This window comes from Nuphar pumila, chromosome 13, assembly GCF_984573655.1.
Source record: "Nuphar pumila chromosome 13, dmNupPumi1.hap1.1, whole genome shotgun sequence".
In the NCBI taxonomy this organism is placed as follows: domain Eukaryota; kingdom Viridiplantae; phylum Streptophyta; class Magnoliopsida; order Nymphaeales; family Nymphaeaceae; genus Nuphar; species Nuphar pumila.
This window is the reverse complement of record NC_143261.1, coordinates 53,771,285-53,843,373: the sequence shown is the minus strand read 5'-3', so window position 1 is coordinate 53,843,373 and position 72,089 is coordinate 53,771,285. Positions and strand designations below refer to the sequence as shown.

General features: G+C 37.7%; 1 protein-coding gene and 1 pseudogene across 2 annotated transcripts; one reads left to right on the top strand and one right to left on the bottom strand.

The window, feature by feature from the left end:
• Positions 1 to 16,408: 16,408 nt before the first annotated feature.
• Positions 16,409 to 19,029, bottom strand: LOC149818423 (putative inactive receptor kinase At1g27190 pseudogene; annotated as a pseudogene). Its single transcript, XR_016427270.1, has one exon. The product of XR_016427270.1 is annotated as a putative inactive receptor kinase At1g27190 pseudogene (transcript).
• A 15,169-nt stretch (positions 19,030 to 34,198) lies between these two features.
• LOC149818422 (serine/threonine-protein kinase 1-like) lies at positions 34,199 to 70,289 on the top strand. Its single transcript, XM_089985837.1, has 17 exons — positions 34,199 to 34,943; positions 41,314 to 41,402; positions 41,562 to 41,669; positions 42,821 to 42,928; positions 43,465 to 43,555; positions 45,141 to 45,193; positions 47,279 to 47,341; positions 47,685 to 47,729; positions 47,883 to 47,918; positions 50,439 to 50,494; positions 53,433 to 53,514; positions 54,245 to 54,500; positions 65,620 to 65,773; positions 68,045 to 68,255; positions 68,425 to 68,628; positions 68,714 to 68,799; positions 69,959 to 70,289. The coding sequence occupies exons 1-17, from the start codon at positions 34,280 to 34,282 to the stop codon at positions 70,056 to 70,058; spliced, it is 2,406 nt and encodes an 801-aa protein (XP_089841963.1). The 5' UTR covers positions 34,199 to 34,279; the 3' UTR covers positions 70,059 to 70,289.
• Positions 70,290 to 72,089: the final 1,800 nt, after the last annotated feature.

Sequence of the window (72,089 nt, the reverse complement as noted above, 5' to 3'; positions counted from 1 at the left end):
CGGTTGGTCCATTCTCCCCTGTGGATCTTGGGTTCAAATTATGTTGGTTCCTAGTTTTCACATGTGTGCATGCACACGTGCTCAAGTGCGTCCCCAACATATTTGTTTTGGATCTGACCCAAAATCAGATATCACCTCCCCATTAAGAGTAGATCTAGTGATCATGGATGCAGATTGATGACATGCACTGATTTTTGTTTGTAAAAGTGGTGACATGCTAATCCCAAATACCTACATGGTGCGGCTCCATCTGTCATACGGCCATTGCACAAACACATGTGTCATCCTTCGATGGCAGGATCAGGTGAAATCATATTGCACAAATGCGATGTGCCGCGATGACCCTCTGTTGTACATCCTGTTAGAGTGGGGGACAAACAGATGGATGGTGATCAGGTGCAGCAGTACATTGCATTTGTGCAAAGCCGCCCTCATGTGGCAGATGGATTCTATCCTGGGCCTTGAGCCTGACACAGGACCCCGCTTACCACATGGGATACCACCTCGGCGGTAACGCTCATCCTTCTCTTTAAAAAGTAAACAGTGAAAAGCTTCACTTCCAATCCATTGCAATGTAAGGAAAGTTATGTACAATATCTGCCATCCGTCTTACAGACATAATGTTTATCAAAGCCTCAGCAAGGCTCATTGAGAACAGTCGACATGATTCCAAGGCGGGCCCCATATGTACCAACCAACCTCTTGTTGAGCACCGTTCATCTTTGAGATGGAGGGCAGTCATGCACTTGCACACCAACTTTCTGCACACAACAAAAGCATAACAAGGTTGACCTCTTCCAAAGATGCTTTGTGAAAGGATGATCATCAAGGATAATGAGTGCATGCCCTTCTTAGTTCTTAGTTCTTACACTGTTACACACACATACCACTTTTTAAAATACATTACAGAACATAAAGCAACATACCTTCATAAATATGTCTCCCAATGTTGTCACGCTTCATCCATGACATCCACGCACACTCTCTCTCTCTCTCTCTGTAACCTTATTTCCCACAACTATAAATCAAGGATCAACTAGTGCAGCAGGAAGCAAGGAGTTGAATATGAAGATGACAAGTTCCGAAGAAGAGCAGAACCGCAGACTTCGGCGGCAGCAAGAGCAATACAGCCACCTCACTAAGACTGCATTGGTAGCCATGATCACCTCAGTGCTACTAGTAGCCATCCGGCACCAACTGCAGCTACTCTTGCAGAGGCAACGGCCTCCGCTCGCACCGTCTATACTGTTCCTGCTGCTGCATGTCATTGTAGGATCCATCTTGATCACCTCCATGAACGTGCCGCCGATCGATGAGAAGCAAAGGAAGGTGAAGTTGAACACAATGAACAAACATGAAAAGCGCAAAGATGACGACGATGATCTGCAGGCCTCGGCCGAGGAAGTGAACGCAAAGGTGGAGGCTTTCATAGCAAACTTCAGGAGGCAGTTGGTGATGCAGAGGAGAGTTCACTCTTTCAGGAGGCAGTATGGCTTGTGATGAAGTTTACATGTTGCATGGTGAATCTTAACATCCATGTGGTATGTTTAGGAAAATTCTGGATCTGATACCACTGATGTTTAGAGCTTCAACATCCTAATCAATGGATATATTGTGTTAATAAAGTAAAAATCAACGCGCCAGGCTGCATCCGATGTCTTTTTTTTAGAAGAATAAATTTATTAATGAAAGAATCAGTATTGACGAAGAGGATTCGTCTCAGGTTACAAGAATTTACATAGAGGAGATAGCCACTGCGGCTACATTAACAAAGGCCCCAACAAAGACGCTCCCAACCAGTCACTCGGCGCATTTGATGTCGTTCGACATTTAACCCATTACGGCTATATATATATATATATATATATATATATATATATATATATATATATATATATATATATATATATATATATATATATATATATATATATATATATATATAACTGAACATATTAGGCCCCATTTTTTTTTCTGCCCGTCTCATTGTTTTGAAGTATTTTAAGATAGATCTGAACCGATAGATGTGTTTAGCATGCCCAATTTAGTGAGAATCGACTCTTGGATCATGTGTTTTTTCGATGAAAAAATATGATTTTATAAGCTGGAAAAAACTGGTGCCTTCTTAGCCATTGATTTTGGATGACCGGAAAAACGTGTATACAGGTCAGATTCTGGCGATCCAAAAGTTGGTTCTTTCTAAACAAAACCTATAGATCTACAATGTTAGTTGTGAGAAAAAAATACTTAAAACTATGATTATTTAAGGCGCCTAACAAGACCTAACTAAAAAGGGGGCCATTACTCTCTCTCTCTCTCTCTCTCTCTCTAGATATATATATATATATATATATATATATATATAAAAAATCTGTGTTTGTGAATTTTATTTGGTACACTCAATTTTGTCATACTCGTGGCAAAAAGTCATGCACTTTACCTCCTTCATTTGTCCCCACAAGTATAACGTGGTGAGCTAAATTTTTAAGCCATGGGAAGGAGAAAAACCAACTCAAATCACAAGCTTATCACTTCGCTTGCCAACCTCATATATAGATACATTTTTTAAAAATCTAAAGTCATTATAAACTCTTTTCATGGTATTTGTTAAAATGAGATTTATGTGTTTAATCAACAAGGTGTTATTAAACCGAGGTGGTATCCCATGTGTAAGCGGAGTCCTGTGTCAAGCTGAAGGCCCAGGATCGAAACCCTCTGCCATATGGAGCAGCTGTCGTTTTGGTAGGGGTCCCACAGCTGGACTTTCAAAAACAAACAAACAATTAAGTGTTATTAAAGAGAGCCCCAATGGCTCATGCATGAAGAACTTGTGAATGTCACCAAGGTGATTGAAGTCACAAGTTTGAAACCTACAAGTGTCTTTTTCCCATGAGACCGAAGTTAGGTGTATTCACTGGAGGTAGGGATGAGAAACAAGTTGAGCAGATCATCCTTAGGCTCGGCTCGGCTCAAAATTGAGTTTGGCGAGCCAAGCTATGAGGCAGCTCATTTAGGTAAATGAATTAAGCAAGAACAAGGCAATTCTTGGCTCAGCTTGGCTCGTATATTATATATTTATAAATTAATATATTATATATAATATACGTATTATATATGTTTTATACATGTAGTATACATATGTTATATATATTTTATACATTATCAAGCTTTAAAAAATACTAATTTTTTTTTAAAAATGAGGCAGATAGTGATCAGCTCGTAACGAGAATGGGCTCGGCTTAGCTCGTGATGAGCTCATGAGCCAAGTCCCAGCAGGAGTATACCCTTAACAAGCCAAGTCAGAACAGCCCCAGCTCTGCTCGTTCGGATCGTTTATCAGTCCTAACTGGAGGTCAAGGGCCCCATTGTCCTTGAGTACATTTCTTAAGCCAATGAACTTTGGTGAGCTAGGTGATTTTTCTTCGGTTATTCAGAAAAAAGAGTCCTCAACATGTGCATGGTCTCTCTCTCTCTCTTCCTTATGTGTGTGTGCATATATATAATCATGAAATATTGATTTCTCACATATAAAGCCATTAATAATGGCAGAAAATGTTCACAAGAATTTTCCACGAGGCCCCATCCTTCCAGGATTCCCGTGACTTCAGTGAACTTCACGGGAACTATTATCCCATACACATGTTTTTTTTTTACCAATCTCCAGTCCGTTGGACATTATAGGTTATGGGTCCAACCCACAAGTCTGATCCTCTTTGACACCCATTAGTGGGTCACGTTAGTGGCCACGTAATGGGGATAGTGGGTGGGAGTTACGTGAATGTCGAGAAACCACATTCACGTAATTGCCTAATCTCCCATTACATAAGGAGTTAGGGACTATGAGGATGATGAGATATTCATAGCATTTATCCTGCCAAAACAGTTTTGCATTCAGATACAGTGGAACAGGGTCCTGCTCACCGTCGACCTAAGGCTTGGGCTCATTGTGGGCGTCGACCGGCTGAAGAGAATGCCGAATTTTCTACATGAACTCCATGGCGAATTCAGGTACGCTTCCTGTTAGTGTTTATTTTACAAGATTCTCCAACATTGGGTTATGAGCCCACAACCACGCATTTCCGCTGTGCGTGGCCGTATAGGCCCTTTCGGCGTTTTGCCCCGTTGTTTGAATTCTGCCACAGCGTGTCACCGTAGGGTGACATCCTGGCAGACTGTCGCAAACATCACTGTTTGCGATAGAGGATGGAAATCATTTTTCCGGCAGACTATCGCCATGGGGCGATAGCCTTCATCGACAATTGTCGTCGTAGGAACGACAACAATTTCCCAGCAGCGGTCAGCTCAGGCGACCCTCATTAATAAAAAAATGGATCGTTGTATACCTGTGGCCGTCGGGCTGCAGGGAGGATCTGTCATCACCGTTGGAGTCGTCGCCTGAGATCCCCTGCACCTTCGGGTTGCAGGGTGGTCGACATATGCCAGAGGTGTTGCCGGGGTTGAGAACGCCAGATGGCCGGCGTCTAGGGTTTGAAAATCCCCTTTTCACTGCCCGACGTTCCATCAGGCTGCCAGTGGAGTCGTCGTCGCCAGGGCATCTACGGGTGATTCCAGCCAGTAGCCGGTGCCGACAATCGCACGTCGCCGTGGGGCAACGTCGTTCACTGATGGGAGGGCGACGTGGGTCGCCGGAGGATTTTTGGGCATCCATAAACAGCATCAAGATTATCCGGTGCTGGGGCTGTCGCTGGATCAGACGATCGTCGTGGGGTGATGTGCCGGCTGGATCGACCGTCGATCGCCGGCGACCTTGCCGACGCTGCTGCACTAGTTGTGCCCTTTCTTCCTCTGCCTCTTCAGCCATCAGACGGCAAAGCTTCGCATCGTCGTCGTGGGGCGACGTCAATCGTCGGTGGGTTGACGCCGGTCGCCGGCAGGAGGCATTGGACGCCGACAGCCGGCGTCGGTCGCCGTTCGGTGACGTGGGTCGCCGTGGAACCGAAAAGGGCGGAAACCCTTTCAGTTTCCCTAGAAATGCAAACTGAAATCGTGTATTTCTGTTTCATTTTTTTTAAGGGGACCGAATTGGGTCCGACGTGGAGACCCGATGACAGACCCAATCCAAACCCATTTTTGGATGGATCGGGTCTGCCGTTGATTCTTGGATCTGATCCGAACCCATAATGGTTCTGGGTCTGGGTCGGATCCGGAAAGAATCGGGTCTCTCTCTCTCGGATCGAGTTAGAATCGGGTCTGACCCGGATCCATTATAAGTCGGGTCTGATCCGGGTCCGTTTTGGACCGGGTCTGTTTCGGACTGGGTCCAACCTGGGTCTGTTTCGGATCGGGTCTAACCCGGGTTCTGTTCGGACTGGGTCCGACTCGTATCAAGTATGGGTCGGGTCAGACCCGGATCCCATTTGAACCCGGTCAGATCCATGATAAGCAGGATCCGGACACTGTTAAGACTGAATTGGATCAGGAACCTGATCCGGCCCCTTCCAGAACCGGTTCGGAGCCGTTTTTGACCAGTTCTTTCCAGTTTTTCACCGATTCTGAGATGCTAAGACCTTGTTTTCATAAATATATGAAGATACAAGGATTTTGGCATACAGTTATAGGGTTTTATGAACTTTTGTTCATATTTAGTATCGATTCATAAGGTTTAGAACCGGTTCGGACCCTTTGATGACCGGTTCGAAGCGGTTTCAGACCGGTTCAGAGTGTTTTTAGACCGGTTCCTACTTGAGGACCTTGGGTTTTACCCATATGAGCATGCTTTTGTTATTTTTCATGCTTTATAAAGTATTTATTTTAAATAATGCATGACTTATGCATGTTAATTCATGTATTTTGCGTTGGTTAAGTTGTGCATGATGATTTTAAGCATGAATTGTAACTAAATTCATGACAATTAGTTTATGTATATTTGTTGAAGTATGAACTTATATTATGTCATAAATATACATGCATTAAAATGTGTGCATGGGCGTGCTCCATAATACGAATAGGATTTTCGGTAAAAGATCTTGATTAACTGATTCTTGTAATCACGAAAGTGATCTGAGTCGTGTTAATTAAGGATTCTTTGGACCGTATTAAGATTCATCATTATGATTGTGTGTGAATTTATGAAACATCGATTCTACCCAAAGGTAGGTCATTGTATTCCAAATTTACACAGGGTGTGATAGTAGATGTGTATTCCAACCCATGAAGCATGTTCGTACCCAAAGGTACAGTGCTGAATTGCCTCTTGTTACATGATCTGCTAGTTTCACCAACTGAAGTCAATTCCTTGATAATTGAAGAGACAGAGCAACTATGAGTATTATCATTTTCACCAAAGTGGAATGATAATGGCTCAACTATGCTTGTCTCAGAAAAGGTGAAAATAAAGAGTCTCACTTTTACCTTTTCAACACGAGTCTCATCTGAGCAATAATAGTAATGTCTTTCTGTTTTCGTTCCTTGTTTTATCAGGTTCCTTCCTTATCGATGGTTCAAGTAATATCATCATTTTAGACGGATCAAATTTTTTTGATTGGAAAGAAATCGTATTATTCACTTTGGGCTATATGGATTTAGATCTGCCCCTTAGAATTAACGAACCTCCCGCTCTTACAGAGCATAGTACAGCCGATCAGAAGGCTGCCTCTGAGAAGTGGGAGCGCTCGAACAGACTTAGCCTGTTGCTTTTGCAATCTCGGGTGGCTAAGAATATTCGAGGTGTTATTCTTCACTGTGAGACAGTGAAAGAATTTCTGGGAGCCATTGAGGCTCAGTTCGTCACTTCTAATAAGGCAATGGCCAGTACGCTTATGTCCAAATTAGTGTCTATGAAATATGTTGGTGACAGTCACATCCGACAACACATTTTAGAAATGAGGAATATTGTGACTCAACTGAATGACATGAAGTTCGCCATCTGTGACTCCTTCCTAGTCCATCTGATCATAACCTCGTTACCTACTGAGTATAGACCATTTAAAATCTCCTATAATACACATAATGATGAGTGGTCTTTTAATGACCTATTAGCCAAGTGCGTTGAAGAAGAGGAGTGATTAAAAGGTAAGAGGGTGCCAAGTGCACATACGGCCTCTCATAAGTATAAACAGAGGTCGATGTCAAAGAAAAACTCCTTCAAAAGGAAGAATCAGAAGAAAGTCACTGAGGAGAGTTCAAACTCTCAGGCGAAAGCTAAATCCCAGTCAGAAGCACTTCTATAAAGTGTTTCTTCTGCAAGAAAAGGGGTCATAAAAAGGTGGATTTGTTTGAAGTACAAGAAGTGACTCAAAAATAAAGGTAATAAGTCATTTGTTTCTCATCAGTGCAATCTAATTTATGTTACATTGCATAGTTAGTGGATTGATTCAGGTGCCACGGTGCACATTGCCAACTCTTTGCAGGCATTTCTGAACAAAAAGGAACCAACGGAGCATGAATGAAAGAAGCATCTTCTCGAGACATAAGATGCGTTCGCATGTCAAGAGCGTTGGGACCTGCAGAATTGTATTGGAGTCAGGATTTATATTGGATTTGGTCGATACATTTTATGTGTCATCTTATAGTCAGAACCTAATTTCTATTTCAAAACTTGATAAGTATAACTTTGTATTTAAATTTGAAAAATCTGAACTTATTATTATGAAAAAATCAATGAATATAGGTTCTCCATATATGTGTGATGGTTTGTATCGATTAAGAACCAAATTCCAAATTCGGGAATCTCACTCCATTAGGAACATAATGATTGGCAATAAACGTGGTCTAAAGGATGATCAATCCTATTTGCTTTGGCATCGAAGGTTAGGACATATTTCAAAAGAGAGAGTCCAAAGACTCCTGAAAGAGGGAATCCTTGGATCCCTTGATTTTACGAATATAGAATCGTGTGTTGATTGCATAAAGGCTAAGTAGTCTAACACATATAAGAAATATTCCAAACGCAGCAATGTAAAGTTAGAAATAGTGCATACGATTGTGTGCGGCCCTTTTTCATCGTGTTATACAGGTGAAAAATAGTTTGTCACCTTTATAGACGATTACTCACGGTATATGTATATCTACTTATTATCTGAAAAATCAGAGGTCTTTCAGGTTTTTAAAGACTTCAAGAAAGAAGTAGAGAAACAAACCAGTGAAGTTATTAAGGTTGTCAGGTCTGATAGAGGTGGCGGATATTATGGTCGTTTCACTAAAATGAGAAAAAAGGAAGGTCCATTAGCATGATTTCTAAAAGAGGAAAGCATTGTACCTCAGTATACCATACCTGGTAGTGCTTACCAAAATGGTATAGCTGAAAGGAGAAACCGTACACTTAAAGAAATGGTTCGAGCAATGTTGAATCACTCAAACCTCCCTTTGACCTTGTGGGGTGAAGCTCTTAGGACAACATTGCATATTCTGAATAAGGTTCCTACGAAGGCTGTTCAAAAGACTCCTTATGAGTTGTGGACAGGTAGAAAACCTTGTTTATCATATATGCACATATGGGGATGTCCAACAGAAGCTAAATTGTATAACCCACATATAAAAGCTTTTGATCCTAGGACAACTAGTGGTTTCTTCATTAGTTATCCAGAAAGATCAAAAGGCTTTAGGTTTTATTGTCCATCTCATACACCACAGATAGTGGAAACAGATAAAGCAAGATTTCTTGAAAATAGTTCTATTGGGATAGATGCGTCTCAAAATATTGATTTTGAGGAAATACAGGATTCAGGTTTCACACCTGCTAAGGATAAAGACCCGATTTTCTCTATCATTGTTCCTTTAAGTAATGTAAGAAAAAGTTCAGTCAATGAATATCAATCCCAACTAAATCTGGTTGTTGATGAGGATATACAACAACAACAGGATACAAAGGCTAATTTTGAACCACCTGTAGCACCTGTATGGAGGTCCACCAGAATTAGGAAATCTACTATCCATTTGGACTATGTGGTGTATTTACAAGAGTCAAATGATTTCATAGACATTAATGAAGATCCCTTCACATTTGCAGAAGCCATTGAAAGTGAAAGATCAACACATTGGATTAATATCATGAAAGAAGAGCTTGACTCTATGGCAAAGAACCAAGTGTGAGATCTTGTACCTCGACCTGATGGAGTTAGACCGGCTGGTTGTAAATGGGTTTATAAAACCAAAACAGACTCTAAAGGTCATGTGGAGAGGTATAAGGCTAGGCTTGTTGCAAAAGGTTTTACACAGATAGAGGGCATTGATTATAATGAGATTTTTTCTCTTGTCTCAACTAAGGAATCATTGACGATAATCATGGCCCTCGTAGCTCATTATGATTTAGAGTTGCATCAGATGGATGTGAAAACTGCCTTCATGAATGGGGATCTAGATGAGGAGGTATACATGCAACAACCTCCTCGTTTCAGTATAGATGACTCGAATAACTTAGTTTGCAAATTGAATAAGTCAATTTATGGACTTAAACAGGCCTCCCGCCAATGGTATAAGAAGTTCAATCAGGTAATAATGAACTTTGGATTCACTGAAAACATTGTTGATCAATGTATTTACATTAAGACTAGTGGGAGTAAGTTCATAATTTTGGTTTTATATGTTGACGATATTCTTCTTGCAACTAATGATTTGAGTCTATTACATGAAACAAAAGATTTTCTTTTCTCTCATTTCGATATGAAAGACATGGGTGAGGCCACTTATGTCTTTGGAATCGAGATTCGTCGTAATAGAACTAAGGATGTCATTAGCCTCTCTCAGAAATCCTATATCCTTAAGGTTCTTAAAAGATATGAGCTGGAGAATTATTTTTCTTGTTCGACACCTATAGTGAAAGGGGATAAATTGAGCTTAAAGGATTGTCCTCAAGATGATATTATGAAGGCTCAGATGGATATTGTCCCATATGCTTCTGTAGTTGGGAGTTTGCAGTACGCGCAAACCTGCATTCGACCTGATATAACATTTGTTGTGGGAATGCTTGGTAGATATCTGTCAAATCCAGGCATTGCGCACTGGAAGGCAGTGAATAAGGTCATGTGTTATTTACAAGGAACGAAAGACTATATGTTGACATACAAGAAAGCTGACCACCTAGAGGTCGTTGGATACTCTGACGCAGACTTAGGAGGGTGTATTGATAATAGAAAATCCACTACTGGATACATTTTCCTTCTAGTGGGTGGTATTGTCTCATGGAGAAGTGGAAAGCAGTCTACCATTGTTGCTCATACTATGGAGGCAGAATTTATTGCTTTATACGAGACTTCATCACAGGCCATTTGGATAAGAAACTTCATTATAGGTCTTAGTATAGTGGACTCTATTGAGAGACCACTAAAGATTTTTTGTGATAATGAAGCAGCCATGTTCTTTTTAAATAACAACAAGAGCTCAACATCGTGTCGACACATGTAGTTAAAATATTTTATTGTTAAAGAAAGGACTGAGAATCATCTGGTATGTATTGATACAATTGGGATGAATGAAATGATTGTGGATCCCTTTACTAAAGGGCTAGCACTGAGATTGTATTTCCAACATGTAAAGGGGATGAGTCTTTTTTATTCTTTCTGATGTATGACAATACATTATGTGATCACATTTGTGTTTATGTTTTGATTCTCTAAGGTTTTGTGTTATTGTTGATTTTGCATAAAGAATCTCTCATGTGAGTTAAAGAGAATAACAGAATAACAATATTAAAGGACCAATAGAATAGGTGAGAGACCAACCTATTCATAAAGGTAATTTTCTACATGCTTAAGCACTGAAGGTGAATTGTAGCGTAGTACATGGAAATATGACATTTCATAAAGGGGTGTTCATATCCACGATTCATCCTTGTGATAAAGGGTGACATGTGAACCCACATGAAGTATTTAATCGAGATAATGGTATACACCTCGATTTAGTACACTTTTGGTGCCAATGGGTAAAGTGGGAGAATGTTGGATATTATCGGTTATAGGTCCAACCCACAAGTGTGACCCTGTTTGACACCCATTAGTGGGTCACGTTAGTGGCTACGTAATGAGGATAGTGGGTGGGAGTTACGTGAATGTGGAGAAACCACATTCACGTAACTGCCTAATCTCCCATTACATAAGGGGTTAAGGGCTATGAGGATGATAAGACCTTCATAGCATTTATCTGGACAAAACAGTTCCGCATTCGAATACAGTGGAACAGGGTCCTGCTCACCGTCGACCTAAGGCCTGTGCTCGTTGTGGGCGTCGACCGGCTGAGGAGAACGTCAAATTTCTACACGAACTCCATGGCGAATTCAGGTACGCTTCCTATCAATGTTTATTTTACAGTATTCACCAACACAATCTCCATCAACATATAGCAGCCACTAGGGAAAATCCCAAAATATCCCATTTTCCCTTAACCAAGCCCCTTGACCCGAGGGGGCAGCGTAGTTGGAACGGGCCTCGGCGGAGCAGCTGTTAGATGTGCAGCCGAGTTCGATTCTCACAGGCATTATTCCCCTTTGCTTACTGGGGTGAAGGGGGTGCGCCGGGGTTTACACCTCCCTGAGCTGGTTTCCTCTCTCCTGTATGGAAAAAAAAAAAAAAACAAGCCCCCCGGCTCATTGTCTCATAGCCATCATCTTTGCCCTGTCCCACCTACATGGGTTGTCTCACAGCCTTCATGATGTCAAACGCCCACATAAAAGACCAATCATTTGACAAGAAAGGAATCTACAAATGCCCTTACTTGGAACTCACAGGGAGAGGCTGTTTAAAACAATCTAACCTCATGGATGTGCTCAGCATGGACAAAAATAATAGAAATCAACCCTTGAGGTTTGAAATTTTGGTATATTGTAAGCCGTTTCAATCATGATTCATAGGTCAGTTTCTACTAAACTAATATGTAGATCACATCTTGAGGATCAGATGTGCAGAAAAACCACCAACGGGGCTCGGCTTGTCTGGTAGGAGCAGTTGGTGCACGTCACCTTGTGTTGGGACGTTGCAGGCAACCCAAAGAAATAATTGTATAACTGGTAAGGGTCCGCCTAACCCCAACTTGCCTTAAAAAAAAAGATCTGCAGAAAATCTGAAAAAATTAAAAAAATTTACTTTTCCTCACTAGGGGTTTCCTTACCCACGAGGGTAAGCAAACATTACCCTCGACCATATGGTACTCTCTAGTAGAAAGCAGTCTTCGTATTTGTTTTGCAAATCAAGCCCTATAGATATGATTTACAGTATTTTTTAGTTTAAAACATGTTTTAAGAGCTGCAAAAATCAACAATAGGTAATGTGTTAAAATTTCACAACTGAAAAAATCACGTTTTTACATTAAAGGCACTTGATCCAAACCATGCTAAACGCATCTATGATGTCGTTCGCCAATGAGATACAAAACTAGGGGAGCAAGTGTTGGGTGCAAAGACTAATGACTCGCCTCCAATGTAATTTGGCTGCAAATCAAACAATTTGTGACCAAAAAGCATTGCTGGTGCTCTCGAATGATAGATGCCTCATGTTCGTAGGGATATAATCATAGGAACCTCATTAGTCCCATGGACAGATATAAAGAGAGGCTCAATGTAGTATAAATCAGTTAGTTGCATACGTGCATATTACCATATTACATAGAGCCATGCGTGTTCAAGCATATATACATATACAAGAAATGTGCAGCAAAACAAATTCTGAAGTTGGCCAACTCCATGTTAAACCATTCATATGCAATCTCATCAACTCTAAGTGGTTACTTGGAAGTTGAGCAGCAAAACAAAGTCCCTCACTAGGTGATACTTGAAGTTGGGATCCCGAGAATAGATCACCACGTTGTAAATCTTCTCTTTGATTTTACATAACTTTGGAGAAAACTACTGTAAAACCACAATCTAAGAGCAAGGACAGCACCTGATTTTCAGTCACTCTTACAAACAGACTTACTATATTTCTTCTCTTCTCCTAATTAATGTACTTAAACAAGCAAACGATCAATTTGCGGTTAAAGTAGCCAGCACTCCACAGAAAACAATCAATGTTTAAGAATACTCCATCTTGAGGAATCGATGCACCTAACTCTGATTTGTATGTCATTTGGATTCATATTAAATGGAAACTGAAGACAACTGAGTGACAAGAACGCTTTCATCACTAAGAATTTATCTCACATGATAATCTAATTTACTTCTGTGTTGTGCCCCTTTGTATGTTATTCTTAATGAGAAACTGCACAATAATAGCATGCCATGCATTCTTTTAGCTGTGTCCATGTGGCATAGCTACAGTCTACAGATAAAAATAGTTACTGTATTTATGTAAATTCTGCATCAATTACTAAGTTTATCTAATATTAACAAATTTAGAATGCCAACGATGGTAAACTCTCTTATTAACAGAATCAAGAGACTAAATTCTGGAGATCACCCTTTCAGAGCTTGTGTGGTCAAAAATCTCAAAATGTAATCCACATCATTTGATGCTTCTACAGGGTAAATTCCCACATGGTTTACTGTTTAGTTACCTACTTAGATCTGCAGTCTAGTTTCATGTCACCTGATGGGCAAGAATATAACGGCCACTAAAAGTCACCAGCAAACTGACAATGAACCATATGCTGAAAGGACCACAGAATTTCCTGCATGTGCACTCTGTCCTGGGCATGTGTTGCGCCGGATGAAACTGAAAGTACAAGTTTCATTTGAAAATTATAGCATCAGCATAATTCCTTATATATTGCTACTGTCTAATTTGGGGGTTCGTAGACACTAGTGTGCTGCAAAGAAGTAACTAGGGCAAGGGTATGATGTGATAGTAAATGAGATTTATACAGGTAAGTCAAACTCCACATAGTTCACCGCAGCCCATCGATGGGTTGAAAAGATGAAATTAGCTCAATAGAACAATCCCTCATTTACGTGTTCAACATACAGGATTGAACTTTTCTGCAAGCACGCATATACTGTCATAGGCATAAAAGATGCAAAGTTTCTAACCATAAAGAAGCTTCCTTCCGCACATAGCTTTTCCTACCAATATGCCTCACAAATTGCACCAATATCCTATGTTTTGCACCAAACAGAAAAACATAACCACAGAAATCTGTCAATTTTTTCACTGAAAGGTTTTTCATAAAAAAAGTTGGTGTTTCCACATCAATTGATGGAGGTAGCAATTTTTTTGTTTTATTAGCACTAATAAATTTCCCTCGCTTGTATTCCACAGATCATTGTAGTCACTTAGCTATTAGGCTCTTGCCATATCTTCAGGCAGTTCTGTTATTTCACTGCAAAGGAGTTAACATGGTACCAGCATAAGAAGCAAATCTCGAAAACAAATTTGTTGGGTGTCTGCATTAGTACATTTCACTCTATTATATACAACAATTTTGCACAACTTAAAACCTGCTTCTGGGATACGTGAAGAGTTATTCCATGTGAGCATTCATCATCAATTTTAACCTGCTTCTGAGATTTTTTCTTTCAGCATGCAATAGTAATTGTCTCCATATTAGGACCCCACTTCCCTGGCATTGAATCATGTCCCAAAAGAGACATCTAGGCTGTTGTATCAACCACCTATCAAGAATCAGTAGCTCACCATGGCGATGCTTTTCAAATTTATCATGCCGGCGTCAGATTGCCTGGAACAACCTTGATATGTGTTATTCTCCTTTGGAAAACTTTTTCTTCAACTACTTGATGACATTTTATGATCTTTTGAAGTGTATCAGTCATATTTACACCTTTAGGTACTATATTTTACCATTAAAGCCACATGCAAAGAGGTGTTCTATTTTTCTAGTTTCATGGAAAATTAGCAATTTATGCAACTATAGCAACTGCTTTATATAAATCCAGAATGGTGGCGCACTTCCTCAGTCTTGTCATTAGTGGTTTCTGCTTTCTAGCAGAAAGGAAAATCATCAGTAACATTCATGAAAGACATCCATAGCACTTTTTCCACAGAAAACAAGTCTTATCAAAATAATGAGATGCCTATTATGACAAAGAATGGGAATTACACAACTAATACCAATAAACACATGAAACTTCTAAGATTTACTACATTACCATGTCAATGAAACTATTTCTCGCAAGTGCATGGAAAAAATCATTTTATGGTCGTACATACACGACTTTGGTTTGATCAATCTATGACCAGCTAAAGCAGAATTTCCAAGGATGAATGGTAAATCTTGAGCAACTATCCTCCCTTTATTAAACTCAGCATGTTCAAGTTTCTCAAATAGATGCAACAATTACCAAGTACTCTTGTTGATCTACACCTCTTCCTTTTTTATCTACACCCCAGAAATAATTAATCCATCCTGCTTTGCCAATCATGTTTGATGTTAATCTGAGACAACATGCCCCCATTCAATAAAAAATCCAATCATGTTGTCTATTTAGTAAATAATGGGCTGATGAAAGGGGAGAGAATACAATAAAAGGAGAAAGAAAGAAAAGCAACATATGCAGCTTTGTGCAAGTGTCAGTGTGATCACTTGCGTCTCTTTAACCTTGACATATTGCCTACGGCAGTTGCTATTTACCTAATGACAAACAGCATTTACACCTTTTCAGACTGTTCAGATCTTATCATTTCCAATTGCAAAGTTATGCACGCTACTTGTATATTTATTTCCCTCACAGGATTCTAACCACACATCTATTGACCTATCCCTTCTACGGATAATCAACCATTGCCAACGGTGCATGCCACATTGCCAACAACATGTTTCAAATATATTGAAACTACTGCAAGACAAAGCTCAGTCGGTTGAGTTTACAATTGGTTTCAATCATATATGAACCAGTTGCTTGGGTAGCGCAGATAGAGGAACGGGTCTTTGTGTTAAAACCAGACGCCCCACAGTATTCAAAACCAACCTGAGCAATTACCAGATGGAACAAAAGCCTCAAATCTAGGAAGCAACGAGTAAACTGCAGAGTGGACAAACCATGGAAAAATTATTCGGCAACCATGCAGTCTAACATGAATCGCCAGGATCTCATAATTAGGAGTCAAGCATTAGAGCCTTCCTGTCAGGTGAAGCTACAAATCCATTTGATCAATAATAAAACTCATTCACACAGAAAGAAAAGTCCTAAACTACCTCTGAAATTTGTGTATATGCGAGTGTGCACGTGTGCAATGCTTGAAACAGATTGTCTATCTGTGCACAAATTCTCATCTATTCAAATTAAATTCAACCATCTAACTAAACGTACTTAAAATGGAAAATCAAAAAGAGGGGGAAACTTTGGTTATCACATCAAAAGGAAGATGACTTCTATTTCTACCACATATAAATAATTGAGGCATAATTTGCAGAATATTCTCAATTAACGACTTCCAAACATACAGTAAGGAGAACAGTTAGCACGCCCAAACAGTGGAACGAATGCCTAATAAGCACTAAAATAATAATTGCTTTGATCATAAACGATAGTATGAGATTCTTTGAAGCATACGTGATGAAACTCATGAAAAGCAAAAAAGTTTTATAATATTACAGAGAAAGGAATTGACACAAAGTACATTAATTCTAGGAAAAGAGTGAAATTTGAAGATCCTACAAAATCCAACATACCATACAACAATACAACAGTGAAGTGAAGATCAGAGGAATTCATTCACTACCAATGATCTGTTTCTTCACTTGCTCATGCAAGTTTATTCAAGACGCTCCTCGTCCTCCTTGCTTACTACCATCGGGAACTCATCAAAATGTTCAGAGAAATCATACTGCTTGCCAATGTTCTTGAGTAACTGGTAGACCTGATACATAGTTGCCCTTTCTTTCGGTCGAGGTACCACACAAGAAAATGAGACCCTGAGGAACTGCATGATTTCTTCGTCGTGACCCTTCCCACACAAAGACTTATCAATGGCATCCTTAAGACGGCCGGCGGCTGCAAGCTGATTCACCCAATCAACCAAGTTACCCTTGAATCCTTCATCGGCATTGGACACATCCGTCGGCTTCTGCCCAGTCACCAACTCCAACAGCAGAACCCCAAATCCATACACATCCCCCTTCAATGAAGCAACCAATGTGCTCGAGTACTCAGGGGCGACATACCCCAAATCACCATTAATGAATGTACTAAGATTATTGTCGGAAGAAGCCAGCAGCCTGGCGAGCCCGAAATCCATAATCCGCGCTTCGTAGTCCTCGTTCAAGAGCACGGTTGCAGCACTTATGTTCTGGTGGATGAATGGTGGCTGGCAGCCATGATGAAGCCAAGCTAGGCCTCTTGCTGCTCCAATGCCAATCTTCAACCTCATCGCCCAATCGAGCGAGCTCGGCCGCATCACGCCATTGCCGTGTAGGAGCGACCACAGGGTCCCATTGGGCATGTGTTTATACACCAAGAGCCTTTCTTCCTCAACGATGCAATAGCCCAACAACGGCACCAAATTGGGGTGCCTGAGCTGACCATGCCTGCCCATCTCAGACCGGAACTGTTTCTCCGACAACGGGCAGTTCGGCAGCCGCTTGATCAGCAATGCAGATCCATCGGACAGACACGCCCGGTAGGAAGTGCCGGTTCGGTTCGACAAGACGATGTTTTCGGGATCGAAATTGTTGGTGGCAGCCATCAGATCGGCCAATTTGATCTTGACGATAGGCTTCTGAAACATGAACACATGAACAAATTTGTGTGCACTCAATCTATCCACCCAGCCATAACCACCACTATCGACGCCGGCGTGCCTTTCCTTCCTGCCACCGAAGTACCACCACCGGATGAAGAAGCCGAACAGCAGCGAGATGCCGGCGCCAAAGACTCCGGCAGCGATGATGATGATCATGCTAGTCCTGCCCAGCCGGCCGCACTTCGATCCGAGCGGGCGGCCGCAGAGTTTGCTGTTGCCACTGAACCCGGAAGGATCGAACCCGGCGAAGGACGACGGGATCGAGCCGGAAAGCATGTTGTTTGCAACTGAGAACTTCTTTAGGCGGTTGAGGCCGGCGAACTGGTAGGGGATCGAGCCCGATAGCTGGTTATCGAGGAGGAGGAGGGTGTTGAGGAAGTGGCAATCGGCGAGCTCCTGCGGGATCGGGCCGGAGAAGCGATTCTGCGAGAGGTCGAGGGTGACGAGATAGGGGAGCCACGAGCAGATTCCGGCAGGAATGGCGCCGGAGAAGCCGTTGCTCGAGAGGTCGAGGGAGGTCATGCTGGAGCAATACTGGAGGGAGTCGGGGATCTGGCCGGAGAGCTTCAGGCTGCCGAGGCGGAGCTCGAGCACCCGATTCTCACGATCGTTCCAGCAGCCGACTCCGATGAAGCTGCAGATGAAACTGACCGTCGAGTTGCTGAAGTCCCACAACTTCAGGTTCCCCGCAGGGTCGGAGAGCGACTGCTTCAGCCCCTTGAGGCAGAGGATGTCGTCCTCCGCCCTGAAACGACGAAGGAACACGGACGCTGCGAGGAACATGAGAAGAAGATGATGGAAGAGTGGGGTTTTCACCATGGTGGCGATTGTTGGTCTTGCAGAAGGGCGGGGGAGAAAACCGATGGCTGCAGAATTAGGCCTTCTTCTCCTTCGTGGATGAATCGCTATGAAAAAATCATGACTTTTTGTTATGGTTGGGATTGTTGGTGTTGCAGAAGAGAGGGATAGGAGACGAATAGATGTCAAATCGTGGTTTCCACTCCTCCATGGACGTATAATACGAGGAAATTAGACTTTTTCAAGATGTAGGTATAGCTAGCTTTTGATGGTTATGCAGAAGGGAGGACAAGATGATAGATAGGAAGAGGAATTAGGAGTTCTTCCTTTTCATTTATGAAGAACTCATGGTTTGTTTTATCTTGGTGGGTACTGGTGGTTCTGCAGAAGATGGGTGGGGATATTAGGGGTTTTCTCTCCTAATAGATGGATGAGGACAAGGAAATCAGGTGTTGGTGGGGATTGCTCTCTCTGCAGAAAGAAGGGAGAAGAAGATGAACAGAAAGAAAATCAAGGCATGCTCTTCCTCATGGATTGACCACCATGAGAAGGCTAGGGTTTTTCGTGTGAAAGGTTAGGCACGAAAAAATGGAAGGCCAGGTTTTCTCATGGGAGAGAGAAAGGAGTGGCTCGTCTCAAAAGAGAAGCAGGAGGTCACTGACACTGACTAGAGAGAGAGAGAGAGAGAGTTAATGGTTGATTTGTTAATCAAACAGTAATTAAATGCTTATGTGTGTTTAATAATGACTGATTGTTGGGAATGAGCATTAATTAGTTTAATTTTGGTGGAGTTTGACTGCAATGGGATACCACTATGTTCGGGTCGGGTCGGGTCGGGTCAGGATCCATATTTTGTGAACCCTTATCTGTATAAGACTCTTGGCGACTAGGTTCTCCGCAGTTCGGTTTAATTTGAAGTTTGTAGGTAAGGATATTGACGGATCTTCATTCTTATCAGATGCCATCAGAATCTGACTCCATTTAGTTGGATTTGATAAGCCAAAACTGTATCCGGTTTTAATAGGATGTAGATACGGCTTTGATTTTGATTTCTTGCTATCGAATCCGACGGATATCCGGATTTGATTGGCGGATATCCAATCTGATTACATGTAAAAAAAAACAATTTGACATGAGCTTTTCACCATACGCATCTGAATTCGAATCCACATGCGATCTTGTATTGGTTACATTCGATCCCAGTCTGAAGATTCTGAACCATCTACATACCTATTAGTAGGAATCAACTAGGAATGGTGCATGTGGGTATAGATATGATATGGTCAGACCTTCAATTTGAACCTCATTAGTGTTTTCTGGATATGGGTCGACCCATATCTGGCTATTCTTTTTTTTTTAAGGCAAGCTGGAGTTAGGTACCAGTTATACAACTATAACATACGGTTTTGATCCTGCAACGCCCAACACAAGGTGACGTGCACTAGCTGCTCCTACCAGACAACCGGAGCCCCTGTTGGTATATCAGGCTATTCTTGTCAAGATGAGGTTGGTATGTAATGGATTCCGATCAGAACTTTTTATTTTTTTAAATGAAATATTTATTTTGTTTTTTTATTTTTATATAACCACCCTCGGATTCAGAGATGTAGCTAAGCCGGTTGTACTATTTCTTCACATAACCTTGCCCTTTTTTGTCAGGTTTTTTAGTAAAAAATAGTTTTTGTTTATTTATTTATTTTTTCTTAGCAGGTAGCATGAGATTGTACAAAATACACATTAGGTTAGTGTAACATAAGTGACAACAGACTATGTTCCACATAATGCGGACCAAATTGAGGAAGAGCCTGATTCGGACTTAAGATCCAAGCTCCGGTTGCTCTAAGCTGTGGGACCCACTTAGGAGACAACTCAAACCATGTGAAACTCATCGGTGGGACCCACCCTATTGGCACGTGTGAGACCCACCCTATTGGCACCCCCAAAGCCTTCTAAGAAATTCATTCACCCTCTTGTGGTGGTTTCTCAATAAAGATCTTAGGGAAGACCAAGTGCTCTTTGGAATTGGGCAAAACATTAAGTGACCCAAGGGAGGTTCCAACTAGGGTGCGATTAGGTTTATTTAAGTTTAGGTGTTTTCTAAGTTAATTTGCCTTGTCAAAAATAACCAAACCGTTATCCAATTTTTGACTTTGACCCAAATTCTAATTTGACTCCGCTCACCTAAGCCCCAAACCTTGAACTTAGGCCCATTGGAAGGCAACAACACACAACCAGATAAGTTTATGAGTCATGCATTGTGCATGGATTTGTGGGTTTGGACTTCCATTTCAAAATATTCTCAAATAATTCCATTGCAATAATGCTCAATTTGAATTAGGTTTGTGATCACTATGAGAGATTGGATGTGACTCATAATTGTTATCTTTGGAATTGATTACTAGGGATGTCCTCGGGTTGGATGTTGTCCGGACATCCGACCCGAATTGAAACATGTTAAGTCCTTTCGGTCCTCAAAGATGAATCCAATTAATAATCAGATTTGGATTCAATATAGTTTTGAATTTGAATCTTAGTGTCACTCCAACTAAGATCTGAATTCAACTAAAATCCCAACATAAGTATGTGATTTTAAGATAGTCAGTATTCGATCAAGTTGGATTTGGTAATGCCTAAATCTGACCTATTTGTAACTCTAATGATTACCAAACCACGTAAATTGATAATGCTAGAAGCACTAGCAACACCTAAGATTCTAACTACAACGTGGTAGCATCTCAATTTGTCAAAGCCACCAATTTTGAAATCATTGTAACTTATAAAGGGCACTTATACACTATATGGATAAGCCTTTGATGGGGACGTGTGCACCATAACTTTGTAATAAAGTAGTACAGTTTCATTAAATAGCATCCAAGCTGCCAGATCTCAAACAAAGCATATTTATGGTAGAGCAGATTTCAACCAAAAAATTTAGATGTTAAAATATATTTGAAATAATGTCAATAATAATGGCCCCATTCCATTAACATATAAATATGAAAAAGTTTTAATATCTAAATAATTATATGAATTATATGATTTGTATCATATGAACCATGGTAAACCCATTCATGATTTGAACTGTCTTAAAATGTATTAGTTGGTGTTTTTTGTCCATCTTTGAAAAATCTCATTTATTTAAATATAGTAGACTAAGATGAAAGATTAAAAAAGAGTTAGACTGTTTAAAACAGTACGAAATAGGAAACTTCCAATTATGATTTTAAGGGAAGGAATTGACTACCTATTCCAACTAGGTAGAACGGAAACCATAATATATATAGTAGAGTAGCTGCTTGATCAATAGGTGATTGATTATCTACTTGATCAAGCTGCCCGTCCATTGCGCTTGATTGACAGCCAACGCTAAACAAAAAAAAAATGAAAAACTCTTCAAAAAGATGAGCTTTTCACCTAAAAGGGGCATTACAGCGCTCAAAAAGTGCCGCTAATGCCCCAAAAGGATGTGTGTGTCATTACATTTGTGTAATGGTGCACACTAAAGACATCCCTAAGGCCTTTAGTGTGCTTTTTGTGCGCCGCTAAAATTCCCAGCCGAACTGAGACACAAAAAGCGCTGCGAAAGAGTTTTTCAGTAGAAAAACTCGCTTTTGATGTTTTTTTTTGTTTAGCGTTGGCAGTCCAACAAGTGTGCGATGGATGATTAGCTTGATCAAGTAGGTGCTAAGCACCTATAGATCAAGCAGCTATGCACCTCTCTCTCTCTCTCTCTCTCTCTCTCTCTCTCTCTCTCTCTCTCTATATATATATATATATATATATATATATATATATATATATATATTGGTTCCTCGTTACAGTGGTAGACAAATATATTTTTTATTTAGTATTATTATTATTATTTTTTAACTCTAACCTTACAAATGTGATTTATGTGAGGTGTTTAGTATAAATAGGCATTTGGATTATCTGACTATTGTGTTTACGTAAGTGTTTATAAGGCTTAAAAATCAACCACTCGGAATTCCTATTAATTTAGAGACACATAAAATAATATTTTTCATAAGAAAAACATGATTCGATAGTCGATTCCTAACAAATGGATCATGTTGAACGTATTTGAAGTCAAAATTACGAAACATGAACTTTAAAAAACAATAGTCTATGTTGTATGGACAGTTAGGAGGACATATATATAGGAAAACTAGAATACGTTTACCAACCAAATATGTTTGCTGGTAAGAATTTTGCAAATCCAACCTAGTAGATGCATTCAACGTGATCATTTGCTAGGAATCGACTGTTGATCAACATAATCGGATAAAAAAATATGATTTTTTATGCTTCTATATTTATGAAAATTCTAAGCTGCTGATTTTTAACACTTAAAAAAAAATCCAATACATCATAATTGGATGATCAAAGAGTTTGTTTCTGTAAAACCAAGTGCTTATATCACATTCGTAGAGTGACATTTTCGAAAAAAAAAATTATGAAAATATTGGTTCATACCAATAAACATATTTTAGTTACCATATACATAGATATATATAATAAAAACTTGAAATTTAGATGCAAAAATCAGTATATAATTGGAATTTTGAGCATGCCTACTGCCTACGATGACATCAGTGTGTTGATGATCATTTAAACCTGGCTTGGGCTCACCTAATAGAAAAGTATGCAGTAGTGTAGGTGACACATCGAACTTGAACGAGCCAATTTAGGTTGGAGCTTGGCTAGTTTAAGTTAACAAGGTGACCCAAGTCTAGACAGGTTTGGGTCAAGGCTTTTGAGGCTCAGCTCAAACTTGATTCGAGCTTTTTTTTATATATATTTACAAAGAGAAACCATCCTCAGGGCTAGAGACCTAGCCACGTTGGCTCTGCCTAGCATTACCTGGCAGCATAAAACTCTATGGGCTCGTTGCTCACCGGGAGTCGCAACGACTTTCATTCAGGCCGGATCATAGAATAATCTTGGTTCAAGCATAGAATAATACGACTTTAAAAACCATAATATTTTTAATTACTAATCTTTATGAGATCAAAGACATGATAATTTATTATACCAAGAAATTGATAGCTGCTCACACGTTAGGTCTTAGCGTATAGCCACAAAATCAGGCATATCCACAATATCAAGAAATACAGCAAGGCATATAACGCATATACAGATGGATCTCATTAACTGTATAACAGATAAGATTTTCCCAGAATTCAAATTTGTTTCCTTATCAAGTGCTATGTTGAAGTAAACCAAATGTACAATATTTTTTCTATTTAAGTATGTACAGACCTATAACAAGAATAACAATACAGAGAAAGTTTGTTTATCTTTTTCTCCTTCTGGATTTTTTTCTTCTCACATGGTATCAGAGCATCTCTGAAAGGGAGCCTCTATTTTTTTTTTTTTCTGTTGCATCTCTGCATAAGGCGCATTCTCTCGTGCAAACGGTGACTCAGATGGAGTCATAGCTTGTTTAAGCCTAGCCTTTCTCTGGTTGGGTATCCTATTTCTCACCAGGTTCTCTGGTGAATCATCCTCACCGACAGAATAATCATTCCTGCCGGATCCTCACCGGTGAAGTTGCTGGGTCTATTTCCCAAACAGATCTTCCCTGGCAGGATCTTCCCCAGCGTCACGATCTTCTGTTGGACCTTCCTCGCTAAATCTTCTGACGCCCGATTCCCATCGTTGTTTCTTGATAGGCAGTGTATGTCGTCCCTTTTCCATCAATATTTTTTCTGCAACAAACTTCGTAGAACACTCTTTCTCACCAGGCTTCCACTGCGACATCTTTGGGAGCTTCACCCACAATATTTTTTGGAAACCACTCCTTTAATTTTCAACCCCACAGTCTATTACTATCATCTATCGCAGCTCATTCGGTTTCATGGTATCTCAGTTTTGCGTTCTTTTCTCAATTGCTGCATATTCAAAACCATATCCCAATCTACCGGTTCTTCACAAGACGAATCAAACCCTTACTATATATATCACTCTAACAACCCTGAGATGTCGTTAGTATCCCAGCATCTTACTGGCGATAATTTTATTATGTGGGAAAGGGCTATGTGCATGGCACTGAATGCGAAGAATAAGATGACCTTTGTTGATGGGACACTGCCCAAACCTAACGGGCCAGCCCATACGATTGTTGCATGGATTTGATGCAATGACATGGTTTTATTATGGATATTAAACTCTCTTCACAGAGATTTAGCATCCACAATCATTTATTCCAAATGTGCAGCAAAGGTATGGAAGGAACTCTGAGAAAGATTTTCTCAATCCATTAAGCCTCAAATATATCAAATACAATATGATATCATCAATTTAAAACAGAATCACAATTCTATTTCTATTTATTTTACCAAGTTGAAAGGAATGTGGGATGAATTAGAACTCTACGTCAACTTACCATCATGCTCATGTGGAGTTTTGAGAGCTATTCAAGAAGTGTGAGATCGTGAACATCTCATTCAACTGTTAATGGGACTTAATGAAATCTATAACTCCATTTGGAGCCAAATGCTATTGATGGAACCATTGTCAAGCGTCACCCGAGCATATGCTTTGCTCATCCAAGAGGAGAGACAACGAGATCTAAGAGCAACACTACCATCGGAACCCATTGCCGCAACCATTGCCCACAATAACTCTAAAGATGATCCAAGGATGAGAAACGAATGACCACGCCCCAAATGTGAACATTGCGGAAAAATGGGACATATAAAAGCATGATGTTTTCAACTTCATGGTTTCCCGCCTCGCCAAAATGGAGTGCCTTCTAATGTCAAGACTGATGCTCGGATGCATGCTAATACAACAACCTACACAGAGCAAATTGTTAACCAAGAAACTCCCAAGTCGTGATGTCCAATTTTATGAAAATGTTTTTCCATTCACCCATGAAACTCCCAACAATGAAGCGGAATTGGTACTTCCCTTACCTATTCATGACACTTGTGATAACCCAAACCCGCCATCCATACCAACTCCAGATCCATCATTCAATAATCAGGAGGTATCTGCTCTTAAACCAAATGACTCTGGTCCCCGCAGATCTACTAGACCCCTGTCTTAGCCATCTCATCTCAAAGAGTATTTATGTTATGCCCCAAATCCCATTCGCATGAGAGGTAAGCCTTAAAACACATCATCTTTTTTCTTCCTACCTTAATTATGACTCTTTTTCTAGCCCATATCATGTTTTCCTTGCAGCCATCACCCATAATCTTGAACCCAAAATATATGCTCAAGCTGTAAAACATCCTTATTGGCAAAGTACTATGTGGTAAGAAATCAAGGCATTAGAAGACAACTATACTTGGTCTTTAGTTCCTCTTCCAGCAGACAAACAACCCATCTATTGCAAATGGGTATATAAGGTCAAACATAACTCTAATGGAAGCATTCAAAGGTATAAGGCTCGCCTTGTTGCAAATGGTTACACTCAAGTCAAAGGACTCGACTATAATGAAACCTTCGCCCTTGTTATCAAGGTATCCACTATTTGTTGTTTACTCACCCTTGCTGCAATAAAGAAATGACATGTTTATCAAGTTGACCTCAACAATGCTTTTTTACATGGTGATTTACATGAGAAAGTTTACATGGATTTGCCACCAGGTTTTTTTTGGCAGGGGGAGAACTTAGTATGTCATTTTAACAAGTCTATCTATGGGCTCAAACAATCCTCTAGAAATTGGTTTTCAAAGTTAACTTCTTACTTGACAAGAGAAGGACTTCACCAATCAAAGGCCGACTATTCACTTTTCTCCAAAATTGATACAAATGAGAGCATTTTCATCCTTGTATATGTGGATGATATTATTATTGCAGGAGATCACCTTATTCATATCAACAAGCTAAAAGATGACCTCAATGCAACATTTTGCCTCAAGGATCTCAAACCTATTCATTGTTTTCTGGGTATTGAAGTTGCCAGATCCAACCAAGGTTTCTTTCTCTCACAACGAAAGTATGCCTTAGATAATTTGAATGATACTGGTAACCTTGGGTCCAAACCCACAAGTTTTCCTATGGATCCCCATCTTAAGCTACATAATGATTAGGGTGATCCACTTCAAGATCCAACCATTTATTGTTGACTCATTGGTCGTCTCATTTATTTAACTATCAAAAGGCCTGACATCACTTATTCGGTTCACATTCTCAATCAATTCATGCACGATCCTTGGATCCCACATCTTCAGGCTGCATATAAGTTGCTTCGTTATATTAAAGGAACACCGGGACAAGGCATTTTCATATCCTCTCAAAGTCAAATCCAAGTCTTTGGCTATTGTGACGCAGATTGGGCTGCTTGTCCTATGACTCAAAAATCTGTTTCAGGGTATTATACTTTTCTTGGGAACACCCCCATTTCATGGAAAACTAAAAAGCAACCCACAATTTCACTTTCATTAGCAGAAGCCGAATACCGTTCTATGACTCAGGCAACATGAGAGTTAACTTGGATTAAATATTTATTGCATGATTTCGAGATTCAACATTCTGAGTCGATGCAACTCTTTTGTGACAATCAAGCAGCCCTACACATTGCAGCCAATCCGGTCTTTCACGAACGAACCAAACATATTGAACTTGATTTCCATCTAGTTTGTGACAAGATTCAAAATGGCACCATTCGAACTGAATATGTTCACACCAGTCACCAGTGTGCCGACATTTTCACCAAGGCAAATGCGAAAGATGTTTTTGACCGACTCAAAGGCAAGTTGGGCCTTCCCAATCTTCACGCTCCAACTTGAGGGAGAGTCTTAGCGTATATCCACAAAATCAGGCATATCCACAATATCAAGAAATACAGCAAGGCGTATAACGCATACAGATGGATCTCATTAACTATATAACATATCAGATTTTCCCAAAATTCAAATTTGTTTCCTTATCGAGTGCTACGTTGAAGGAAACCAAATGTACAATATTTTTTCTATTTAAGTATGTACATACCTGTAACAAGAATAACAATACAGAGAAAGTTTGTTTATCTTTTTCTCCTCCTCGATTTTTTTCTTCTCACATTAGGTTCAAAACCATAAATGCTAAATTGGTTTTTCTGCTCTTCCAGTGTTTTTTTCACAATTACAACCCTATAAATGTGTCGGGCATGGTTGATTTACGAGGAATCCACACCTTGATCATATGTTTTCCATGAAAAAATGATATTTTGAGCCTAAAAAATTTACAAAGATTTTGAACTGTTGAGTTTTTGAACCTTATAAAAACCCACCCAAATACATAGATCACATTTGTACTGTCAGAATTTAAATATAAAATGAATAAAAACACCATTTAGCACGTTCATTTCGAACTTAACATGTGAGCAGCTACCAATCACTCTTATTATACCTTACAACATTTCAGTCACATACAAAAGTGTGAGTAAACTTTAGAAAAGAATTGTCATATTTGTTTAAAAAATAGAGAGTGAAAACTCAATACTTTTGCCATTTTTATGTGCTATTTTCTAAACCAATCAAAAGCGACTCTTTCAATATAAAGCTTTTTCACTTTTATTTGTCCATTTCTGCAAAACAACTGTGATTTGATCATCTAGTGTTTAACTTTGCCTTAGCTTTTGTGATACTGATACACAATAATGAGAAATTTTAATTGTTTAACACAACGCCTTTGGCCACAGGTGAATATACCAACGACAAATAAGAAAGATAAATTATTCTATGCTCGCCATGATAGTGGCCCATTAACTTAAAAAAAAAACAACAGAAAGAGAGAAAAACTTAAAAATATTTGGCATACTTATTAGGGTTGATTCAAAATTTTCCTGCTTCATATATACAACCAAGTCAATAGGCGATGTTCACGGGTTTTATACATGATAAAGGGCTGTAATTAATGCCTCAGATTCATACATTCATACCAATTAAGATATAACAATTTCTATTGTCAAGATAAAAGGCGAATATTTGAATATTGTAAGGGATTGAAATGAAATTTTCTATTTTGTAAAATAAACATCATTCAGCTTATATAATATTTTTCAATACTACAATCTCATTAGAAGAAACATGTCATCCTATCATAGAAAAGAGAGCAGATCAGGTGATCATAGTGATTTGGCATCCTCACCGTTCACAAATTGCATAAAGACCGTGAGGTCCTCAGTGAAGATGTCAAATCACTTTCTTAAAGTGATTTGAAGAATCACCTGATCTGCTCTCCATAAAAATGGAGTAACAAATCTAATAAGACTTGCACTAGTTTTTTTTTTTTGCTAGGTCAAGAGAAAACCCCCTCATCATTGACTGCACATTAATGGGTCTCTGGTTGGTAAAGCCTTTGAGGTCCTTGTTGCTCACTGATGAATGTACATTTTTTTTTTTTTTGAAAGGCAAGCTGCAGGGTTAGTCCAACCCCCACCAGTTACACAACATACCATTGAGGTTTGAACTTGAAACGTACCAACACATGGTGACTTGCACTAACAGCTCCTACCAAACAAGCCGAGGCTCGTTGGTAGGAATGCACCAAGCTTTGACCTTATGACAAAGGATGCCCCCCATAAGTTTTAAAGACTTACACTGATTAGTTTAAGCACTTACTTAAATTGACACCAGCCAGCCTAGGTACGTATATAGAATAATTAATATATACATCAAACCATGACGCAACATCTTCAGTCATGCATGTCATGTAAGCAAGTAACAACAAATCCTATGTGATTCTTATTACTTCTTGATTTAATTGACTTTCCTAGTCAGATAGCATAAATATCCTTTGTTTAGAGTATATGAGTCCAACCTATTTTCAAAAGTCCTCATAGCTTTTGTCATTCCTTAGCACAAGTTTTCTTTTAAAAACATCATGGCCACATATAGTAAGTCTTTAAACTATTAGATAGTGGAATTGGATCACCTTCAGATATTTTTAAGAAATTCATATTTAATGCAACATCTTTTTTTTTTTTTTGAAAGGCAAGCTGGGTGTTAGGCAGACCCCTACGAGTTATACAACTATACCATTGGGTTTTGAACCTGCAATGTCCCAATGCAAGGTGACTTACACTAGCTGCTCCTACCAAACTAGCGGTTCCCCTGTTGGTATTTAATGGGACATATTTTTTATGAATAATTATCAACTAAATGAAACTTATCACCGCGGTGGTTAATACCAATGTGGTCAGTGAGGTTTTAAGTCAAAATCAAGGTCCAAGATTGAATCCCACTAATGCATGGGGGCTGTTGTTATTTTATTATGTGTAAGGTTGGGTGGTCGTGTCCTCGTGTCCTCAACCTAGAGTTTTAATTTGAAGGGAGGCAGACCCATTAAGTGATTTGGTTCTTGATGAGGGTTTTCCTTGGTCATAAAAAATAATAATAAGCAAAACTTGAGTGTCAAGATTTTCTTACAAGTTTGACCATCAGTATTTAGTTAAGAATCACCAACTTAGTCCACAAGTGCACCATTCATCTAGTAGGGGCAAGTTATAAATGTCACCAAGGTGAAGGGACATTACAAGTTTGAAACCCATAGTTGCAGCAAGGTCTAAGCTGGATATATTTTTTAGTGGACAGAGGGAACTTCAAAGGTTTTACCAATTGGAAGCCTATTACTGTGTGGTTGATGATGGGAGACTTTTTTTTTTTTTGTTCCTTGTCCTAGCAAAAAAATAATAATAATTAACTTTGATTATACTTCTCCCCTCCCCTCACCCTCTTCCTGTTTGGATCACTTTATAAACTGGTCATTGCAATTTATACTTATTTTAAGTAGCAAGTTTTGGTGCTTGGATCATTTACTTTTATTTTTTTTGATAATATTTTATATATTTTATTTTATTTTTTCAAAAATAGAGAATGACCTACTTATTTTTTCTCTAAGTGCTTATTTCCCTCTATTTCACTTTTTTTTATAGTCAAGTTGGGGTTTGTACCCCCTTTCTAATTTAATTACTGTAAATCAAAATTCTTTTATTGCACTTTTATTACTACCATCACCACCACCACCACCATCAGCATTAACATTACCACCACCGCCATCAGTCCATCACTATTGTCATCACCACCATCACAATTACCACCACCACCATTGCCACCACTACCATCCACCATCACCACTAGTAACTACTTATTTTTTCTCTAAGTGCTTATTTCCCTCTATTTCACTTTTTTTATAGTCAAGTTGGGGTTTGTACCCTTTTGCTAATTTAATTACTGTAAATCAAAATTCTTTTATTACACTTTTATTACTACCATCACCACCACCACCACCACCATCAGCATTAACATTACCACCACCGCTATCAGTCCATCACTATTGTCATCACCACCACCACCATTGCCACCACTACCATCCACCATCACCACTACTAACTAATATTTTTCTTTTTGTTTATTAAAATTTAAATAGTTGATAATCCAAACATTTACTTAATAAAAATATTCATCATCACCACTAGCAACTAATCTTCTTTTTTTGTTCATTAAAATTTAAATAGTTGGTGATCTAAACATTCACTTAATAAAAAACAAGGGCAAGTATTGTCTTTATAAGAGATTTAGATCTACCTTAATGCAGAATGGTTAGCAAAATTGCTTTGTGAGATACATATTCTATATAGTTTTTGTCGGTCCTTAGGTATTTTTATATATTTTCCTGTATTTGTCAAATGTATGTATGATGATATTTTTCCTGAGAATAATATTTTTTTGAAAAATATATTATTTTAGAAATATCACAAGATTTTCAGGTCAAACCTAACCCATCAAAGGGTGGTCCCTGCCTAAGTGCAGTTGTGGTTTAGGTGAGGATCAAAATTTTGACGAAAGTCCAACTTAGACAGATCCTGCCATAGCTGGCTTATGAACAGCTCTCAGCAAATAGGAATACAAACAGTTCGGATCTAGAATAGCTAAATACATAGGGATTCAAATCCAAATTGAATCCGAAACAGCTAAAAATTGCAAACCCCCCATCATGAATCCGACCCATTTCCATCCCTTTCAGCAAACAACAGCCGAGCTAGGGATGTGAACGGTTCAGATTCATGTCAGGTGTGGCTAATACAGGATCCAACGAATTGAATACTAGTTAAAGGGATTCGGAGTCAGATTTGAATTTGGATGGAGAAGAAGCTCGTACCAAATCCGTTTTTTTATATGTAATTGGATTGGAATTCCATCAAATGAGGATATTGGTTGGATTCAATAGCAAAAATCAAAACCATATCCGAATCTAATTATATTTGGATACCGTATTGGCTTACTAAATCTAACTAAACAGAAATTGATTTGGTCAGATATTGGATAAAATCCAATCCGTTGACATCTCTAGGCTGGACCAAAATGGCTGAGGTCAAGATTTGACCATATTTGAATCCATGATCCATCAACTAGCTGGGCAAGGGGCTCAAAATCCTGGCCCAAATAAGACAGGCCATGGAAAGCTCACAGGTCATTTGGCTTGCTGGCTAAACCCATCAGTCCCTTATAAGCCTGACATGTGACTATGATCCGGGTACATCTAGACCTGGATCCAACTCTAAGGTGCTGGTATCATGTGGGTTTGGGCCGGTCTGACCAGACCTATCATAGCCAAAACCATAGCTGGGTTCCATGAAGATAACATAAATCACACCAAAACCAAATCCAAATCCAAATCCAAATCCAAATCCAAATCCAAATCCAAATCCAATCAAGTAATAAATTTTATATTTCTTCACATTAATATTGCATATTTTAATTGGAACTCTAGGTTGAACATGGATCTGGTATGAAATTTCCTAAACTGTACCATACTAACAGGGCCATATAGGTCCGACCTGAATAGTTAGTTGGGCCGCTTTTATTTGTTACCAAACCCAGATCCAAGCAGATCTGTATGGGTTCAAATCGGGTCATACCAAACCCATTGACATCTTATATGTGACTGCCTATGTTCATAAAATTATACTCCTTTTACAACTCTGACCAATGGAAGAATCTTACCTGGATTTGGATGTGGATCCTTCAGGATGCAGCAACGTCCAAATTTTAGGCATAGAATAGTGGCAAGAAGGGGCGGATGCATGCTGGATCATTGTTGATACAAATCTAAATCCAAACTTCCTCTGAGTCAGAATCTGGATCAGAATGAGTTCATGAGATAAAATCCATATCCAAATTTTACATGGGAATACTTGATCCAACAGAAAACCCCTTACAAACAAGCATTTTACATGTAAAGAGTATACAAGGATCAGATTTGATTCAGAAAGAACACAGTACATACCAATTGGAACCAAATTACAAATTCAAAAGGGTCCACAAACAGGTCTCAATCCAGTTCAAAGGCACATTCAGAACTTATTTTAAAGATCTATTTAGGATAAACTGCACTAGATGTTGAACATATGTCCCACTGGATCTGATCAATTTGCCCCCTCAAATGTAGATATATGTGTTCCAAAGCTGCTGTAAAAAATGGTTCTTACATGGGTCCGGGGCGACACAAGACCTAAACAAGGTCTAATCCAGTCTAGGGGTGTCAACGTGTTAGGTTCAACCCAGACCTGACTTGTACAGAGCCATATAGGGTTAGGGTTTGGTGATAAAGAAGGAGGTCCGATTAAAATCCAGGTCAGACCCAAAGGGTTTGATTAATGTATCGAACCAGGCATGGTTTGTGAAATTTCATACCAGACCGGCCCTATGCCCCCTAACCCAAGTTTGTTTTTAGAGGAAGTAAAACCAATTTTATTAAGATCAGAGAGAGAAAGAAATAGCTTTTCACATCATCTAAAAACTTCTGAGTTTTTCACATCATCTAAAAAAACCTATATACAAGTCAGAATTTGGTGATTCAAAAGTTGGTTGCCACTAAAAACAGTATGTGAATCATGCCCATGGGGTTATTTGTGTTGGGAAGTAGTGGGTGTGACGACAGTACTTGATCGAAGGTAGGCTTGAAGCCATGCGTTGGATAAAAATAAAATAAAAAAATTTAAAATTTACAATTTACTAATTCGTTTTTACATCAAACAATTGTACCAAACTTTAACCCATTTTGAATATGTCATGTTTTGAATTCAATATTAAGTAAAAAATACTATGTTTTCAAGATATAACATATTTTAAAAGCATCACATTTTTTATCATAATATTAATGTGATAAAACACTTTTTATAGTGTTTTTCATATTATTTCACACTATATATATTATCAGAAAAGATTAGAAATTTCATAGTAGCATGAGATTTTCTACACTGATATTTCCTTGAGATCAAAACTTCTATCTGCTTATTATGCAAAGCTTACCGAAAGATCATCATAATTGTGTTATTTCATGTTCAATAGTGTCATTTTTTTTTGAAAGGCAAGCTGGGGTTAGGCAGACCCGTAGCAGAAGAACAGCCGCACCATGTGGCAGAGAGATTCGATCCTGGGCCTTCAACTAGACACGGGATCCAGCTTACCACATGAGATACCACCTTGGTCAATAGTGTCATTTTTCTTTCAGAATAACAAGCACAAAAAATAGATTTTGATAAAAAAAAACTACTCACTATAACTTGTGGCAGCATGCGATGGCTGGGTTCAGCTCATCATGAACTTGTTCGTGATTGGTTTTGGTTCGTATAGCTGTCGAGCTGAGCCACAAGCAGCTCGTTTAGCTTAAACCAGTCGAACCTAAACACAGGGTGTTCGGTTCAGCTTGGCTCATAGATAAAAGACAATTATTTTTGTATGTAATAAATTCGAAACTTAAATGACTCGGTCCTCTCGAACGATTCGTCACGACCGTATCGCCCGAATATCGAGACTCCAGTGCGCGACGGCTGGCAACTGGCATCATCATCGTCGTCATCTCTCCCGCTGAGAGGAACGAGGGAAAAGGAATCGCGGGAAAATGAATTCCGGGAACTCGGAATCTACATTCCCTCCCCTCTAACCGTCGCCCCCCTCGCCATGGATTCGTCCTCTGCTCCCCGGAGAGCGATGAAACCTCCGGTGCCGGAGATGTACTCTACGGTCGTCATCCACTCCGACGACTCCGACGACGGAGGCGGTGACCGTTCGGACGATGATGCTGACATGTACGCCACCGTCGTCCGGAGGGTCGACGCCGAGCCGGACGATTCCTACCTCCCTCCGCTCCTGCAACGCCTCCCGAAGGACTTCGGCGTGGCCGTGGACGACGACGACGACGACGACGAGATCGGCGGCTCCGGCACCGTCGTGATCCGCCGCAATCGGACCGCGCGGAAACCCTACCTCAGGGAGCGGAATTGGGGGGTTTCGAGGAAGGCCGACCAGGACGACGATCCCTACTCGACCTTCGTCGTGAAGCCGAGCGAAGGGAGCCCTCGCGAATCGTTCCTCGGGACAGTGATCCGCCGGACAGGCAGAGGCGGCGGCAGTGGGCTTCCGTTTTCGATCGGCGGCCGCAGGCAGGTGGAGGATAGGGCGAGAGGGCCGGAGTTAGGAGGGTTTCTGCAGCAGAGGAAGGAAGGTTTTGGCATGGATGAGGATACGAGAAGGTCGGTGAGGAAGGGGTCTGTTAGCTCGGTTCCAGATACTGTCGTTGTAAGGGAGGATCCCTCGACGAAGTACGAGTTGCTCAATGAGCTCGGTGAGTTGATTTATGGCCTTTTTCTTTTATTCTTTCCTATCTATTTTTGTATATTTCTGGTCTCTTTGACAAAATTTCTCCCCTTCTAGTTGAAGTGTTGAACTACACCTCGATTGGTCCATGAGCTGATATTTGCAAAACTTTCCATTTATTCTCTTCAAAATTGAAATAAATTTGTATGGATTAGCCTTCAGTTTCATTTAGTTATACTTCGTTTGATCAATGTGATAGCCGAGCGGTTTCTTTATTATTTCCTATTTTATTTCTATTGTTCTCAATTTGTGCAGTTTAGGCTTTGATTTCCATTGAATTATATCTCAGTTTCTAGACTTCTGTTATTCTTCTGTTTTTTCCTCTTAGTTCCCCATTGATTTTTAAAATGTTATGCTCATTTTCGTTAAATTTGTTCTCCCCATATCATATCCTGTCTGATTTATATTGGATAGGCTTGTCACAGTGTCAGCTTTTTGGATTTTTAATCGGCGCAGTGCAAACCTTTGGTTAATTATGGATCTCTAAGGTTATTGGGAGATCCCCAATTGATAGTTCTGGGATATGCAGGAAATTCCATGGGTGTGATGTCATGGAGTGGATTAATGGTGAAGCGGCATATTTATGTTGTCTCAAAGAAAAAAAATTAGAACATTTATCATGAAGGCTCTTGATTATGACTTAAAAGTGTTTCTTTTATTGGTTGTGTCTGTATGGCACAGTGTTATCGGAAGCGCCTAAGTAAAAGGGGAAGCGCGCTTTCTTGAAGCGCTCTTCCAATCACGCTTCCCCTCGCTTCCCCCATTTTTTTCATTTTTTTGTATTTTTTATTTTTTATTTTTATTTTTTTCGCTTCCCCCTCGCTTCCTAGGTCGCTTCCGAGACGCTTTCCGAATCGCTCCTAAGTGGTCCCACGCTTCCCGCTTCATAAAATTTTGAAAGTGCCTCGCTTCCCGCTCCCACTTCCTCAACTGGCAACCATGGTATGGCAACATGGATTGTTGTGAAAACAGCAAACTGCTCATGGATTTAGGTGACATGTATGTTATTGCTTTGGTTGCAAAAGCATTTATGATGTGTCATTAAAGATTGACACCAACGTGCTGCTTTTATTGGGATGGTGTACTTGCGTTTTTCATAAGCAATCTTGGTATTTTACGTTTTAGATTTTTTTTCTTAGTTTTAAATTGTAGTTTGAATTAAGCCTTTGAATATGACGTCATATGTAACGATCCCAACTCATCCCCGTTGAAAAGTAAATTTTTTTTTTAAACAATTGTGGAAACAAACTCAAAGACCGGGGTCTTATAGACATAACACATTCCAAAGCCACAAGGCAACAAGGGATCTTACATTAACCATCAATCAAACCAAATAACTTTATTCATCGTCAATTAAAGTTTGAGAACAATAATAAAATAAATGTTAATAAAAATAGAGCCAAACTGTCTTAAAGAATATGTCAAGGCAATCATGTAGTCCTCGTAGGCTCCCTTTAACAGTTGGTCTCATCACTGGGCTTCAGAGGTTGTGAAAAACATATAGAATACAGGGTCAGAATCATAGATCCTGCGTACGAATTCCTCTAATAATTCAAATAGACAAGAAAATCATAAATCAAATTCAGGTAACATTTTTAGAGGAATACAACTACAATAATTTCATAATTCAAATAATCATTCATGCATTAGAGAACAATTATCATGCAACAATCAATATAGCCTATGTGAAAGAACAAATGAAGATGCATGAACTAATGCAGAGCTGAGATATAGATGATATCAATGCATATACATGAATAACTTATTAAGTTATTATCAGAGTTTTATTTGCATGCATGACCCTATTAAATGCGCACAAATTTTGTTTTACTTTTCATTAAAACCCGCAGATACTAAAAAACGAGCACAACAATTCTCGAAGTTCAACTTAGGCTCCTAGTTGTAGCTTAACACACAATTTGTATTTTATGACTGGGTCCCACACTTGGACCTCAACCGATATCAGGAATCAACACCATCCGTCACAATATTAGAAATCAACATCTAATGTCGGGATACCAGAAAAATTAATATCCATTGATGCTACTTTCTTGGTATATCAATAATAACAGTTGAGTCTATACACCATCCCTAGGCAAAGTGGCAGAAACTCTCTAAAACTGTGGCATGAGGTGAACCACCTAGTTGGGTTCATGAGCACAATCGTACACAATGTTTTAGTATCCTCAGGATTTCTTAAAACCGCCATCCAGGATTCCCACACAATGGAAGGGACATCTAGGAAGAAACATTAATTACACTGTTTTGTTTTTTTTATCAAAAGACGGGTTTTATATACATTATTCGTTTTGCAAATCAACATGCAAAACACGATACGAGACCATTGCCCGTTATAACATTTAATAGTGTAATTAATTTAGAAACCAATAATTTTTTTATGGATTTTGCAATGCATTCAACAAAAGCTTAGAGCAACACCTGCTCGTGACTCACCTGGCGTACAATGGTTCACATTTGACCACTGATGCACCTTATGCAAAGACCACAATGATCATGTGATTACACAATTATCCAAACATGTCCACAAATGCACATTTATTTACATATAATAAGAATGTACATGTATAATAATTTCACATGTACATGAACACATGCTTGCAAAATACATCTTTATTTTCATGATTCATCTCATGACAATATGCAAACATGCATGTGATCATGCTAGTGCAACAACAATGTAAATTTCAGGGTTCACATTCTCATTACATGTATATGTATGTAAACAACATATTGAACTTCATAAGCATGTGAAATAAACAACTCTTTCTGCCACTTCGGGCAAACTTGGGTTACAATACATACCCAACGAATCCAAGCCATGCTGCCCGCACACGGGACAACACTGGTAAAAATATTCCCAATGCTCATATGAAAACATGCATAAATGTCTTGTCATAAGAATGCATAATCTGAACATGGACAAATACACAAATCTGAATATTACACATGTATAAGTCTAACCATTTAATATGTATAAAATCTAAACTTTTAACATATGTAAATCTGAACATAAATACGAGGATTTGACATATGTAAATCTGAACATCAACATGAGCATTAACTCTGAACATACATATGAATATGCAATTCTGGATATACATGTGAACATGTAAATCCAAAGATACATGTAAATCTGGACATATATAAACAGGTAAATATGGACATAACTCGCATGCACATCAACATGCATATTTATTATTTATATATATATATATATATATATATATATATATATATATATATATATATATATATATATATATAAACAGGTAAATATGGACAAACCTCTTGCTTCCAATGTCCGCACTTGTGGAGGGGTGACAACCAATTTTCCTATAACGGTTGGGTTACATCAAGGATCTGCTTTAAGCCCTTTCCTATTTGCTATAGTGGTGAATGAGTTTACGAGATCAATTCAAGAAAATGTGCCGTGGTGTATGTTGTTTGCTGATGATATTGTTTTGATTGATGAGTCTAAAGCTGGGGTTAATGCTAAGTTAGAATTATGGAGACAGACATTGGAAGCAAGAGGTTTTAAGTTGAGTAAGAATAAGACAGAATATATGGAATGTCGGTTTAGTAAGCAACGAAGTAGTGAAGCTTGGTGAGCAAGAAATACCGGTGGATGATTGTTTCAAATATTTGGGATCTATCATTCAAAAGTATGGAGAAATTGATGGAGATGTAAATCATAGGATAAAGGTTGGGTGGTTGAAATGGAAAAGTGCAACTGGAGTGTTGTGCGATCGTAGAATGCCATTGTGGTTGAAGGAAAAGTTTTATAGGACGACTATTAGGCCCGCTTTACTATATGGTACGGAATGTTGGGCTGCCAAGAGACATCATATTCAAAAAATAAGTATAGCTGAGATGCGTATGCTTAGATGGATGTGTGGAAATACAATAAAAGATAAGATTCAGAACAAGGAGATACGTAAGAAGGTAGGCGTTGCACCCATTGAAAATAAGATGAGAGAGAATCGTTTACGTTGGTTTGGACATATTCGGCGAAGGCCTAATGATGCTCCAGTTAGAAGCATGGAGAAATGGGAAAATATATTAGTTAAAAGAGGTCGGGGTAGGCCTAGGAAGACTTGGATGGAGATGATAGGAAAGGATATGAATGCTTTGAACCTCACCGAGGACATGGCATTGGATAGAAATGATTGGAGACAAAGGATTCATGTGGAAGACCCAGAATGATTTTCTTTTTTGGTTCATATCGCCGACCCCAATTGTTTTGGGATGAAGGCGTAGTTGTTGTTGTTGTGTATATATATATATATATATATATATATATATATATATATATATATATATATATATTGTATCTGCCCAACCGAACTGCAGGTCGGCTGGGGCTTTAACAGTACGTAAGACTGCCCAGTTTTTTTTTTTTTTAAACTGCCCAGCCGAACTGTTGGTCGGTTGGGGCTTTAACAACATATATCACTGCCCAACCGAACTTATATGATTATAACCCTGCACAGTCCGCTGGGGCTTAACTGATTTAAAAATCTGCCCAGAACTGCACCAGTTTTTTTTGTTTTGTTTTAAATCTGCCCAGCCGACCAGCGTTCGGCTGGGCTTGACAGATTTTGAATCTGCCCAGCCAAACTGCAGGTCGGCTGGGCCTGAACAGCAAGTGAATCTGCCCAGCCGACCTGCGCTCGGCTGGGCTTTAACAGATTGTGAGCCTACCCAGCCGACTGGGCTTATCAGTGTATACAACTGCCCAGCTGACTGTGGGTCGTCTGGGCTCATCCAAAAGCCCCACCTGATTATGAAAGATCCTACCATGTTTCACCAAGTGATACACGTTTTATGAGGTTTTTACCAAACTGTTTTCTTTTTTATGAAATCTAAGACACCATGTTTTTCTTTAAAACTTACAAGAGATTAATATCAGTCCAAAAAAGACGTGTAAGATTATGTTTACATAAAAAACAAAGATCTGAAATAGAATCCAGCATGACTTGCGTGAACACAACATCTTATATATATAGGCATTGACACACATGTATACATACGTATACACGTTACCATCCATGCATACATCGATTTTTTTCATAAGTTGAACATGAGAAACCAAATTAGATCTATGATTTCCTTAAAAAGTATCATCTAATTCTGATGTAGTTTCTTTTTTCCCATCCAAATCAAAAGAGAAAACCTGTACCTTTGATCGAAGATGGAAAAAGACCGAAAAATAATGTTGGATGATCGGAACGGAAGTAAGCCCTCTTTCTTCTTCTTCTTCCTTCTTCTTTTTCCTTACTCTTTCTTTTTTTCTCTCCCACGAGTTCTCTCTCTTTATTTTCTTTCTTTCTTCCTTCCTTTTTTTTTGAAGTTTTCTCATTGTGGGCTGGAGATAGAGCTTCCCATATGTGAGTCTATCTCCAACTCCCTTTCCATATCTCTCTAGATTTTTGTTGACTTTTTCAACTTCTTTTTTTTCTTTTTTTATTATCTTATTTGTTTAATTGATTTCTTTCTAATTATCTATTGGGTCCTTCTAGAGGGTGACACCCCTCTAGAAACCCTGATCAGTATTATCTGGAAATCTCAACATTTATTAATTTTTAATATTAAAATAATTAATAATTTATTATTTAATAATTACCCAAAAATTTCCAAAGAGTGCCTTATCCCTCTGGGAGTCTTTTTAACATTAAATATCTTTAAATTAAACCTTTACTCTGATTTTATTTTAATTTTGTTGAATCTGGATTTTGGATCCGGATTCGGATCCAAGATCCAAATCCATATCCAAAATCCTTATGGATCTTAAGCTGGATTGGATCCTAATTGATATGGGTCTTGGACTGAGTTCAGACCCATATTAACTTGGATCATATGGATCGGATCCGGTCTGATCCAATCTAGACCAAATCCCATCAAAGCTGGTCTTTTTTGAAAAAAATGCGATTTTCGGGCCAACCGTAACCCGAATTCAGAAAAATCAAATACCATTGAATTCAGAATTTCGAGGCGCATCTAACGGTATATAACTTGAATTTCGCCTTCAAAATTCGCTTGAATTTAATCCGAATTTCGCTTGAATTTAAAGGTAAAAAATAAAAGTTTTTATCATGTCTTGTTTGGCTCGTTTAGGTCTTGTCAATGAGACCTGGGCCAAGCCCATACTCAAATATCATAACCTAACATTGAGTGTTCTACCGATATTTCTACAACACTTAGCCAAAACTTCAACAATTTATGAATTCAATTAAGTATGAAAATACACGATATTACATCACAAGTCTGACTTTTCATGGTGTGCTTATGAATGATATATTGTTTGCTCCCTTTTATAGGGAAAGGCTCATACGGGGCAGTTTATAAAGCTAGAGACTTGAAGACTTCTGAGTTGGTCGCCATCAAAGTTATATCACTAAGTGAAGGGGTTCGTTTTGTCAGCACCTTTTTCTTTTTAATTTTGCTTTTCTTTTAAAAGAATTAGAGTGAAAACAGGAGAAAAGTAAGAATGAAGCCAAATTTGGCCCTTAGAACGACTGCTTTGTTTATTCTGTAAATCCTTTTGATTCTCTACTGTTCTTCTCAGGAGGAGGGGTATGAAGAAATTTGCGGTGAGATTGAAATGCTGCAGCAGTGTAATCATCCAAATGTTGTGCGATATCTTGGAAGCTACCAAGGAGAAGAATATCTTTGGGTAATATCACCTTATTGTTTTTTATCACCAGATTATTTAGTAGTATCCTTGTCAAATATGTTGTAAGATGACATTGTCTGTTAGCATGTTTGTCATATCCTTAAGAACATGGCATGTGTTTTCTTTAAGAGTGGTTCATTTAAAATTTTTCATTGGTTAATTTATTGTGCTAGTAAGTTTTCTGTTAGGTGCATTTCAATCATGGGCATTTTAAACAATACACGGTCACAAACTTGTAGGCATTTGTGCTCAACAATGCCTATGAGCTCATGTGTCATTTTGAGAAATGCTTCTAATTTATGAATCAAATGCTATTGGTCTGCTACTTTTTATGAGCAATTCTTGTTAGTTTGGAAATGTTTCTGCTCTAGACATGATGCTATTGGTCTCGTATTTTTTCATGACTACAGGATGGTGTTTATTATGCCATCATATCACGTGCTCAAGGTTTCCATCTTTTTGGAATGGATTTGTCATATTGGAATTATTGGTACATATTCACTTGAAGCAATGTAAAATTGTACTTTTAATTTGAAAAGCTTAATATAAGAAATATCCTATGCCATTTGGGTAAGGATGCAGTTGTGGGTACGGGTATGACACGACAATTTCAAAAAATATGGGTACGGGGGCACAGCTAAATATATACTGAAAAATATGTATTATATATCTAAAATATACTGAAAAATATGTATTATATATCTAAAATATACTGAAAATATATATTATATATCTAAAATATACTGAAAATATATTATATAACTAAAATATATATTATATTATTGAAAATATAATACATAATATAATATAATACAGGACATGGCAAATGCCGTGTCCAGGTACCAGTACCCATGTCGACACGGGTACGGCACCCAAGGTGCCGTGTCACGGTAACATAGGAAATATCACACTATTCCTTACTCAAGTAAGATTAGCACAATTTTCATGTTAGAATATGCAATGACGCTTTATTATGTTTGTGGATCTGAAAAAATTTCATTGAACAAGTTAATGGCTTTTGACTTTTTTTCCTTTTTAGCTTTAGTGAATGATGGTTGAAAACTATCGCGGTTTCTGGCATGTATTAATTGTATCTGTAGTTTAATGCTTGAACACTTTGGTTTTTACTAAATATACATACATATTTGCAGATAGTGATGGAGTATTGTGGTGGCGGAAGTGTTGCTGATTTAATGAATGTTACTGAAGAACCTCTGGATGAACAGCAGATTGCCTACATATCTAGAGAAGCTTTGAAGGTGCTGTACATATTCCTTCATATAGGAGCACTTGTTTATGTGTTGCTGCAAATGCCTACCTATTTAGTGAGCTGAATTGGTCATCAAGAAAACAAATATGGAACTATGTGAACATTTGCATGCTTTTGCTTCATTTCACAACTCAAGGTTCACTACTACTAGTCAGGCTGTATGTCTCATGTTAATGTAACTTCTGTGACATGTGTGGCACTTCATAGATGAAAAGAACATAAATTTCATCTCACAATATTTTTCCTTGAAGAAGAAAGGAGATGACTCTGCATGTGAGATGAAGTCTTAAGATTAGAGCGACATCCTATTCATGGTTTCAAACCTGATTGCATTACTAAGAAAATCTTATCTTGCATGCACAAACATAAATACTTCTTGGCCTGTATTTCTCTTGTCTATTTAATGCTAGTTTATTTTGTCATACTTGTATCATGTTATATTTTACTTTTATGACATATCTTAATTGTTAGTTTATCACTTTTGGGGTGAAATATTAATCAAGGATCACATTTTCTTTAGTGCAGGGATTATCATATTTGCACTCCATCTTTAAGGTTCATAGAGACATAAAAGGTGGTAATATCTTGCTTACAGAACAAGGAGAGGTAAAATTAGGTTAGTCACCTTGCTTTCATTTTTCAGCATTTGTTATTTTCTGCCATTGGTTCTACTTCCAACGATGTTTTTCTTGTTGCAGATTTTAAAAATATCTCTACAATGAAATAAACCTCAAAGTTAGCTCAGTCGAAAGTTTATCTTGCATTTGTTTCATTTGATATACTTTAGTAGAACCAGAAATTACGTTTTGGATCAGCTTCTGTGCATGTATGATTAACTATGCATGATTTCTCTTTTTTTCTTGATGGCTATTACATCATTGTTGAGTTTTTTTCAAAGTTAGAAAAAATTAAGTTTCATTGCTTCTGTGAGGTGGGTTTTCTGAATCGAGGAAAATATTAACTGATAAAGACGTAGATGGTACTAGCTTTTGGGCACAATACCGAGATTGGCCGCAAATTTGAAAATATGACAAATCTGGCCAGTTAATTTGTTTCTTGATGATTTTCTCTTTTGTCACCTGAAAAATGAGGTGCCTTGGTCAAACCACTTGTCTAAGTTGTCTCTGGAAAAAATTAGGCGCCATGTAAGTTGTCGCCTGAGAAAACCGGGCACCATGATTTCAACCAAGGCGGCTGATTTTTCAGTCGACAAAAGTGCAAACCTGTCTAGATAATAGTAAGGTGGCCATGTTTGTCATATTTTCTAGTTTGCGGCCAGTTATGGTATTGTGTCAAAAATTAGTGCTATCTACGTCGTTGTTCGATAAACACCCATCTCCTCTTCCAAAATTTGCATCATCTAACAAATAGAATGAAATGTCTTTTTCCTTTTTTCCAACTGAAGCATCTGCAGCTTTTGCTGGATGTAATTAATTCTGATATGATCCATAATCCATGCCATCAAGCTTGCCAGGATGAAGAATGTGGAAGATTTGTCCATTTTCCATTCTCATGATGCTTTAGAGCCACTGACCTTTTGTCAAAATGTTCATAAAAGTAGCTGCGGCTGTTGGGTTATTATGCAGGCTGTGTTGGTTTTGGCATATAAAACCTGAGATAGCAGCCCAAGTAGGAAGAACACATTGTTCTCCATTAACATCAAAATGGCCATGCTTATGTGATAGTTTGGGTCCTATATATTCGTGTATGGGTGGACAATGAAACTTGTGGTTTCTTTATTGATAAAAGAATCAAATGATTTTATGAGGCATATTCTGTTGAAGTAGACATGAAATGTTTATGGATAATTGATTTGGAAACTTATTTATGCCATAATGATGGGATTGCAAACGGGTCAGATTCCGGAAGAGGAATTTGCAAAATTTGTCTGTCCCGGATCCGAACTGATCCGACTCCCCAATATATTTTGGGATCCAAATTCCGAACTCTTTGCATCCCTGTGTAATGAATTTGGGCACATTACCCCAAGTAATAGTGCATCAGAAAAATTGATAAAGTAATAGGCTGCTGTGCATTCTTTCAAAATGTACAGCAGGCTATAATTTACTGTAGAAGATCTGTAAATACATTTTTCTGGTGGATTGTTTTGTTTAGCCTGCTGTCTTGGGCATTAATGATCTATACTTAAATTTTGTCTTCTTAAAGTATTCAGCACCAATGCATTTCTGGTTGTTTTGTAGGTGACTTTGGTGTTGCTGCCCAGCTCACGAGGACTATGTCAAAACGAAATACAGTATGTTCTCTTTTATATATGGTGCACTTTATGCTATGATGGTAGAATCAATGGTTTCTTCAGTGTATTTGCTGACTTGTACTCTGAAGGTTAGTAATTAGCTTCCTAAATAGCCTTTTTGTCTACCAAATTATGAGACCATACTCTAAGTTATCCAGTAAAGTCAATAATGTTTCATGAATTTATGGTTGCCTATAATGTTAAATATTAAATGTTCTCTTTTATAGTAATTCTTTATGCATTTTTTTTGACAATCTATGCAACTGATTGTTGCATGTAATCCAAGTGATAGCATGATCTGGCTGATAGTGCATGCATCTGTGTGTGTGATGGTTGCCAATGTTGGTCTTGGCAATATCTCAGCAAGGCAATCTCTCAAAATATTATAGGTTTTTCTCTAAAACCTTGGAAAATACTTTTTTTTTTGAAAAATAAACTTTTAAAACTACAATAAATCAAACTATTTTTTGGTTGTATTGTTTGAAAGCTTAAAGAAAAGGCAGAAATTTGTTAAATATCATGATATTGCCCGGATTTTGTATATATATATATATAAATTATAAACAAACTCCATTTTTTCCCCTCTACTAGTGCCAATCTCAAACATGAATGAAGGGGGATGTTGGCACTCGGTAGTAGTTGGCCATGAAGTTCTTGCCATATCCTATGAAATTAGTGGTTTTATTTCCCTCTTCTTTTACTCAAGAGTACTAAATCCAAAAAGTTCATTAATGCTAAGGTGGAAAGAATCACTGTCCCAAACAAATGTATAAGAATTTAAGAAATGTTGTCTAAGATGTTCTGGGATATGTTTCACAGAGATCTGATATTGCATTTGTGAGAAAGGTTGACAAAATTCAAGAAAGATGAATAAAAAAGAAATGACCAATGAATACTTGAAGGCTACGAGATGAACAATTGTGAGGTGAATTTGATTGTAGCTCTAGATAGGAAAGTATGAAGAAACATGACTATTAAAGGCCGGTCTGTGTAAGTTGGGGTAGAGCTTGATGGTGATGATTATGATACGTTTTCTAAATATTAATTTTCATTTAATTGCTTAAGGTATGTGGTTGTCATAGATGGGGCCTAGTATTTGAATCTTTTGTGTCAACCTGTGTCACAGGGACGCACCACTTTGGCTGTGTCCCTGGTGACACGAGCGGACACGCTCGGACATCGACATGTACAACATTATTTTAATAATTTTAAAAATGTTTTATTATATTTTGATTTTATTTCAATAAAAAACCATTTTTTTAAATGTTACAATATTAAAAAAAAGTTTGTTATTGATTAAAAAATAAAAAATTCCATGTCCTTGTGTCCCATTTTTTTGAACTTTTGAGCCGAATCCGAATCCTGTGTCCTCGAGTCACCAAATCATTGTGACAGGTGTCAACTTGTTTTAATAATCCAAGGCTGTGGTAATGATCATGAGCTAGTTCACAAGCTCAAGCCGACTCTGGTTGACATAAAGTATGAACAAGTCACATTTTTGAATAGACATATGGCACTTGCAATTCATTTTACTGGCTTTGTGAAGGATCTTAGGTTCAAATCTGACTGGGGCTTTTAACTAGTGCCAAGGAAAGAAAAAAGGGTACCATGTAGGTGAACAATAAGTTAGTAACTTGTGATCTTCTTAAGGCTGTTGATGTTACAATTTCTATTTTTGTTTATCTATGTCACATATGGTTCGAACATGGGTGTGCAGTATGACATGGGTATGATGGGCACAAAATGGGTGTTTTTTAGAGAAGGGGTATGGTTGGTGGTTACATGTTCATGTTCATGAAAGGAGTATTAAAAAATATAATCATAGGCATAAATAATTTATATTAGGTTGTCTACCATATGTGTACATATAGCTGACACCTAAATGCACCCACCACCAGCACTGTCATAAAGTAATATATGCACACACCAAACTATGGTTCTGGATTAAGAAGAGGCTTTCATTCAAACAAGCTTTCTGTATGTTGTAGAATTGTTTCATTGCAAGGTAAATACTCTTGGTATTGTGATTCTGTAATGTAGTTCAGTGCAGAATTTCTGTTATTAATTTGTTCTTGACTTTTTCAGTTTATTGGTACTCCTCATTGGATGGCTCCTGAGGTTATTCAAGAAAGCCGCTATGATGGAAAGGTATCACAATAATAAAAGATATATAAGCATAATTTCAATTTGTACTGTTCCTTTCTGGATCTCTAACAGAAAAGACTGTTCTTTGTCATTTTGGGTTCTGTGGTTGAGGTGAGATGTTTTATGTAGTTTGAATATATTTGTAGTTTAAGTGTTATTTTGACACTTCATGGTCGGACAGAATTTTGGGGTTTCTATGAGATTATCTGAAAAATCCTATTGTTATGTGTGATTCTTTTCTTTCTTTCTTTCATTGTTTTATACTAAAAGGGTGACTGCCATTCTTTTGAAGACATATTGGCTTCTTTTCATATCTTACAGCAATTTTATTTTTACCTCTTAACAGGTTGATGTTTGGGCACTTGGTGTATCTGCAATTGAAATGGCTGAGGTGTGCTGTCTAATACTGTACCTTTTCCTGAATTTCTGGTGTTTGCAAATTTTATTTTTCCTGCATGCTTCCCAGCATTTGCATGAAGTCTTTAGAATTAGAAAATTGTTTCTTCACCTATCTAATGCTTGTTCTTTTTTCTATCTTTTTCAGGGGCTTCCACCAAGATCCACTGTGCATCCTATGAGAGTTAGTATTTGCACTTTGTACTGTTTTGGGTTGCTATTTGATGTCACTTTGACCTTATAATGTACATTACAATATTATTGTTGTTCTGTTAGACATGCTCTGATGAGTATTTAAGTGTGAAGATCTTTATTTGGATAAGGTCACTTTCATGTGCATAAGCGATCTTCTTGCAACAGTAAAGATTATAATAGTTTCAGTTTCTAGTCACGCAGCAATCAGTTCATGCATTCAGGCAGCCATTTTTTCTGTATAAACATCAGGCTCCACTTTTAATAACAAGGTTTTGTGTTAGTTCATTATTCAAACATAGTTTTTCCAGACCTCATTTTCAAACCTAATTTAGTGTTTGGATGACTCAACCTTAATCTATTCTTTTTCGAGCAGGTGCTTCAATGATTTTTTTTATAAGATCCAAATCTCTCATCATCATCATTCTCATCATTATCAACAGTGACACCAGCAACATCTCTTATATCTAAGGTCTTTAGTTTAATCTGTATCCATCTTACTTCTGCCCTTTGGCCGAGTGCAACAGCAAGAGCAAGAACGTTTCATTTTTCCTCCTTTTCTCTTTTGCATCTAGTCAATCATTACAAGCATCATTCTTTTTATCATCATCATTACCATTTATTTATCTTTTTATTGTCCTTTCTAGTTTCCACTTTGTCATCATCATCATTACCCTTATCATGGTGGTCACATTTTTCATTATCTGTTCATCTTTATCATCACTTCAACTTCATAATGATATGGTCTTTTGAGGAAGTATGATTGATGAACTACTACTAGCTAGCTCTACTCACGAAAGCTGTTAGCTTCCTTTGAAGTTGCTCTGTTTTTGGATCAAACAAAAGCTGCTTAAAAAAACTTAGGGGGACGGATAATCCCACCATGGTCATGGTTTTTTTTTCCATTGATGTGAATCCAGAAGTGGGGGAAATGGCCAAAGAACCATCCTGAATCCTAGGTATTGTTCTTCACATCACCATGTCATCATTCTATTCATTGTCGTCATCAACATGATCTTCATCGTCCTTTTTCATCCATCTTCACTGTGATCACGGTTTCTTCTTTTTATCATTGTCATCATCACCTTCTATGATACTAGTATCAAGATCTTCATCTCTTTGTTCATGCTCAACTATCGCATCTACCATTATCATCATTTTCTTCATTCATCATCACCATCGCCTTTGTTATGTTTATTACTTTTCACCATTGCCGCCATTATGACCGAGAACATCATTTTCTTTAATAATCAAGTGTTAACATCATCATAATCTTAAATCATGGTTATCGTCAAGGCCATTTTCACTCTTCTCCTTTTCCCTCTCATTCACTGTATTATCCCACCTTTTCTAGCATTTTCAGGTAGCCTGACGAGTTGGAAGTCAGGACAGTCAGCTTGTTGGCCTGGCTCGAAAATGGTGGGAATGGTGCCTTCCTAGGTGTGCAGCCTTTTATGGCCACCCACATCTGAATGTGTATTAGAAGGCGAGAGGGCAGATGGGTACCATAAGTGAAGCAAGAGGGGGGAGTAGGAAGGGGATGGGTACCATAAGTTTGCCCATCAAAATGCATTTCTGAGTGTTGGCCAAACCGGGTGAAAGCAGAGCGATAGCGCAAGGTGGCATACAGCTACCTCTGTTTATCTCATCAATTTTCATTAAACTACTTTCTGAATCCTGGACTTTATGTGCCCATTATCGATAATTTGCATAAATAATTATTATATGAAATGTTTGGAAGGAACAAAATGCTTCAGCCTAGAAAAAGCTTTTTTGCTTGGTGTTAATCTACACAGGTATCGTCTGTTAATGTACAACCTAAGGAATATGGTTGATTGTCTTGAAACAGTTGTTTTAGTGTTTGGATGTTCTTTTAGTCTGGTGCTCGTTACTTCCAAGAGCAATGACATTCTTATGGTTGCAAGAGAACTTCTTGGGAAACTGTTAAAAGTTTGTTGTTCTTCATGGTTGCAAGCAAACATTATCATTTTTAAATATATTATGATATGATCACATTATTTTCAAATTATTGCTACTATTTGTGATGTATCATGATCACATGATGTCTATTACACCTATTTCTTTTCTTTCAAGAATGGTGGCAGTCCAATGATATTAAGCTGTTGGTAATTCTTATTTCTTAGTGCATCCAACAATAATAGGACACTGAAAAACTTCATTTCACCAATAACTGGTTATTCTTTGTTGTAATTTGATAGTAGTATTTCTTTCTCCATGGGCTTTCACTGCAATTGGATATTGCTCTGCAGCCAACGTCTTCATCCATCATATTATATATGTTAAAAGAATCGAATGATCACCCTATAATATTGACCTTTGTATGGATTTATGACTATTCTGTGAACGTTGTTTTGTCTTACATCCATTGCAACACTTTGTACTCTGTATTTTGTCGCTTTTCTGTCTTTTCAGTTGTGCAAATCTTTTTAATTTCATATTTCCAAAGTTGTGCATCCTAGAGTGCATCTTTTGACATTAAATTTTCATATAGGTATTGTTCATGATATCAATCGACCCTGCTCCCATGCTTGAGGACAAAGAAAAATGGTATGTTTCGCAAATCTGTTGTCCAGAAAGTGTGTAATTGATGTAGATGAGTGACTGACTCTTGTGTTTTTCTTGCCTCGTATATGGTACTAAGATAAGTTACATTTGCACTAAATGTACTAATTTGAGGGCTATGCACATAAAGTGATCGACTGTCATGAAATTAGTGTCTTGTTTGTTATATAACTATTGTAGTTGGTATTCTTTAGGCAATGTAAATGTGATCTCTCATTGAAATAATACATTTTTTCTTATTTCTTTGTTTTGTCAAGTAGCTCTGGTCGATAAGTATGAATCGATCCTATTTATGTCATTCCCGACATATTTTGTTTTGCATTCTCATATCTTTTTAGCTATGTTACACGGACTCTTCTAATAGGGCACCGCACCCAGGCGGGTGCGACACTTGGACACAACTTCCTTTGTGTTTGGTGAAGTCAACCACACCGAGGTCCATTTCTATCCAAAAGTAGATTCAGTTAACCCTAATTAAGTCCATTTTTATCTATATTATATATATATATATATATATATATATATATATATATATATATATATATATATAAATGCACACAAATACACGTAGTGTTAACTTAAAACTGTTAAAAATTTTACATATATATATCCTCCCCGCACCCAAGTTTTTTTAAAGTGCTGCATCTCTGCATCTGCATCCGCATCCGCATCCGTACTCGTACCCGTACCCGCATCCGCACACGCATCCGCACCCTCACCTATGTGACAACTTTTTAGACTGGCTTGTCTTCTCCGAATCATGTGTGAAGGAGGCATCATTTGGCTTTTTTGCTTGGAGTTCCTTTAAAGTTTAAACCAAAAGTACTTCCATCACCATTATAAACAGTGCAGAAACCAGTTATTAACTGTTTTCTCAAATATTATCTCTCTGCTCATTTTTCTATATGAACCTTGTTTTTTAGTAAACACTATTGCATTTTTGTCTTTCATGCTATATCCTCTTAGTAGTTATCATGAGGTTTACCGCAAGCACCTATAGGAGTGGGGAAGCACGCTTCCCCAAAATGTGCTTCGGAAGCATGAAACACAGCACTTCCGAAACGTGTGGGTAAGCGCAAGTTTTAAATGGGAAGCACACTTCCCATTTAGGGGAATCAAACTTCCAGTTTTAGCCCTTAAAAATGTAAATTTTATTGAAAAAAACCATTTTTTCCTTTTTTTTTTCTTTTTCCTATTTTTTTTGTCTTCTCTTTTCTTTTTTCTTCTTCCTTCTTCCTGTTTTTCCTTCCTATTTTTTTTCTTCTTATTTTTGTTTCTCTATCTATCTTTCTGTTTTTGCTATATTTTATGTTTTTCAGTTATATATATATATATATAACTGATAATCTTGTGTTTCAGTTATATTATATATTCTGTATTTTAATTATTATAATATATTATATATTATATATATTATGTGTTCATGTGTTTCATTTATATATATATTTATTTATATTTATGTGTGTGTAATTCATATATAATCTGTTTGATTGTTTTTGAGTTATATTTCTGTTTGACTGTTTCTGAGTTATATAATTTATATTTCTGGTTGATTGTTTATGAGTTATATTTCTGGTTGACTATTTTTGAGTTATATAACTTATATTTCTGGTTGACTGTTTCTGAGTTATGTTTTTGAGTTATATAACATGAACTTATATTTTGGTAAATTAAGAAAAATATAATTACATTTTCGCTTCTCTTTCGCTTCCCACTCAATCCTAGGTCGCTTCCTTCTTCGTTCCCCCTTTGAATCTTAGTTTGCTTCCGGTTAGCTTCCTAGATCACTTCCAGTTTGCTTCCCTTCTTGCTTCCGAGCGATTCCCGATTCACTTTTAAGTCGTCTTGCTCTTCCCGCTTCCTAAAATTTCAAAAGTGCCTCGCTTTCCGCTTCTGCTTCCTGAATCGCTTCCCGCTCCCGCTTTCTCGATTGACAACCTATGTCACATGGGTGCGGGCGCGGGTGCGGGTGCGGGGATTCGGCACTTCCAAAAAACCCGGGTGCGGCAGGGGCAAAAATGTTATATATATATATATATATATATATATATATATATATATATATATATATATATATATATATATATATATAAAGGGAGTCAGGGGAATAGGCGGGGTTTTTTTTTTTTTTTTGCAGCTGTCAGCTGCTGTCAGCAGCTGACAGACAGCTGCTGCAGCTGTCAGCACAGCTGCTGACAGACAGCTGCTGCAGCAGCTGACAGCATTAATGGACCTTAATGATCCTGTCAGCTGCATAATTTTTTTTAAAAAAAAATTCGAAGCCCATTTGGGCAATTTTTTTTTTATTTTAAAAATGGACCATAATGATCCTGGGTGCGGTCAACGCACCCAGGATCGGGTTGACCGCACCCGGTGCGGCACCCGCGTCGAGTCGCGTCGACGCGGGTGCGGCACCCTCCTAGCCGAATCCCTGTGACATAGTTGACAACTCTGGTTATCACTGCCTTATACCTAGCAATTTCTCTAGCATTTCAGCCAATGTTATTATTGTGTTCCTCGTGGAAAATGAGCTGAATGAGTGTAAAACTCACTCTAGTAAGTCTTATTTGAACTTGAATTAGTGATGAAGGCAAAGTTTAAGCAGAAAAATCATGCAAGTGAGTTCACACTCACAATTTATAAGAGTAACATTAGACAACAACATTGTGCAAGAGGCTTCATATCACAATCTATGCTCCATAGTCACAAATTCGCAATCTTAAGACTATGTAACATGCTTACACACACAATCTCAACTACTAACAACTTCATCATTGACTGTGAATAACATATTTTTTTGTAAAGTTATGTAATTGGTTATAGCTTTCTTAAGCAATACTCTGTGTTAGTTGCTATACACTATGATGGTCTCAATCCATAGCTTAGATGCTGATATTTCCTTTTTAATGACTTTTATGTTTAGGTCTTTAGTCTTTCACGATTTTATAGCAAAGTGCCTTACTAAGGAACCTCGAGCACGTCCAACTGCCATGGAGATGCTAAAGGTGAATATTTCATAATGATAACCATATGTGATAGTCCCTGGTGATGTCTAAACTCAGGCTGTTTGGTTAAGATACTGACACTGCTGATGTCTTATTTGACTCAATGTTATAGATGGTGATGTATATGTTAGACATCATTGTGCATGCTGAATATGAGTATTTCAGCATGTCACACCTACACAGACACTTCATTTTTACATTGCGATCTTGTGTTCATCACATGATAATTGATATGCGATCTCTGTTATGCATTTGATTAATGAAAATATTAGTTTCCCTTTTTGAAGCTCTCTTCTCCATGTTCGGTCTTTTATGTTCACTACTGCAGTCTTGTTCTTATTTGGTGGATAGTGGTAGGGAATGAATTCCTGTTTTGATCTTGTCAATTGTTCATCACCTGATAATTGATATGTGATCTCTGTTATGCATTTGAGTAATGAAAAGATTATTTCCCCTTTTTGTAGCTCTCTTCTTCTCCATGATTGATCTTTTATATTCACCACTAGCCGTTTTGTTCTTGTTTTGTGGATAGTGGTAGAGAATGAATTCCTCTTTTAATTTTTTTTGGGTACTTGAGCTGTTCTATAAGCTGCTAAGCACCCATTTGCCATTGGTGATGTTTCAAGTTTTTGATATAGTGGATGGTAGTCCTTTTTCTTTTGTGTTTTCTTATTAATTTCAATTCATCATCTGTAGTATTGAAACATATACAAGTATTTTTTGACAACAGCACAGATTCATTGAGAAATGCAAATGGGGAGCTTTTGTAATGTTACCCAAAATTGAAAAAGCTAAACAGATCAAAGCTGCAATGGCTGCCCAGGCATCTATAGATGTTTCAGGATCTTCTGCTGTAAATGAAGATTTTGGTGATACTGTACCATCTAGACCCAACAAAGTCCCAATTCAAGAAGTTCAAGAGACAATTAATGTAGAGGACAAGTCTGGACACAAAAGTACTAATGAAGTGGAGGCAAATATGGGAGGTAGTATTGTTTCTTACTGGTATTCCACTATATAGTTTTCCTTTGTAATGCTTGCACTTTGCTTTTTACATGAAGTTGTATTCTGTGTTAACTTTGCAGCAGGATACAATCATACAAGCTTATTTCTTCATCTAGTATTTTTTCAATGGATCTCTTACTGATAATGCATAGAGCTTTATGGAGATACTCATTTTTTGTATTTTCTGCTTTTCTGCTTTGACTTGTTTTAAGGTGGTTAATCTTATGTGTATCTGTGTTAACTTTGCAATGCACTTTTATGCTTTGACGGGTTGATCCCTATACTTTTGGAATTTGTTTCCCAATCATCTTCAGTGCAGGAAGGAAGCACAAAGAAGGTCATAGAATCTCAAGTCCGAAATCTAGATTTTGTTTCTTGGCAGAAAGATGACCAGACAGTTGTTGCATTCATTACAACTACCTTTTCTCATGAGGTATTGTTCGGGAATAGGTTTCCTGCCTGAGCAACTGACAAGGGAGAAAGAGAGAAGATGGAATCCCAAATGACGTCTTACCCATTGTGGGTGACATTTATGTATTTATATTATGGTGTGAGAAAATACAAGAATACCCTTGACTGGATTGGGTATTTACAATATGTTACATTTGAAGATATCCATGTCCGATCCAGATCGAGATCCAAAATCATATTTTTAACATGCCTCCACAAATGGGACATTGTATAAATGCAAATATTGATTCACTGGAAGTGCCTTAATAAACAAGTTTGCCACTTGATCTTCTCCTCAAATAAATATAGGATAATCTCCTTGGAGTCAACATTTTCTTTGACAAAGTGTTGATTTATCTCTACATGTTTCATTTTTTCATGACGAACCAAATTAGTAGAGATGAAAATGGCATTGCGGTTGTTACAATATACCAAAGAGCTTGAAATGTGTTGGTATAAACTGCATACTATATGTTTAATCCAGGTAACTTCAACATTGACAGTTGCCATAGCACGATATTCAACCTCGATGCTAGATCAAGTAACGATTTTCTGTTTCATGCTTGCCCAAGAGACAAGAAGAACCTAAATAAACACCATAACCCGTACCAGATCTCCTTGTCGTTGGATCATGAGCCTAATCGGCATCTGAATACACAATCACTTTAACAGAATGATGAATATCTACATGAACTGGTTTCACATAAAAAGTCTATCAGAAAGAGTTACCGAAGAATTCATTTCACTGCTTCCATATGCTTCGTTTGAGGCCGATGCATATACTGAAATAAGGGGTCTTCCAAATTGGTGTCATCTGCTAAATTTGCACTCAAATGCGTGTGAGTAGCCATCGGATTATCCACTGGCTTACATTGTACGCTGCAAAATATCACAAACATACTTTTGTTGAGAAAGAATAAGACGATCTAGTTGTTGATTCACCTATACTCCAAGAAAGAATCAAAGAAATCTCAAGTCTTTCATGTGGAACTTCCCATGCAACGACTTTAACTGATTAATTCTGAGTACTATTTCTTATAATAATGATGTCATCAACATAGATTAAGAGACTAGTGATGTCGGATTGTACCTTTTGCACGAATAAAAAATTGTTTTAATGACTTCTCTCAAAACCAAGAATTCTTACAACAGTACTAAAAGTGTTAAACTATGCTGAAGAAGTTTGCTTAAGGCCATGAATAGCTTTTTTCAATCTTAGTACAAAGGCGTTTTGGTCTTCTTCTGAATACCCAGGCGGATGCTCCATATAAACCTTTTCACACAAGTCCTCGTATATGAAAGCATTTTTGACATTTAGCTAAAATGGACTCCATCCATGCAACACAACTAATGATAGAATAATCCAGATTGTTCTCATTTTGACTACATGACTGAAGGTTTCATAAAAGTTCAAGCCATGCTCTTGTGTGTAGCCTTTGGCTAAAGTCTAGTTTTAAATCATTCAATGTTGTCATATGATTTTTGTTTGATCTTATATACCCAACGACATCCAACAACATTCTTGTCCATTGGTCTGGGAACAATCTCTCATGTATGATATTCATGGAGTGCAATGATTTCGTCATTCATTGCTTCTATTTAGCGAGAATCTTGCCTTAATAATAGATCTGGGTTCTTGAATATGTTCAAGAGCCACAACATATGTATAAAAATTCATAAAGAAGGACTCATAGCTTACCCATTTAAATAGTGGATTTCTCACTCGAGTAGTCATACAAATAAGAGCATCGGTTGAAGTTCTTGTGGCTGAACTATCATGAATTTGGGATTTAACTGCAGCTGAAATACTAGCATTTAAAGGCGCCTCTACAAGATGGTTAAAAGATGACTGATCTAAAATAGGAGCAATGGTAGACACACTTTGCTGCACAAGTACATCTTATGGCTGCAATGTGGCGGCATTGTTGGTTGCTGTATTAGGATATACAATTGGTTGTTTTACCTATTTTCTTCTAGTATAAACCTGACCAAATGAGGGAAACTGGTCTGCCGTTAGTTTGTGAGAAGTAGAAGCAGCAATTATGTTGGACAAAGGTGGCACAATAACATCACAATTTCTTGCACTTGATATTGCATGAGGGGAAGGAAAAAACGTCTGCAAAAGATTGAGATTAGATGATTTTTGTTGGTTGCCATATACATCCTCATTGAAAACATGCCGTAAAATAGAAAATTTGTTAGAGGCACGATCAAAATAACGATAATCCATAAATTTATCATCATAGCCAATGAACTGACAAACCATTGCCTTGGGAGACAATTTGTTTTTCGGGAAACTATCAATATGAACAAAACATCGACAACCATAGGCTTTTAATGCAGTTTTATCCGGATCCGGATGCATACTATACAACAAAAAATAGGCTTATTCACCTTCAAGAGTAGATAAAGGCATTCCGTTTATTAAGTGAGCTGTTGTATGAAAAACTTTTGTCTACAAACCATCCTTTAAATTTATATCATACATCATTGTTAGAGTCGTTTCAACCACATGTCGATGCTTCCCTTCAATGATTCTGTTTTGTTGAGAAGTTCTAGGACAACTCAACTCACGCTCTGAGTACCATTATTATGTAAATAGCGTGTGAATTCATTTGATATGTATTCACCACCATCGTTTCTTTGTAGGACAAAATTTTTATTTGAGAATTGAGTTTCTGCGTATTATTTGAATAAAAAAATATTGAGAACACTTGATTTTTTGATTTCAAGAAAAATATGCAAGTAAAGCGATTATAATCATCTGTAAAGATCAAATAGTATTTAGATTTTGAGAGACACAATAATGAAAGAACCCTACACATCAAAATGAATTGAGTTTAAAAGGAAATGAAGCATTTTTATTAGATCTTAAAAAAAAGTTCATGACTCTTACAAACGCGACAACTGTCGCAAGAGAAGGCACTTTTGTTTTTAACATCAAAGAAACCTTTATTACATAGACTATCAAGAAAATTGAAATTTCAATGCCCTAATCTATGATGTCGAATATTGACATCCTGACTAGCAACGAACTTTGAAGTTGTGAACAAAGTAGGGCTAGATAAAAATTATGTAGATGACTTTGGGGTTTCATTGAGTAGATAAAGATTCTCGCATCTCCTTTTCTCAACAAATGTTTGATTTGTGCGAATGTCTTTCACAGAAACATAAGACGGAGAAAAGTAGACACAAATTAATATCACGATATAATTGAGAAACAAAAATTAGATTTTTTTGAAGATTAGGTACTAGAAAAAATGTTCGATAAAGAGGATCCCTACTAGTAGGGATAGTGGCACTGCCCACACGAGTGATGTGATGATGTTTTCCATCTCTCGTGATCGCGCGTTCATTCTCATGATAATGTTCAGAATGAAAGAGTTTACCTGAATCTCTAGTGATGTGATTTTCTGCCCTCAGAATCAATGAGCCAACCTTGGTGAGACCCTGATGAATGAGATATCCTAGTATGCACAGTCCAAGGGTTGCCTGTGGGATTATGGGGCTACTGAATATTCATTTGCCCAAAACCAACATTGAGTGCTTTCATGTCATAAGAAGGCATAACCTGTGGAAATGCTACACTGGAAGGACTCTGTATAAAATTAGTTGGAATACCTGATTATGAGTCAGTCATAGGCTGCCCGACTGCAGTTAATGCACGAAAATGAGGTGGAATAGGTACAATAGGTGGTCTATACGTGGGATTATACTTTCAGTAACAGTTAGAGACAATGTGACATTTCTTCCCACACATTTGGCATACAACATTCAAATTATTTTTGAGGTGTAGGTAAAATACCTACACCTCGACCACCACCACCAAAATTATGTTCATGCCCTCAACCTCTTCCTATAAATACAGGGAAACTATTATATCTCTGGGCAACAACCATCACTTCATGGTTTACCTCATCCTTTTAAGGCCTAGAAGATAAACTAAACATGACTTCATGCTCCAACAACATTGTACGTAGATGATCAAAGGCTGAACGTGGGATTGTACTAGTATACACCGTGATGAACATGTTATATTCGGCTCCAACTTTTTTAACATTTTTCATGCGTATGTCTTCATCTGACAAAGGAGGGCCAATGACAATCAACTGATCTACAATCATCGTGATTTTGTTAAGGTAATTCACAACGAAAGAGTCACCTCTCTTTAATTCTGCCTTTAATTGATATACTTTCGGAGTAAAAATCTCTTCACACCATCGATGCAAAACATCCCATAACTTCTTTGCGGGAATGCCAAAAGGAATGTGCAGTAATACCTCACGAGAAAAGGTAACTATAATGAATGCAACAATTGTCTTGTCATTCTTTGGCAGTTGTTCCCTTTGGTGTTTTCGCAAGAGTTGTGGGATGTTTTACATCATTGGTATAACCACCCCAAAGATATATGAGTTGAAGGTTGAGTTTGCTGAGTTGAAGAGACAGGATTCTTCAGTTGTAGACTATCTTACCAGGATAAAAATGATTGTAAATTAGTTGGTTGTCATCGACTCTCCCTTGTCAGAGGACTTGGAGCTGAATATAATATGTTTATTACTGTGTATATTAGCACAGTTTCACGTGCCTTTTGATCGTTTGTGCACCATGTTGTTTGAGCATGAGGCCTTGTTCAATTTATTTTCTCGGCCTAAAAAAGATGAGGTGAATCATGAGGTATGGTTGCTGCTCAAGGATATACTGATTTCTCCTCGTCTAGAGGCCAAGGTCGCGGGCGTAAACGTAATTTTGGTGGTGGTCGAGGTACAAGTATTTTACCCACACCTACTTCCCAGAATAATTCAAACATTGTATGTCAAATGTGTGGGAAGAAAGGTTACATCGCTTCCAACTGATACTGACGTTATGTTCCCAACGTACAAACCACCCATAGTGTCGATGCCACCTCATTTTCATGCATTGACATCAACTGCTACTCTTATGGTTGGTTCTCAATCGTGGATCTCAGCCAATTTTATTCAGAGCCCTACTACGACAACGAATCCTATCCTCAGGTTATTTCTTTCCATGGTATGACAACTCTTAATGCAAGTTTTGAACAAATGAACATTCAACTACCTCAGAATCCTATATGCAATCCTTGGGCAGCACACATTGGAGTATCATACCCATCCAGAACTCACCCAGGCTGGTTTGTTGACTCCGGAACATCAAATCATGTCACTGGGGATTCATGTAAGTTCTCTCATTCTAAACCTTATCATGGAAATGGTCGTGTTATCACTGAAGATGAAAAACATCATCATATCACTCGTGTGGGCACTGCCACCGTTCCTACTAGTTGATGTCTTCTTTCTTTATCTAATACTTTTATGGTTCCTAACCTTCAGAAAAATCTAATTTTTGTTTCTCAACTTTGCCGTGATATTAATTTATGTTCTTACTTTTTCCGTTTTATGTTTCTGTGAAGAGCGTTCATACGAATCAGACTCTCATTGAGGGAAGGAGATGCGATAATTTGTATCTACTTGATGAAGTCCCAGAGTCATCCAGTCATGCTTTGTTTACTTCTTCAAATTTCATTCATAGCAAAATTGTCGACATTTGACATTGTAAATGAGGACATTGCAATTTTATTTTTCTTGATAGTCTATATAATAAAGGTTTCATTGATGTTGAAAGGATAAATGATTTTTCTTGTGTTAGTTGTCGTATTTGTAAGAGCCATGAACTTCTTTTTTCAAGATCTAATAAAAGGTCTTCATTTTCTTTTGAATTCATTCACTCTGATGTGTGTGACCCTTCTCTTGTTATGTCTCTATCAAAATCCAAATATTATTTGATATTTGTTGATGATTATAGTTGTTTTACTTGGATATTCTTTTTGAAATTCAAAGTTCAAGTTTTTTCAATATTTTGTTAATTCAACAAGAAAAATTATTGCCCTACGAAATGATGGTGGTGAATACATGTCAAATGAATTTATGCGTTATTTGCATGATAATAATATTTAGCGTGAGTCTAGTTGTCCTAAAACTTATCAACAAAACGGAGTCGCCGAACGAAAGCATCAACATATGGCTGAAACAACCTTAACGATGATGTATGATGCAAATTTGAAGGTTGAATTATGTTACAAGGCTTTCAACACAACCATTCACTGGATAAATAGAATGCCCCTATCTACTCTTGGAGGAGAATCGACTTATTTTCTTTTGTATAGAAAGCATCTAGACTACTTTTAATTGAGGGCATATGGCTGCCAATGCTTTGTTCATATTCATAGTTCCTTGCAGAATAAATTATCTCCCAAGGCCACAGTTTGTTAGTTCATTGGATATGATAATGAATTCATGGGATATCGCTGTTTTGATCATGCTTCCAAAAAAGTTATCATTTCACGTTATGCTACTTTCCATGAGCATGGGCGTGACAGCACACAACAACCAACTAATCACAATCTTTTTTTAAACTTTTTGGCCTTCATCTCATATTAAGGAGTAGTAACCAATGTCCGCACTTGTGAAGGGGTGACAACCAATTTTCCGATAACGGTTGGGTTACATCAAGGATCTGCTTTAAGCCCTTTCCTATTTGCGATAGTGATGGATGAGCTTACGAGATCAATTCAAGAAAATGTACCGTGGTGTATGTTGTTTGCTGATGATATTGTTTTGATTGATGAGTCTAGAGCTGGGGTTAATGCTAAGTTAGAATTATGGAGACAAACATTGGAAGCTAGAGGTTTTAAGTTGAGTAAGAGTAAGACTGAATATATGGAATGTCGGTTTAGTAAGCAACGAAGTAGTGATGGGAGTGTAGTGAAGCTTGGTGAGCAAGAAATACGGGTGAATGATTATTTCAAATATTTGGGATCCATCATTCAAAAGTATGGAGAAATTGATGGAGATGTAAATCATAGGATAAAGGTTGGGTGGATGAAATGGAAAAGTGCAACTGGAGTGTTGTGCGATCGTAGAATGCCTTTGCGGTTGAAGGGAAAGTTTTATAGGACGACTATTAGACCCACTTTACTATATGGTACGGAATGTTGGGCTGCCAAGAGACATCATATTCAAAAAATGAGTGTAGCTGAGATGCGGATGCCTAGATGGATGTGTGGAAATACAATAAAAGATAAGATTCAGAACGAGGAGATACGTAAGAAGGTAGGTGTTGCACCCATTGAAAATAAGATGAGAGAGAATCGTTTACGGTGGTTTGGACATATTCGGCGAAGGCCTAATGATGCTCCAGTTAGAAGGTTGGAGAAATGGGAAAATATATTAGTTAAAAGAGGTCGGGGTAGGCCTAGGAAGACTTGGATGGAGATGATAGGAAAGGATATAAATGCTTTGAACCTCATCGAGGACATGGCATTGGATAGAAATGATTGGAGGAAAAGGATTCATGTGGAAGACCCAAAATGAATTTCTTTTTTGGTTCATATCGCTGACCCCAATTGTTTTGGGATGAAGGCATAGTTGTTGTTGTTGTTGTTGTTGTTGGCCTTCATCTCATATTGTACCCATTGCATGAAATCATAGTGCTGCTGCACCCAACACAACTGATGCTCCTTTTTCTCACAGCATAAGGGCGACTCAATCCACATGGTTTCCATCTTTTGATTACATTTATATCAGAAGAGAAACTATACTGCAGCCATCTATTTGCCATGGAACAACAAATAATATGTCATTGCAGCAAAATTTGCCTCATATTGTTATTGTTTTGGATCAGCCACAACATTCCAATGCGGCTACTCTTGATCATGACCCTTAGATATGAATGCTCCTAATGCAGTTCAACCACCAATTCATAATAGTTTGGATGTGGGTTCTTCAACCAATCCTCCTATTTGTATGTTTACTCGAGTTAGAAACCCACGGCTAGATGGGTAAGCTATAAATATTTTTCTTTGGACTTTTGCACATATGCTGCAGCTCTTGAACATACTCAAGAGCCTAGATCTTTTGCTGAGGCAAGTCAAAATTCTCGTTGGATAGAGGCGATGAATGATAAAATCACTGCACTTCATGAGTGTCGTGCATGAGATGTCGTTCCTAGACCTACAAACAAAAAAATTGTTGGTTGTCATTAGCTATATAAAGTTAAGCACAAATCAGATGATAGCATTGAACACTATAAAGCTTGACTTGTAGTCAAGGGTTATACTCAGGAGTATGGCTGAATTTTGATGCCACTTTCAGCTTTTTAGTTCGGATGAGAACCATCAGAGTTGTTATATCAATGACTGTGACACATATAAAATTTATTTCAGTTAGATGTTAAAAATGCATTTTTGCATGGAGATTTATATGAGGAAGTATATATAAAGCATCTACTTGGATATCCAGAAGGAGATCGAAGTGTCATTGTGCTAAGATTGAAAACGACTATTTATGGTCTTAAGCAGGCTTCTCGAGCATGGTTTGACACTTTTAGTACTGTTGTGAAGACCTTTGGTTTTGAAATAAGTCATTGTGACTATTCTTTATTTGTGTAGAGAGAACAATCCAATATTGCTATTATCTTAGTCTATGTTGATGACATCATTACTACGAGAAATAGTGATGATAGGATTGCTCGGTTAAAGACTTCATTGCATGAAAAATTTAACATGAAGGACTTGGAATCTCTTCGATTTTTTTTGGAGTGTAAGTGTATCAACAACCAAATCGTCTTGTTCTTATTCAACAAAAATATGCCCGTAACATTTTGTAGCGCAAAGGCATGTTACAGTGTAGGCATGTGGATACTCTAATAGTTGTTCACACATATTTGAGTACAAACTTAGAAGATGACCATTATTTGGCAGATCTTGAAAAATATCGAAGTATTGTTGGGTCTCTTCGGTACCTGACCTTCACTAGACCAGATTTGATATTCCTGTAAATTAGGTATCTCAGTTCACGTATAAGCCTCAAACAAGACACATGAAAACCGTGAAACACATTCTTCGATATATTAGAGGTACTCTTTCCGATGGGCTTGTTTACACCAAACCGGTTAATATGAATACACATCATTATATTAAGGTGATTGCATATTCGGATGTTGAATGGGCACATGATTCCACGACGAGACGATCAACCAGTGGCTATGGTGTCTATTTAGGTTCTCATCTCGGCTCTTGGGTAAGCAAGAAACAAAAAATAATTGCTCAAACATGGACAGAGAGTATCAGGCCATGACAACTATTACTGTTGAGGTTGCATGGATCAAGCATATTTTAACTAGTTTAGATCAGCACATTTTCAACTCCTTGTTATATTGTGACAATCAAAGTGCATTCTCTATTTTCACTAATCCGATTCAATATGAAAAAATGAAACATGTGGAGATCGATCAATATTTTGTCAGGGAAAAAGTCGAATATAAGAAAATACATCCTATATTTATTCAAGGAGAAGATCAAGTGGCTGATTACCAAGACACTTCCAGTAAATCAGTTTTGGCTTCTAAAATCCAAACTGTCCATGGTGCTTTTCCATGTTGACTTTGAGGGGGAGCATGTTAAGAATATGTTTTGGATTAGTCGAATCTGGATTTGGGTCCAGTAGTTATAACATTTTGTAATTGTAAATACCCAATCATATCAAGGGTATTATTGCAATCTCTCACAATTTTGATATCTATATATTGCTGGACAACCCTACAATAGGGTGAGACGCCAGATTGAGAATCTATCTCCTTTTCTTTCTTTCTGTCAGTTATTTGTGCAAAAACTCTATTTCAAAGGCATCTTTATAGGGTTATCACCCCAATCAACATCAGTGTAAAAGTTAAATATAAAGATGAAGAAGAGGATAAGAAAAACCCTTTTGAGATTGTATTTTTAATATATCGAACAATCCTCATAATTGCACCCATGTGCACTGTGGTAGGGGCATGCTGGAACTGACTTGTTGCATGGACTACATGATCGATATTAGGTCGGGTGATAGAGAGATAGGTGAGAGTTTCAATCATCTTCAAGTCTTAATTTAGCATTTATGACTTCTGGAGTCTCCACCTTTTCATCAGAAACTCCTGACCTTGCATATATGTCAACAATCAATTTCATCTGAGAGAGAATATATTCTCTGGGTGATTGGGCAACCTCAATTCCTAAAAATATCTCCAAAACCCTAAGTTAGACATATCAATTTTTTTTAAGACAAATTTAATTTCAATAACTCCTTTGTCATTTCCTGCGATGATCATGTTCATCAACATATAAAAGAAGAATTACAATTTTAGTACTTGTTTTCTTGACAAAGAGAGCTGTATTAGTATAACAAGAGATAAATCCCAAATTAATCAAAACATTATTAAATTTATCATACCAAGCCTTAAGGCTTGTTTAAGACCATACAAGGCTTTTTTAAGTTTTATTTTTTTCATTAATATTAACCCTTGGAGGGGTCCATGTAAACTTCCTCACTAAGTTCTCTATTTTAAAATGTATTTTTAACATCTAGTTGATAGAAGAGCTATTGTTGGATAAAGGCAATGATAATTAAGGTTCAAACACTAGTCATTCTTGCAATGAGTGCAAAGGTTTCCTCATAATCTATTTCATATTTTTGGGCATATTCTTTGGCAACTAATCTTGCTTTATATCTTTCTAATAAACCGTTGTTTTTGAAAGGTTTTGGATGATCTTTCTATACCCTGACTGAATTGGCATTCTTAAACTGAGCTGAGCAGGTGATTTTGGGACTGTCATAGTTCATATGTCAGCAGTTTTATGTGACACAAACCTGGGTGCACCAACTCCTATTACCAATCTAACAACTTCCTCTGTCAAAGATACTGGAGTTCCTTCCTCATATCTGAATGGAGATAAATCACCAGAAACCATGTACATTTTCTTGCTATTTGCTTTGTTATTTTCTTTTTCTTTAGCACTTTGTGCTTTTTGTAACATTCAGATTATCCATGCATCATCCATATTTTCTTGTTAAAACAAATATTTTTGGGATATGCACTTGCTGATGTATGAATAAGATGAAATAGCATAACATGGAGGAAATTCATGAGCTAGCTGATTTATGTATTGCATCTGTTCTTACAGCCAACAATCCTGTGAGTTCAGTTTAATTTTCCAGCTGTTTTCTTTACACTTTGTAGTGGTACTGTGATTGTGAAATTGGTTTGACCTTTTTTATTGTCTGCAAACCACATTTGAAGAATTCTGCCATAACCTTTGTTGTTTGAATGATTTTGACTGTATTTTGAAATTATACACCGTGTTGCATTGGCAATTTGCTTCAGAACCATGCAGTATCATGGATCTGTTGTAGTCTTGGATGGGTATCCGCAAGTATCAGTTATTGTGAATGCCATCTTTCTGTTATAGAACACTTTTCCTTGTATATCATTTTTCTTTTCTTCTCACATGGTCGGTTTGTGCTTGTAATCATCTTTCTTGAGGTTTGCATGAGTTATCTAGATACAGCCTTAACAGTTCATGTCCTATAATAGAAGGCCACCCTGCATGTTGGCGTCATGTTTCTTATCATCTCAATGTTTTCATTGAACCATTAGACATGGAATAGATAATTCGAACTGATTCTCTGTTGTGATCAGGGACTGCATCAGAGCCACAAGTAATCTGGGTGATGAGAATCCCCAGAGAGGACAACCAATTACTCATGAATGGAGTGGTGCTTAGAAATGAGACTCTGATTAATATGTTATTGTTGGAAGTCAATAAGATTGAAAAAGCTGGACTTAACAAAAAGACATTGCCAACTTAATCTTCTTTTTGGATCCTCAAATTATGTCCATCCGGCCAGAACATGACCAATGATTAATATATTGCAGAACTTAACCAATTGCTAACATATCGAACCACTTGCAGCCATCTTTGTTAACCATCATAGGGCCCATCAGATTCACATACTACTGCTGTTGTTACCATCTCCAATTGCATTGTTAGAGCACTACCTCAAGTCACCACCACCTTTATTGTCATCTCAACTGACTGCCATCACAACTATCCCTGATTGAAAAGGAATATGGTAGTACTCACAAGATTAAAGCTTTTCTTTTACAACCTTTTTTTGGTATCACTTTATTATGGTATTATTGTGCTGGTTTGTGACGTCTGTAAGCTAGGACTTTTGTTCTGCAAAAGTCTTTGGTTGTCTGCAACCTTATTTTGGGTTTGTTTGGTTTGTGTAATTCTTGTTTCCGTTGATGATCTAGGGGATGACCCTTGGTGAAATTTGGATACAAGAAAAGCTGCATAACATTAAATAAATAAAAATAATTAAATAAATAATATATATATATATATATATATATATATAAACAGATCAAGGCATGGCACATAGATATGGGAACCAACAAAAGAATAACAGTTACAACATAATAAAGAGAGGATGATGTTGATATATATATATATATATATATATATATATATATATATATATATATATATATATATATATATAGAGAGAGAGAGAGAGAGAGAGAGAGAGAGAGAGAGAGAGAGAGAGAGAGAGAGATCCACTCACTAAATAGTCCTCTCCTTAAAAATCTGAATGTTAGATATGTTTTTTGTCAAATCTGACCATATGGATGTGATCTCCATGGTTGAAAACATATGAATAGACTTTTTGATCGAACTTTTCCGATCATATGTTTTTAACCATGGAGATCACATCCGTATGGTCAGATTTGCCAAAAAATATATCTAACATTCAGATTTTGAAGGGGAGGACAAGGGGTGGACCATCCCCCTTTTCTCTCTCTCTCTCTCTCTCTCTCTCTCTATATATATATATATATATATATATATATTACACACAGATCAAGTCATGGCATATAGATGTGGAAACCAATAAAAGAATGACCATTACAACATAATCAAGTTTTCTAATTTCTCAGTGGAACTAAATGTTATTAACCAAATAAAAAAGCATTCATGAAAATACCATTAGCTGGTCAACAAAGAGCCTGCTCTCAAAAGCAGCTATCTGCAGTCTGTGGATTTTGTGAACTAATTTTTCGTGAAGAATACATTATCTTTCAATTTATTCTGCCACTTAATATCTCTCATTTGATTATTTTAATTGTATTGCATCTGTTGCATGTGAACTTTGTTGTTTCTTGCCACTACTTCCAGGAAGGAAAAGACGACGAAGACCATGGAGTTGGAGACAACTGCTGACAGGCAGGCCTCGCATGATATATTGTCATCTTCCCTTGCTTCTTCAGATCAAAACCTGCAGCCAGATACCCTATCTCATACTTCTGTTGTTGTTGGTGGTGGTTCTGCTGCTGCTGCTTGTACACTGAAATCCTCAAGTCACCAAGCTTTCGCTTTGCAGGATAAGGTAAAGCTGCAATATCCTCAGCTGGACAAAGAATTTACTTATTTGGTGGGAAATGGGTTAGTCTCTTAACAACCAATCATGATTATGCTTAACAAAATCATGACTGGCTGTTTAAGATGATTGAAATGTCTTTAACAATTGTTTCTTTTCCTGGGAAACTGCTCTGCAGTTATGGTCCATATATGCAGCCGGCAATACCATTCCAATACCGTTCTTGAAGGCCACAGACATATCTCCTCTTGCTTTGGTATCAAACCATATAAATAAGGGTAGGCAATTTAGAGGTGGTGGTAGTTTTGCACTAGAAGCTGTTCAAGAGCTTTACAATGGTGAGGGGCATTCAAAAAAGGGTCGGAGGACACCAAATAATGAGGTTTGTCTACATTGTCATTTATGTGATTCCATCATTCTTTATTTCCAAAGATGGGAGTCTGGCATGAGCGATTGCTTTAATGCAGGTTCCTCTGCCACCAAGTGTGTCTCAAAGACTAGCTACTAGTTCAACCCTTCGCAATCTGGCACAGGCCCTTGCTTATCATAAGATGTATGTATTGATCAACTTCTTTTCATTTTTGCATAGGTATTTATCCTTGACAATTCTTCTTTATTTTTTGAGCAAATGAAGCTTGGTTCCCTTTTCATGAATTATCCCAGATTAGATGTACAATTTTTAGGTGGTATTTTAGTAAACTTTTCAAGTCTTTTTTTTATTGATTAAGTTTCAAGTTTGTCTTGATAAACCACGAAAAAAAAAGAGATTTCTAAACAAAAAAAGTGTCTTTTTAATAGACAAAAAATTCAGAAAACAAACTCAATTTCATGAGCCCTCATCAGAGTTTGAGGTTCAGTTTGTTTAGAAAACAAGTTCAATTTTGAGATCAAGTTTGCTTCATTGAGTTGGCAAACAAAATCCAAGTCTTTATTGAGTTGAACTGGAATATTTTGCAAAATTACTTTATTCATTTCACGCCCTTAGGTATAATGGGCAGTCATTTCCTATTTGATCCCTTTGAATTCCATATTCGAAGTTGCGATCGGATCTATTCATTAAAGGGAATCTATTCAATAGATTTCTTATGTACCCATAGATGCTATATTGGATTTGAATCAGATTTTGGATCAATCTATATTGATTGACTGCCCCCATTATGCTGTTGCTAGCAAATACCACTATTTTTGGTTTTGGATCTTCCAAACCATTCTTTCAGGAGATTCGGACCCATTTTTTTTGTGATCCTTCGATAAAAAGATTCATTCTCTTCATAAAGAATATGAGGTAGAACCAATAAAGAGTTCTTTGACATTCTGAGTACCAACCTGAACTAACAGAAATGTGAAGATGCCTCTGGAAGGCAGCATGGAAAAGAGACTTTATCATGTTGGTGTTAAACAACTGGGAAACCAGATTGAATTTTGAATTCTGCTGGTTGAATCCCTATCGGGCAAATCTCTTTGTAGCTGTTGGATTAATCAACATCTAAGACTCTGATATCAAATCTACCAGCAAAAGAAAAACAGTGACTTTCATTATTAAACTGGCGTTATGAATGCATGTGGTCCATCCACAAGTACGTGTTATGAAATAATGCATCTAATCGAAATTATGAATGATTTGTGAATTAATTGATTTTTACCTGTCAAGTACTCTTCTTTCGTTTAATATTGGTTGCAGTATAAATCGTTAACGCCATATATTGTTGCAGGTGCTATGAGGAAATGCCGCTTCAAGGGTTGCAGGCAGCACAAGAGCAGCAAACCATTCAGAATCTTAGTGATACTCTTCGAACTATTTTACGATTGTAGTATGTATCACTCCATAAATCCTAGTTCATCAACTTGTATTAGTTTTTCCTTTTCTTGTTATTGGCTGTATCAGCAGGGACATAGGATCTCGGTCTGATATATGCTTTCTATGGGCATCAGTTTGGTGGAAGTTGTCCTCTGCATGCCAAGCATAAAGATTTATAAATTGGCCCATTTTTGAAGGCCAGAAATGTAACTTTTGTGCCTATCGAGTATGCAATTTTTTTGTTAGGAAGAAGTGGAACCTTCATATGCTTTTAACAACGTTTCCAATTAATTGAATGTTCGCATTATCCTTTAGTAACCAATAATCTGATCGACCATAAATGGGATCAAAGCCTACTCTATGATAGAACAATTTACTGCATAATCTGTGGGTAAATTACAAAGTTTGTTGATGCTTGCGCCCACAGTCGGCTCATGCTTATCCCAATTACACACTACCACTATCTTGCTGATGAACGGTTGAAGGATGCTGGTCAATGTCGGGATCCTAGCCTCAGAGTTTTGTGCCGTCATCATAACGACTGTAGGTATGGCAGGCTGAGCCAGCATGACCAGGTCTTTGTACCAGATGCAGTTTCTTCGGGTTATAAATCTCTAAAAGGATATTAGCCATTTGTAGCTAATAGTACTGTGCTCGATCCTCGTGTGGGTTCTTTGCCATAAAAAAGAAACAAAAAAGGTGATACTAGTCTCCTTTTGAGTTCTTGGTTTAAGGTTGCTGGTCAATGCCGGGATCCTAGCCTCAGAGTTTCGTGCCATCATCATGACGACTGTATGTATAGCAAGCTAAGCCAGCACGATCAGGTCTTTATGCTGGTTGCAGTTTCTTCAGCTGATAAATCTGAAAAAAGGTTAGTAGCCATTTGATCCTCGTGTGGGTTCCTCGCCACAGAAAAAATAAAGAAGTCCATACTAGACTCCTTTTGAGTTATTGGCTGAGGCATTTTATAGAAAAAATTGTGTTTAATGATGTCTTTCTAATGTCTGTTGGTTCATCGACGAGTAGTCATCTTTATCCATGGAAGAAACCGTTATGATTTTTTGCAGTGCAGCCAATGTAATTGAGACATCAGCGTACATCGGTCTAACTTAGGGGAAAACCAGCTGGTTTATAGTGAGTTCATTGGTGTAAAACATCAGAGCTCCTTTGCTCTACAGGAAGGACACTCAGATTCAGATTCATGGCAAAGGGGGCGCACCTGGAGGTTTAGAACTGGTGACCATTTGGTCAACTTGGAAACTTTGCCCAACAGAGGAGTACACCCAGCTTTAGCTTCGCGTCCAAGAACGCACCTATAGGTTTCGAGCTCATGACCATTGGTCAACTTGGTGACTTTGCCTAACAAGTACACCCAGAGTCAGCGTCACGGCAAGGATACACCTGTAGGTTTGAAACTTGTGAACCATCGGTCTAACTTAGTGACCTTCAAGATCGAACCCTACCAAATGAGGGGAGCCCTCGGGGACATGCACACGATTAAAAATGCAGCTTGAGAAAGAGCGTACGTGATGGATGAGAAAGTTTTTGTTATTTGATGGCAACTTCTCATGCTTGGGATTCAATGTTCAAGATAATTTGGGGGCTGTTTTCTTTCTCAAGGGTGCTTGAGGAGGTGTGGGGTTGTGTAACACTCTGATCTGAGACTTTAGAAGTCTGAGTTCGGTTGGTATTACTTTCCAGAGGGAAAAAGTATAAAGTTTACACAGAAAAATTGTGACCAATTTTTTTTTTCATTTTATTCTCATAAGTCAACTCTTTCTTACAATTGTTGGTCGCAAACTGACTCTTCTAATGCCTGAAACCTACAATTGTAATTAACAAAAATGAGGGTGAGTGTACAACTCAGTAAGGAATAATTATAAGTAAATAAACAATTAACTTACAATTGTAGTAGGTTCTAAGCCCCTAATCTTAGTTTAGTTCTCGACACACCACACATGTTTGTATATTTTAATTACCGTTATTATCTTTCTCAAATACTCTCTCTTACACAACTATCATTAGGCTGACTATACTGGTTATAG

Excerpts from the sequence above, each read along its gene's own strand:
- LOC149818422 (XM_089985837.1), top strand. The coding sequence starts at position 34,280 with ATGGATTCGTCCTCTGCTCCCCGGAGAGCGATGAAACCTCCGGTGCCG. Across the intron at positions 45,194-47,278 it reads CTATGTCAAAACGAAATACA|TTTATTGGTACTCCTCATTG; the intron begins GTATGTTCTCTT and ends TGACTTTTTCAG. Across the intron at positions 68,629-68,713 it reads GGAGGACACCAAATAATGAG|GTTCCTCTGCCACCAAGTGT; the intron begins GTTTGTCTACAT and ends GCTTTAATGCAG.